The sequence below is a fragment of the Populus trichocarpa genome, chromosome 8, assembly GCF_000002775.5.
Source record: "Populus trichocarpa isolate Nisqually-1 chromosome 8, P.trichocarpa_v4.1, whole genome shotgun sequence".
NCBI lineage: Eukaryota > Viridiplantae > Streptophyta > Magnoliopsida > Malpighiales > Salicaceae > Populus > Populus trichocarpa.
Genome location: NC_037292.2, coordinates 14,408,948 through 14,481,036, shown reverse-complemented (window position 1 = coordinate 14,481,036; position 72,089 = coordinate 14,408,948). Strand labels below are relative to the sequence as shown.

The 72,089-nt window shown below is 34.5% G+C and overlaps 2 protein-coding genes and 2 long non-coding RNA genes across 6 annotated transcripts; all 4 read left to right on the top strand.

The window, feature by feature from the left end:
* Positions 1–31,142: 31,142 nt before the first annotated feature.
* Positions 31,143–32,441, top strand: LOC127905704 (uncharacterized). The gene is made up of 2 exons (XR_008060003.1): positions 31,143–31,312; positions 32,178–32,441. It is a non-coding gene; the product is annotated as an uncharacterized LOC127905704 (long non-coding RNA).
* Positions 32,442–32,646: 205 nt separating this feature from the next.
* Positions 32,647–33,918, top strand: LOC127905651 (uncharacterized). The gene has a single exon (XM_052455169.1). The coding sequence runs from the start codon at positions 32,647–32,649 to the stop codon at positions 33,916–33,918; it is 1,272 nt and encodes a 423-aa protein (XP_052311129.1).
* A 63-nt stretch (positions 33,919–33,981) lies between these two features.
* Positions 33,982–41,306, top strand: LOC127905623 (uncharacterized). Of its 2 annotated transcripts, XR_008059817.1 has the most exons (3): positions 33,982–34,183; positions 40,155–40,211; positions 41,043–41,306. It is a non-coding gene; the product is annotated as an uncharacterized LOC127905623 (long non-coding RNA). The 2 variants fall into 2 exon arrangements; XR_008059816.1 differs by lacking the exon at positions 33,982–34,183 and having other exon boundaries at positions 40,021–40,211.
* Positions 41,307–53,499: 12,193 nt separating this feature from the next.
* On the top strand, positions 53,500–59,581 carry LOC7481628 (DUF21 domain-containing protein At4g14240). 2 transcript variants are annotated; one of them, XM_002312707.4, is made up of 13 exons: positions 53,500–53,869; positions 53,952–54,028; positions 54,585–54,668; positions 54,785–54,898; positions 55,570–55,653; positions 55,840–55,911; positions 57,262–57,329; positions 57,444–57,531; positions 57,932–58,005; positions 58,104–58,473; positions 58,567–58,613; positions 58,703–58,784; positions 59,147–59,581. In XM_002312707.4, exons 1-13 carry the CDS (start codon positions 53,632–53,634, stop codon positions 59,249–59,251), a joined length of 1,503 nt encoding a protein of 500 aa, XP_002312743.1. In that variant the 5' UTR covers positions 53,500–53,631; the 3' UTR covers positions 59,252–59,581. The 2 variants fall into 2 exon arrangements, with proteins under 2 accessions (XP_002312743.1, XP_024462050.1); XM_024606282.2 differs by having other exon boundaries at positions 53,799–53,869; positions 54,541–54,668.
* The last annotated feature ends 12,508 nt before the right edge of the window (positions 59,582–72,089 follow it).

Genomic DNA, 72,089 nt, shown 5'->3' with positions numbered 1-72,089 from the left:
CTAAGCCCTTGATTTGACCAAATCAACTCTGAAAAAATGTCATTTGACCCCTGAACTTTAATTTCTTTCAATTAAAGCCCAAATTGACTTAAAAATCAAATTTTCTTGCAATAAAACCCTTTATAAATTCAATTAAACCTTCAATAACATATAATTGCGTCCAAAACATCTGATTTTGGACTTTTCTTCCTCAAATTGAATTTTCTTTGTCAACAAGGTTCTTATCAGTTAACGATATACTGTTAAATTTCAATCTTTGCATTTTTGAACATCCTCAACCAATTTTTGACCATTTTCTAGGTGGTCCGGAATCTTCTTCTCACTGCTATTATTTTTTTGATTTCTTCTGAATATTTTTTTTTGTGTGGGGGCCTAAAAATAGGTGACAACATTGACCATTAATTCTTATGAATTAAATTTTTAGTGATTATTGGAATATTGGCCAAATTCTCATTGATTCAATAAACTGATTATTAAATCCAAAACGCATGCTAAAATAAAACATACTATGTATTTTATTTTATTATTTTTTTGTAAACAAGATATGATTTTTGTATTTTTAAAAGATGCATATATATATATATATATATATATATATATATATATATATATATATATATATATCAGACTACATTTGGCAATAAAAAAAACTTTTTTTTCTTGAAAAGAAAAGTACCCAAAATAAGCCTGAAGGGTGTTTGTCAAACAAATCATTAAACCAAATAAACCTTATCAAAAAAAAAAAATTAACAACAAACCAAACAGGACCTAAGGACTGACCCAATTTTGACCCAACTAAATTGACTTAACCGGGTTGACCCAACTAAGGTTAACCCCAACCGCGTAGACTCGAAAATAAACCAAAACAAAAATCTAGGACCGAAACAAATCCAACATAAGAAAAACATAAAACTCAAAAAATTCTCAAGAAAAATGGATCAAAAACAGAAAGAAGGAAGAACACCAAGAATATTTGAACATAAACCCAAAAACATGCAACCCAAAACAGACCAGATTTCAAACAAACAAGGGCATGATTTTATTCCCAAGTATGCATAGAACAAGAATCTAGCATAAGAAAACAATCGATTATCACTCAAATATCACGATTTGATCAAAATATATTTTGAGCAGTCGAAAAAAACCTAGAATCTAAATGCATTAATCTGTGTTATTGGTGCTTTTTAAACTTAGATTATTTTCTGATCAAGTTGTTTGAAAGGTTTTATGCAAAAAAATAGACCAAAATTGGTCCAAATCATAGAGTTAAGACAATGTTCTTTTTAAGAACACTATCTAAAACCTAGAAAATGAACCCAGAAAAACCCAACCAACTATTCAACCCTAGAATGGTCATTTTAGGCCTTTAAAACATACTTTTTTCATCCCAACGAACCATATTATTAATGACAAACATAATTGAAACAAAAGAAACTAACAATAATGATAAAAACATAAAAAAACATGCATTAGTCTTCATTTCCAAAACTGCCAACTTAAAACAAAACGCATGCTTAACTAATCTGGGCTTTGAAATTGACATTTTGACATTCTAAAAGACTAAAACACAACTAAAAAACCTGAAACCAATGCCTCAACTCCTTACTACCACATTTGGCAATCATTGACACATTTAAAACATTGCATTTAAACAATAGAAATCAATTCAGCAAGTCTCATGGACTCCACTTTCAAGGTTTGTAGGTATATATCTCCCAAGCTTGAAATCTTCAAATAAGAATGGATTTCTAACGCTGCCTTCCCTTTCTTCTTATCTCTAAACCCGGTAAAAACAAATTGAACCCCTGGAATCTGAAATTGGATTGGATTTCTTAAACCTTATTCAAAGTTTCTCCTCTTCTCTCTTTTTCTCCTTCTCTTTTCCCTATTTTTCTCCTCTGATTACCTCTTCTTTTATAGGCTCATTCAAAGCTTCTAAATGAGTTTGTTAGGGTTATAACAAACCAAAACAAGGTTGGTTTCAACCCTGGATTAATGATTTTGGCTTTGGGTGGTTTTGTTACAAACTTGGAGGCCAAGGTGAAATGTTTTTGACTTTTTAATCTTGAGAGAATGATTTTAAACACTTGATAAAAACCCTCTTAGAGTTTTCAAGTGTGAACACACGAAAGAGTTGGGTGGTTTTGTGCAGATGAGTGTCTCAATTAAGACTGACTGGGTTGGCCACTTTCATGACTTTGTCGGACCAATATCGATGTCAACATCGCTAGAGATCACCTAATCATGGTAGAGGGGGTGCATACCTTTTGATTGGATCTATTATTGCTTAATTTTGAGGTTTGTAGCTCCATATTCATTCATTTGAAAGTGTCAACTCAATCAGTATGGAATATGAAAATGTAGTGATGGCTGACCGGGGATAAGATGTTGTTAAGATCATTGGAGAAAATGTGATGGAAACATTTGATTTCATGATAATGGGGTTATAAAAGGGGTGCATACCTTTTGATTAGATCCATTCTTGCTTAATTTGGAGGTGTGTAGCTCCATATTCATTCGTTTGAAAATGTCGACTCATTCAAAATGGAATCTGAAAGTGCAGTGATGGTTGACTTGGGACAAGATGTTGTTGAGATCAATAGATAAAATGGGATGTAAACATTTGATTTCATGGTAATGGGGTTGTACAAGGGGTGTTTCTCGGTTAAATGGTGGTGGTTATAGCCTCAGAGGTAGTAAAAAATGCTACATTCACTCACTTGAAAATGCCTACTCAATCAGCCAAAACTGTCGAAGAAGAAGGTGCATAGTAGATGACGATGTTGTTTTGGCTAAACCCAACAAATTAGGGTTTTTTAATTTAGGTTCTGGCAAACTTCAATTGAATCCTTATTCTTTCCATTTCTTTTAATTTCATCCGTAATTTCCTCTTAAACTCTTAATTTGATGCAATTTCACCCTTGTCAAATTCAATTGCTAGCCCTAGATTTAAGCGTTTTTTACAGTTTGGTCCTTGATTTTTGATTTGTTTAATTGGGCCCTCAATTGATCAATAAAGTTTAATTTTCTTCGATTTGACTAATGATTTCACCGATTTCAGTACCTGACATCACACACTTATTACAAGTTGGTCCTTGGTTTGCAAATTGTTCAATTAAGTCCCTACTTGCCCATCATACTTTGAATTTTATGCAATTAAGCCCTGATTTGACCAATTAAACTTTTCAGAGTTCAATTTAAGTCCCTAAACTTCAATTTGTTTCAATTAACATCCAAATTGACTCTGAAAGTTGATTTTCCTTGCAATTAAGTCCTCAATAAAATTAATTAAACCTTCCAAAATTTTAATTGATTCCTTAAACACCTAAATAAAAATATTTTCACCAATAGGGCCTTTTATCAATCAAAATTAGATTGTTAATTTTATTGATCTTGTACATTTTGGTCTCCTGACTTTTTACTTGTCGTTTTGGTCCTTCACCACCAACCTAGCAACCAAAGCTTAAGTATGTTTAACAGAACTTATTTGAATCATCAAAACAATAAAAAGCAAAAAAAAATCAAAAGTAAAAACAACAAGCAAAGTCCATGATGATAGTAAGCAAAAATAACATCTTTTTATGCATAAACAGTATTCCATATATTAAACTTATTCTCCTTTGGTTCAAATATCATGCTTACAACTTCAATAAACCTAGCAAGCTACCCTAAAACAATATAAAACACATCAACTTCAATACTTAACACATCTTGCAATGACTTTAAAAATTGATTAACCAAATATTAAACCATGCAAAATAGTATTCTATACTAACATTTCCCATTCCATTATCATATTCTAATATATTGAAACAAGATAATTAAACAAATTGAGCACATATAAGCTATATTTAAAGCATGCTTAAACATCTCAAAACAATAATCATGGCAAACAAAAAATGGCTTCAAATGATGCTGAAAAAAATATTACGAGTAATAATTTAAAAGACGAAATAAAAAGGGAAAGGGTGTGCTCATTGAGCTCCACCCTTTCATCAAAGTTTGAAGGTTTAACTTGTAAAGAGAATTTTGATTCATTCTTTGGATTCTTTGCTTCTTTCCTCTTGATTTTTCAACTTCTTTTTTGTCTTAAATTGATTTAGATCCCCCACATTTGCTTCTTAAAACACAATCTTTATCACCTATGCTTCAATTCTATTCTAAATATTCTATTGGTTTCTATGTATTTCCTTTCTTTTCTCTCTGTTATTTTTCAGGATTTACCTGTTAAATTTAATATACCGTGTAGTCAATCGATTGGTTACACGTGATATTATTATATTTATATAAACACATATTTATTATTAATAAAGGCTTAATTTATCTTTAATATTCATAAAATTTTAGATTAATGAATCTAGAGTAAAAATAAAGTTCATGGGATAAAAATATTTTGCAAAGAAAATTATAAAGTTGTTATAATTATGGGATTTCTAAAAATGTTTGTGTTGATGCTCTCTTAAATATTAGACATTTATTAGAGTCGTAAAGACTGATACATATTATGTTATTTTATTTATGTAAGGAAGCGAATATTCTCATAAGCTAAGGTATAAGGGATACTTAGAACTAATATGTAGGTGCTTGTTATAAAACATGTAAATTGAACTGACCCATATAAGAATTTTATATGGAGAAACTCCCATGTCTATTAAAATGTTCACGTGATGGTTATGTAAGTGATTCTTAGACTTGAGATCACTAAGTCATTTTATATAGAGAATATTATGCTTTGATCTTATTACAAGTTATCTTAATTGAGGTAATGAAAGGATAAACATTGGGTGTAACATAAACTATATGAAGGTATTTGAGTGATCAAAAAATGATTTATCATCCTAGGTGAATTAAAAAAAATATTTCATCTGTTCTCAAATAGTATTGAATGAGAAATCCTTAACTAAGGTGAAATGAGATTTGAAAAGAGTTTCAAATTTTATCCAAATGATCAATGACTATTATGTAGAGAACAAACATGATTTAACATGACAGATATACTCCATGCTTTAATGTTAAATTGAAAGGATATTAATTACACTGAGAAACTGGTCACTGAAAGGTTAAGTCAAAACACTAATGACTTTTCTAATATTTAAAGGATCATGATACGTTACTAGATATTGTACTTGATCTTCAAATATAAATTAATCAATTGTTGAATTGATAATAAATTAAATTATTTAATTTATTTAATTATAATTATAATTTATATTTGGGGATAATATATTAGGAATCTAATAGTTCACACACATGAAGAACCATTAGTCAGAAATTAAACTGGGATAATTTAATTAAGTATGACTTGATTAAAATATATTTTAGAAATTAAGGACTAGAATATAATTAATACATGGATTATATTTCTAAACCTATAAAAATCAAGTAAGGACTTAATTAATTAAATTTATAAAATTATCCTTAAATAATATATGAATATTATTTAAGGGGCAAATAGATATTTTATCATTTATAGGGTTTTTAGGATTCCTTGAAAATATAAAGCTAAGCTTATTATATTTGTAAATGAAAAAAAAAAAGAGTGGTTTGTGTGGATTACCGTTGAAGGCCGGATAATTAGATGACTTGTGGTTTATGACAACTCAACTTTTAAGAAATTATTCAAAGTCGAAGAAGATCAGATATTTAGATAATAAATCCCTAAACAACTCTAGATCTATTTAACAAAATCCTAGGGACTCTTAAATAAATTTTTTTCATAGTTTTCACTATGTGTAAGATATTTGGAAAACACAACACTACCCCTATTTTCTTTATGATTTCTTTTTTTATTATAGCCTTAAAAAGGGAGGTTGTTATGAAACCATTTATGAGTTTGAAGATGATTTTTCAAAACTAGATCATATGAGATTCCTTTCTATTTTTTTACTTTGATATATTAGGAGATGATTCTTCTCTCTTATTCTTTTGTTATCCCTCCCCCTAGATGTTTAACAAACTCTTAGAAGTTGGGAGCTTTATAACTGAAACTTGGCTGAAAATAGTTGTTTGAGGGTGCACCTTCCATGAATTAATCATGGGAAATAAGAGGTTATTATGACCAACTAAGCTATAGATCTTCTAGAGGAGGTGTTATTCTTCAACTAGGATCAAACCATGCTTGATTTGGTGGCTTGTATCTTTTCCACCATCGATCTAAAGTGTGATGTGACACTGCCAAATTTTACTGAACCAAACAAGGTTGTTTTGGGACAAGAAGTTGAGGGCTTCCACGTTGCAAGTGGGGCACGAACATCGAAAAGGGGAGGCACAACCTTGTAAAGGAGAAGTTTCTTTATCGAATGATGGTTGTTAGAGCTTCTAAGATGGTCGGAGATGTCACGTTCATTCACTTGAAGGTGGTGACTTGATCAACCTTTTTGGCTAAAAAAGATAATAAAATAGGTACAGACGACATGTCACTATTTCTTCATTAAAAACGAGTGACATATTGTCTACTTAAACCCTAAAAATTAGGGTTTTGTAATTTGAGATTTTATAAATTTCAATTTGGTCTCTATTGTTTCAATTTAAGCTTAAATATCCTTAATTGAACAAAACTAATAAATTTTATGCAATTAAGTCTTTGTAAAAAATTAATTGACACCCCTCAAGTCTGGTTCCTTTTTTTAAAGTAGCCATTGGTATCTAATTTGTTAAATTTAGTCCCAAATAAAGCTTTAAAGTTTGGTTTTCTTTAATTTAGTCTCTGAAAAAGTTTGGTGCAACCCCTAATGTCGTGCACCTTTTGCAAAAAGATTCTTGGTCTTGAAGTTTTTCAATTTGGTCCTTAATTAACCCCTAAACTTTGATTTTCTTGCAATTTCATCCCTGATTCCATCTAGGTAAGCTTGTAAAAATTAAATTTGGTTATCTAAAATTTCAATCTTCTCAATTAAGCCTAAATTAAGCTTCCAAACTTAATTTTTCACCAATTAAGTCCTTAATCAAATTAATTTAACCCATTAACAGTCTAATTAAGTCCTTACACCTAATTAATTATTTTAATTTTAGTCTAAATTAATTTATAAACCTACCCTCGATTAGATCCATGATTAAATCAAACCAGCCTGTTAAAAATCTAATTAAGTCCTTACACCTAATTAATTATTTTAATTTTAGTCTAAATTAATTTATAAACCTACCCTCGATTAGATCCATGATTAAATCAAACCAGCCTGTTAAAAATCTAATTAAGTCCTCATACTTAATTTTTAGGCAAATTTGTCCAATATTTATTTAAGTTAAACTTGAATTTGTATAGTCCTTTACATTTGGGTCCTTCAAGGGTGCAATTAAGTTTCTAAAAACATTAAAGATCCAATTTGGTCCCTCCATTTCTCATTTATGCATGGAGACCCCTCTTCAACCTGTTTTTACCAACCAAGTCGCTTGTCTTCTTGTACTTATTTTTATTTTTCAACTTTTAAAAAAAATTGTATAAAAGAAAAGGATAATTTTAGGGATCTCAAAATTAGGTTATGACATTCCTTACACCAAGTATGCAAACCTAGTTATTTATGTTTTAAGTTATTGTATTATGGTTTTTTTAGTATTTATAGTGTAGTTTGCCTGTATATTTTTAGAGTTTTACAACATTTTCATTGAGAATTAAAGTTTGATTTCTATTTTAGGGTTTGTTTATGATTTGAAAAAATTTAAATTTGTTTGTAATTTGATGTAATTGATTTTGATTTTATAACTTCGGTGTGTTATACTGAAAGAAATTATAGGTTCTTTAATTGGTAACAATCATATTTTGTTAAATTTATTGTTAAGTTGAAAATTTTAGGAAAATTATTTTTTTATGGAATGGATAACAATTAAATAGTATTAATTTAGATTGAATAAGTCTAAATTGAACAAATAATAGATAATTAGTTGGGAAATAATAGATTTATTTAGTTGATGTTTTACACATCATTACATTTGTTGTACAAAAATAATAATTGGTTATTAGATTGTTAATTTTAATTACCAAAGTTAAATCTTGAATTGATTGTTTTTAATAAATGTTGTCATTATTAATCTATATAGGTTTCCTAAGTAATTGATGATCTTTCATGAATGTATCTAGATTCACCTTGAGGGTTGTATAGGGAAGATTATTGTAGAGGGGTTAAAGGTGTTGTGACGTGCACGACGGCGAATGACGAAGTTATCTCCTAGAATCAAAGGGGTTTTGAGTTTAATAATAAATTTATATTACAAGGTTCAGGAGTGGCCACCTAGTATTATGGTCATTAGAAAACCTAATGGTCTACGAGAGTCTTGGTAAGTAGATTAGTTGTGCAAGGAAAAGATGCATCACTCTTAGTGCACCTTACCTATGGTACGTTGCATCGTTGATTGATTGTTAATCTAATGCATGTTTCTATTTATTGGTCTCATCTAAGGTTCAAGGTAGATCTCTCTTCGTGAGGAAGCCTCTACCTTATTGGGTTAAATCTTAATTGTTCTAAGGCCTAAATTTTAGCATCGCAATTATTTTTTATTTTGTATATTTAGTACCTAAGGGTATACTTTACAATGTAATTTTATACCCTCAAAATATTAAAGTCCACAACTAAACTTAAACACTCTTAACAATAAACTAACTAAACAAAATAATTATTGTGGAATTTTTTGTATTTTAGCTAACTTCTAATGGATAATCATAAAGTGATTACGATATTCATTTTGTATTTTTCTAACATAATAAAAATATGATTTTATCTTTTAAAAGAATATACATAAGAAAAAACTGGTCTGGTGCATGAAAACAAAACATAGTTTTTTATATTTTTGAATGGAGGACCTTTTTAAGATTTTTAAGATTTGTTTTTTGAGATTTCAGAGAAAACCAAGTATTTTAATACTGGGTTTGTATCTTACAATGCAAATCTACAACCAATATTAAATAAAATTCTTGAAGAAAAAATATTTTTTTGTTTTCTGAAACAAGGGAACTTTGATTTTAATTTTTGATTTTTTTTTGGAATTTCTAGAGAAAAATCAAGTATTTTTAATACTTTTTTTCTTACAATTAAGTATACAACCTGATATATAGGTAAAAGTGTTGGAAAGTACAGAGGAACCCAAAACTATTTTTCAAAATAGTCCCTAATTTTTTTTAATCTTTTTTATTAGGCTTATTTGGTTAAACATTAAAAATAAAGACAAATTAAAACTAAGAAAAAGATATTGGGGTGTGTTAGGTAAACACACCTTTAGTCTAGGGCTGGGCTAATTGGCCTCAAAGCCCAAGCCTAAGCCAGTTGATTTGGGTTTGTTGAAGGCTCAATATTTTTTTTTTCTTCCCTTGTTTTAAGATGAGCTGGACCCAACCCAGCCATGTAGGGTGGGTTGAAGGTCCACACCATTTTACCCTACTCTTGGCAAATGCCAACAGTAACAAGATGTGAATTAATTCATGTCTTGCATGAAAAAAAAGTAGGAGGGAAGGAGAAGAAAGCTTACCTGGCTAGAAAAGGGTGTTGTCCTTGCTAGTCCGTCATTCTTGGTGGCTCGATGTGGAGGCTAGTAGAGCTGGTGGTGCAGGTCTAGAGGTTGGTGATGTTGGGCTTGCCTATGGTTGCTAATGGTTTGGATATGGCTAGTGGTGATAGTTAGAAGGAAAAGAGTTGTCGGTTATGGGAGACTACTATGGTGGTAGAGGAGCTAACGCTGAGCTATTGCTTGTTTACGGTTGTTGAAGCTATTGTTGGTTTATAGTGGAAGAAGCTACTAGAAGGAGACCAGAAGACTGTGGACAACTCCACGATGCACTTGAACAAAGAAGGAGCTTGTCTTTATTGGTGGCTAAAGGCATTCCTACTACTATTCACGGTTGAGGTTGATGGAGTTGCCAATCTAGAAGTGGAGAGGTTGCACTGGTGTTGTTGAGTGGTAGCTGGAGTGACCGTTGGTGGCTTACGCTGGTTGTTAAGGGAGGAGAAAGATGTTTAGATGGGCAACTAAAAAAATGGTGTGTAAAGGAAAGTTTTTTTGATCAATTTTCACTTTGATTTCTCCCCCTTTTTTGCCCGAAATTCACTCATATTTATAAGGAATGAAAGAGGAACATGTGGTCATTATTAGGAATAAATCTTAGCCCTTGATTCAAACAGGAAGGATCTCAACCGTTGGCCAAAAGTCACTATCACAAACTATGAAACTAGGGTGCAAAGGCTGATCGGGTCAGCTTTTTTAGGGCGGAGTTATGGCGGCTATAGAGATGACTAACCAGCAGGAATCATGCTGGGGCATAGTAAGGTGTTGAGCCATACGAGTGATGTCTTGTTTGTCTTGTATAGTGGAGAGATGAGACATTAAATTCCTATGAAAAGTGGCCACTCGGACAGCTTTTGATGTACAAAAGGTTAAAGATGATGAATAGTTGCCTCTTTTTTTATATTGGTCAAAAGGATATCGTTTTGTACCAAAACCAACCGTTTTTGGACAAAATGCATTGTTTCATTTAAATAAAACAATGTCGTTTTGACACCTTTAGGGTTTTAATTTGGGATTTGACTAAAATTCTATTTAGTCATTTGACTTTTGATTTCTATTAATAACATTTCTAATTGACTTCAAACTTTTAATTTTATGTGATTTTACCCTTTCCAAACTCAAATATCAACCCCGAACTTCAGCTCCTTTTCATTTTGATTCTTAGTTTTTGATTTATACGAGTTGATCCTCAATTAACCATTTGACTTTCAAATTGCTTCAATTTCACCCCTGTTTTCAACCAAATTATATCCTCGAAGTTTAATGCCTATTTTGAAAAGGTCATTGGTTGTGAATTTCTTCAATTTGACCATTAATTGACCATAACCAATTCACTTTGTAAAAATTAAATTTGGTCCTTTAAAATTTCAACTCGATTAAGCCCAAATTGGACTTCCAAACTTAATTTTCACCAATTAAGTCCCTAATAAAGTTAATCTTGTACATTTTAGTCTCCTAACTTCTTACTTGTCATTTCAGTCATTCACCACCAACTTGGGCAGTCTTTTAGGCTTTTTTATGTGTATTCTCTTGTATTTTTTTAGATTTTCTTTTTTAGATTTTTTAAATATTTTTATGGGGTAAAAAAAGGGTAACAACAATGTTCATAGACAACGTCTTGGTCTATTCAAGCTCGTACTTAGAGCATGATTAGTACTTAAAAGTGTATTTTTATCAAGGTTTTATATCATCAGTAATGGTGTAAGAATAAATATAGTTTAAACTCAACATGAACTTTAATGTTTGATACTAACATGTTTTGTATTTGTTATCTTATTCACTCTTAATACTTTGCTTGTTAAATGACTAATCTAGATTTATGTTGTATAACCTTGCTACAACAAATACTTGACACTTTCATAACCCAAACCATATGGTATAACCGACACATGTGCTATGAAAGGAACTTAATTTGTTGTTAACATAAGTTATAATCATGAATACCTGACAACAATTACAAGTATTAGCATTACTCGAATAAGATAACTAATGTAATCATGTTAACAATTTATAATCCGATTGGAACCTCCTTTGTGTGTGGTTTCCAGTTGAGTAATAAGAGTTTATACTATACTTATTTGAAATACCCTTAGTGGATCCTCTAACCTTGACAGTTGTTTTTATCATTGTTTAATCCTTATATCAATATCACATCTCAAAACTCTCTTCAACTTATTATTATTATTATTATATAGTTAAGCTCTCTGTGGTTCGACCCCGGTCTTACCGGGTTATTTATTACTTTGACACTCTTGCACTTAGAAGAAGACATCAATCTTCTGGTCATGTCAAGTTTTTGGCGTTGTTGCTGGGGAGGTAAATTCTTGTATAAATTATAATATTTATTTTATTTTCTCTTTTCACTTTTCATTTTATCTAACTTTTGTTTCTTTTATTTTGTTTTGTTTTGTTTCTTTTTCTTTTTTTTTCTTCCTTTTATTCTCTTCTTACACGTGTATGAGAATTTGGTCACGTACATTAAGTGATAGACTTTGTAGGGTATCCTCATCATTTTCAAAAAATATGGCCGAAGAAGATAATCAGTCGCTTCATAATGAGAATAATAAGAATAATCGTAGGAGAACACTTAGAGACCACATGAATCCCATAAGAACAAGTGCACCCTCATGCATCTCATTTTAATTTTAAGCCAGACATTATTCAACTTTTACCTTCTTTTCATGGCTTAGATTTAGAAAATCCATACTTGCATTTAAGGGAATTTGAAGAGGTCTGTAACACCTATAATGACTCAAATTGTAGCATGAACACCATCAGATTAAAGCTTTTTCCTTTTTTATTAAAAGATAAAGCTAAAACATGGCTGCAAAATTTGAGACCAGGATCTATTTGTGCTTGGGATGAAATGCAACAACAATTTTTAAAAAAGTTTTTTTCATCTCACATAACAAACTCTTTCAAAAGACAAATTAGCACTTTCACTAAAAAACCAGGAGAAACATTTTACCAATGTTGGGATAGGTATCGAGACTTGCTTAATACTTGCCCTCATCATGGTTTTGAAACATGGAGACTGGTTTCACATTTTTATGAAGGGTTAACACCTAGAGATAGGCAAATGGTTGAATTGATGTGCAATGGAACTTTTGAAGATAAAGACCTTAATGAAGCAATGAAGAACCTAGACTTGCTAGTTGAAAATGCTCAAAATTGGGACACTACAGGCACTTATGAGGCACCAAGTAAAACCCAACTTCATACACCTAGTGGAGGTATGTACAACCTTAGGGAAGATCATGACCTCCAAGCCAAGTTTGCATCTTTAGCTAGAAAGGTCGAGGCACTAGAATTGAAAAAGAGTGATCAATTAAAATCTGTTCAAGACATTGTGTGTCAAATCTGTGAAACCAATGAACATATAACCAATGACCGTCCAACTTTGCCTTCTTTTAAGGAATGTCTCCATGAATAAGCTCATGCTTTAAACAGTTTACAAAGGCCCAATCATAACTCATACTCGCAAACATACAACCATGGTTGGAGAAATCACCCAAATTTCAATTGGAAGAGTGATAACAATAATGCATAAACTTCACAGCCACCATTTCAAGCACACTATAATTTCCAAAATTCTCATGGATATGCACCTCTTTATGCTCCCTCTCCTAAAAGAAATTTTGAGGAAACATTGCATGCATTCATTGAAAAGCAGGAGACAATCAACACTCAACTTGCTCAAAACATGACAGATTTTAAAGATACTCTTGCAAAATTGACATCTGCTTTCAGTTTTCAAGAGAAAGGTAAGTTTCCATCTCAACCACAACAAAATCTCAAGGGGCAATACAATGGGAATGCAAGTAGTTCTGGAAGCCAACACATAAATCAAGTCAAATCAGTCATCACTCTTCGCAGTGGTAAGGTTATTGAAAAACCCATTCTTAAACATTGTGAGAAAGATGATGAGTCAATCTCTAAGGGTAAGGAAAATGTTGAATCTGAACATTATAAAGAAAAGACTTATTCTTCGCCAGCACTTCCATTTCCTCATGTCATGACCAAACAAAGGAAAGTCAATCACAACTCTGAAATCTTGGAAACTTTCAAGCAGGTAAGGATCAATATACCTTTGTTGGATGCTATTAAACAAATACCTTTTTATGCTAAATTTTTGAAAGATCTGTGCATTGTGAAGATAAAATTGAATGTGCAAAAGAAAGCCTTTTTAGCCGAACAAGTAAGTGTCATTCTTCAGAACAATAATACTTTGAAATATAAAGACCCTGGTTATCCTATAATTTCATGCTTTATTGGAGAATATAAAATTAAAAGAGTTTTACTTGATCTTGGAGCTAGTGTGAATTTACTTCCATATTCACTTTTTTAGAGTCTCAATCTAGGTGAGTTAAAACCAACTTTTGTAACTCTCTTACATGCTGATAGATCTGTAAAAGTGCCTAGAGGAATAGTTGAAGATGTGTTGATACAAGTTGATAAATTCATTTATCCTGTGGATTTTATTGTCTTGGATACACAACTTGTTGAAGCATGTAATTCATTTCCTGTTATTTTAGGACATCAGTTTCTTGCAACTTCTAATGCATTGATTAATTGTAGGAATGATCTGATAAAGCTATCATTTGGAAACATGACATTGGAGATGAATATTTCCAACATTTGCAAGCAACCTAGAGATGATAATGATTTACAAGAAGTAGATTTTATTGAAGAATTAGTTTATGATCAATTTGAATCTACCTTGAGTAAAACTGAGTTTGATGAATTTGAAGAATTGCAAATGATTTATTCTCAGGAAGAAATCATGGATGAAAAAGGCACCGAAAATATTGATGCAGATCTTTTGTCAAGAGTGACAATAGATTCGACATCCGATATCACACGAATCGATGATTACTTTCCTGATGAATCCTTACTTTCTCTTAGTTCAATGCCTTGGTTTGCTAAAAATATCAATTTTCTTGCTTCAGGAGATTTGCCAGCTCATTGGAGTACCCAAGACAAAAGAAAGTTTTTGAACGAAGTGAAGAACTTTTATTGGGATGACCCCTACTTATTCAAATATTGTCCTGATCAAATATTTCAAAGATGCATTGCGGACAATGAGGTAAGTAGTGTCATTAAACTTTATCATTCTGAGGCATGTAGGAGTCCTTTCTCGTCAAAAAAGATGACTGTAAAAATCTTACAAAATGGATTTTATTGACCCACCATGTTTAAGGACACGCATGCATTCTGCAAAACTTGTGAAAATTGTCAAAAAGTTGATACTGGTAAAAAAGTTTTTCTTTATAATTCTCGACTCCATTTATTTCCTGGAAAGCTAAGATCAAGATAGAGCGGTCCATTTATTGTGAAACATGTGTATCCTTATGAGGCCTTTGATATTGAGAATCCAAAGAATGACAATGTTTTTAAGGTAAATGGACATCGTTTGAAAGCTTACTTTGATAATTTTCCTAGTGAAAATGAATATGTTGGTTTGAATGATCATGTAGATAAAGGTTGATTATTTTGTTTTTCTCACATTGTTTTTGTGTTTCTTTTTGGTGTGACTATTATTTTGCTAGTCTCTCTCACCCCGGTCAAATGGCGGATAACGGTACTCCGTAACTCTTAAGTCGGTTCTTTCAGTTTCCCATAATAACTAATATATATATATATATATATATATATATATTTGTGCAATTCTTTGCTCTTTCTCCCTTCTTTGAATCTCTTCTCCAATTCTCATTTGAAAATGGACACCACTCATGAAAAATTGAAAAAGTATTTTCCCGCTTTGCCTCCAAATGCGATTGCAAAAATTTACCGTGCTAGGTGTGCAAGATTGAGGTTGGTAATGAATCATGGAATTCCTGAAGATATTCGCTGGCTAATTGAAGCAAAGGTCTGATTATCAAGTGAGTCCTTTAATTCTTTCATTTCATACATGCCTGGGATTAGTAAAAGCACTTTTGTAAAGAAACGTCGTGCAAAACGACTGAAAGTCTGTCACAGATGTGCCAGATGGACTTGTAATGCAACATGTCGTTTTTTAGGAATGGTATCTATAAACCGTGAAGATAAAATACAATTCATTAAGGATGGCCTGAGTAAGGGGTCTTTAGATAATCTTCTATTGACTCTTGAGACACATCCTAATGGAGATGTGCATCGTGCAATTCATGATTTACGGCCATAATTCCATAAAAAACATTGTCGATATAGTCTTGGGAATCTGACTAAAAAAGACCATGTTTGCCGGTTTTTAAAAAACCTGGATGGGAAGCCTATCCCCAACCCATAGAGGGCGTTTCAGCCGTTCTTGGACGTAAAACCAAGGGAAGATGTGAGCCACAACACAACTACCTATATATACACATGCTTTTTCAAAACAAATCAATAAAGAGAGAGAGAAAGAGAGAGTGAGTGAGACTCCGGCTGGCCTATATATAGGTGGTATGATTGCATTTTCAATTTCTCATCTATAAAATCTTCTCTTCCTTCCCTTTATTTCTACTCAACCCATACATTCAACAGATATAGAAGTGTGTAGAAATGGCAGGTTCCTCCAGTCATCACATAAAAAATATTTGTGTTTTCGATGGATCCAGTCTTGGGAAAGAAAAAGAGTTTTTAGAATTAGCAAATCATCTTGGACAAGTACTAGCTGAGAGAAAGATTCATTTAGTGTATGGGGGAGACAACCTTAGGTTAATGGGAGGTGTGTCAATAGCTGCATTTTTAGGAGGTAGTCAAGTTTTGGGGGTCGTCCCCAAAGCTTTAGCAAAAGGGGACATCATTGGAAAAATAACTGGAGAGGAACTCCAGGTCTCCATAATGTCTGATCGATTGAATGCAATGTTTTACCATGTTGACGCCTTCATTGCCTTACCAGGTGGTCTGGGCACATTGGAAGAGATCTTTCATATTTCCTCTTGCGCCCAACTACACATTCACCATAAACCTATAGGTCTGTTAAATGTTAATGGTTTTTATGATTGTTGTCTTTTCTTGATCAAGCTGTGGAACATGAATTTCTAACATCTTCGGCACGACAAATCATAATCTTTGCTGCTACTGCTGAATAATTGATTGAACAACAACAATCTTTCATCCCTGTAATTGATCCCACCATTAGTCGCATAAATAGATCGACTAAGGAAAGTCGTAAAAAGCTTAGATTGGATTTGAGCCTTCGTTTGTGAAACCTTATGTCTTTTGGTTTTATTAATAACATAGTATTTTGTTTTGTTATTTCTTATATTTGTTTAAGTGTGTTTCAGGTTTGTCAGTGTTCGTTGTTTCAGGTGATGTCTTCTATACTCTATCTTTCTACCTTATGACATTGAGGACAATGTCTCGTTCTAGTTGGGGGGAGAGGGTAGTAGTTGACATATAAAAAAAAAACTAACTTACTAACTATTTTTGCTATTATTAAAACCATTTGACAAAATTGTTATTAGGATGGCAGAGTAAGGAGGAATTTTATTGACTCTTGAGACGCATCTTAGTAAATATTCTTATCAAGGTCTATCAGAATACTTCTTGAAATATTCAGGTTTACAAACTCTCGCATTGTTATCACTTGATTCTGCTCATATACTCATTTAACAAGTATTCTTAAACCTTCATTTTCACACACACACTTTAACATATGATTGTGGGTTGCACATTGGATTATTACATTATTTATGTTCTTTTGTTAAAGGTAACAACTAAGGGAAAGGGATAGTATATAATTTGCAAAAAAAAAAAAAAAACAAACAAACAAAAAAATGATGATAATAAAAATGTAGATAAGTTTGGTTTGGTAGCCTCCCTAACCTAAGCAATTAAGCCCGAAAGAGTGTTTTAACACCTAATACCCTAAAGTCAACTGACTTGGGAGCTATTGGCCCAACGTTTGTTACATGGGTTGAGGAGAAAAGCTTAAGGGAATCAAACATTGCACTATCTACATATCAGTATTTACTAAGCTCGTAGGGGTGTCTCAACACCTAATGCCCTAAGACCAATTGGTCTGGGAGTCATTATCTGAAAGCTCGTTACATGGGTTAAAGATGTATTGTGTTTTAAGTTATATATATTAAAAAAAAAAGGAAAAAAAAGGAAGAAAAAGATAATAATCTCAACCCAAGGAAGTTAACCTTAAATATTAGAACAAAAATTTCGTTTTCTTCCAAGTAAAGCCCTATAACTATGTGTTGATATATTAAGCACAAAAGAAAGGTTTATTAATATCTTGTTTAAGAGGTATTGAGCAGATATATAAATTTAATGAGAGTTTATTTATCTGGATAGATTAATGGAAGTTGAATGATGAATGCCTTGCTTTGTGGAATTTACAAATTGTTTTTCTATTTTAATGCTTTGATTACTAGGGACTAGTAATAAGCTGGTTGGGGGGTGTGATTTGTACTTAAAAGTGCATTTTTATCAAGGTTTTATATCATCATTTTGCACTTGAAGTATCAATAACTCCTTAACTAAAGCATGTTTTATTTTAGCAAGTTTGATACCATAAGATACCTTTAATTTATGGTAAATGTTCATCTTAAATGCAGGCCTATCACATAGATGAAAGGATTGATTGATGAGTTTAAGTACTGAAATTAAAAGGACAAAGAGAGGGCCAAACTTAGAAAAGAGATGTTGGTTCAGTCCAAACTTGAACACTGTTCGGTCATCGGGCCATATCTAGAGCTGTAGATCTTGGATTTAGGTCTGCTTTATATGGATGGAAATCTAAGATATAGGCCTAAAACTTTCATGAGGAGTCCAAGATTTAAAAAGGTCGTTTTCAAGTCCAAATGGTAGCAACAACGGAGAAGTCCAAATCTATCCTGCAGCCCAAACACTGTTCAGTGTTCAGCCCATATCTCGAGTTCTAGAAGTCCAAATGACCTCATTTGTTTTTCCTGGAAAGTTGAGACAATGTCCTAGAACTTTCATGATTTAAGTCAGTTCAAATTATGATGTTATCAATGATGTTTTGTTCAGACAAGAAGATAAGGATTGTCACCAAGTCAAGATGTGGCCACCCACTCAACAATTAGTCATCAAATCAATAGTTCCAAATTTTGGCCTATAAAAGGAGGTATTTGCCATGCATTTAGGTATCTTGGTTTTCAGATCAAGATCATATTCTTGCTCTCTCTTTATATTTTTGTAATGCCGAAGTTTTGTTTATATTAATCTTTTGTTTATGTTTTTCATTTCCTTTCCTTTCCTTTACTTAGTTAACTTATATCTTATTTATGTTCTTATCTTGTTTATTTATGTTTCTCTTCTTCATTATGTTTAGCTAAGTTTATTATGTCAAGGTGAAAAGGTTACACTAATGGTGTAAGAATAAGTATAATATAAATTCAACATGAACTTTAATGTTTGATACTAACATGTTTTGTATTTGTTGTCTTATTCACTCTTAATACTTTACTTGTTAAATGGCTAATCTAGATTTATGTTGTATAACCTTGGTACAACAAATACTTGGCACTTTCATAGCCCAAATCGTATGGTATAATCGACACCTGTGCTATGAAAAGAACTTGATTTGTTGTTAACATAAGTTATAATCATGAATACCTGACAACATTTACAAGTATTAGCATTACTCGAATAAGATAACTAATGTAATCATGTTAACAATTTGTAATCTGATTGGAACCTCCTTTGTGTGTGGTTTCCAGTTGAGTAATAAGAGTTTATACTATACTTGTTTGAAATATCCTTAGTGGATCCTCTAACCTTGACAGTTGTTTTTATCATTATTTAATCCTTATATCAATATCACATCTCAAAGCTCTCTTCAACTTATTATTATTATTATTATTATTATTATTATTATTATTATTATATAGTTAACCTCCTTGTGGTTCGACCCCGGTCTTGACGGATTATTTATTACTTCGACACTCCTGCACTTGAGAGAAGACATCAATCTTTTGGTCGTGTCAGAGCATGACCAATATTTAAGGTAAGTACTAGTGACCTTAAGAGAACATCGATTGTATGCCAAACTTAGCAAGTGCGAGTTATGTCTGAAAGAAGTGATTTTCCAAGGACATGTTATATCGACTGAAGGAATATCAATAAATCCCAGAAAAGTCAAGGCAATATTGAAATGGAAAAGACCTACGAATATGATTGAGATTCATAGTTTTATTGGATTAGCAAGGTACTATCAAAGATTTATAGAGAGGTTTTCCACCATAGCTATTCCCATGACCTAATTGACTCGTAAATAGACAAAATAAGAATGGATAAAAGAATATGAAGAAAGCTTTCAAGACCAAGAATTTTTTATAGTACCCTGCTAATCTAAGAAAACTATTAATCTCAGTCACATTTGTAGGTCTTTTCCATTTCAATACTGCACTGGCGTGCCTGTGTCGATAGTTTCAGACCGAGACCCCAGGTTAACCTCCCGGTTGTGGCGTGAATTAACTGCCTATCCCCACCTCTTCCCAGCATACTAGTGTTCGACACTTTCTATCATATAAAGCTTTGTAAGGAGCCATTCCTATTGTAGCTTAGTAGATATTGTTATAGGTAAACTCTACTAACGATATATGATCTTCCTAACTCTCTCTAAACTGCAACATACAGGCCCTTAACAAGTCTTCTAATATTTGAATGGTTCTCTTAGATTGACTATCAGTCTGCTATACACTCGGTCTGCTAACGACATATGAAAAGTTATGCTTAGATTCAACTTTGTTTCCAAAGCCTGCTATACACTCGGCCACAACCGGGAGGTAAACCTGGGGTCTTGGTCTATCGACATGGGCACTCTAGTGTTGGCACTTCCTTTAGAAACAGAGAGACTAGTGGTCTATAGTGATGCATCGAAGAAAGTTTTAGGTTGTGTATTGATGCAACACGATAAAGTGATTGCTTATGCCTCAAGATAGTTAAAAAGCCATGAGGTCAATTACTAGGTGCATAACTTAGAATTAGTCGTTGTAGTATTTGCTCTGAGGGTTTGAAGGCATTATTTATATGGGTCTCAGGTCCAGATATTTATGAATCATAAAAGTTTAAGATATCTGATAACATAGAAGGAATTCAATATGCAACAAGGACGTTGGGTGGAATTAATTAAAGATTATGATTATGTAATTGAATACCATCCAGGGAAAGCAAATGTTGTTGCAGATGCTTTTAGTCGCAAGATTAGGTCAATGGGGGTTTAGTGGGACAATTCAGATGGAAGGGAATTGTTAGAGCTAAGAAAGATCGGTGCTTAAGTAGAGGCAAGACCAAAAAAGTCTTTGATAGCTCAATTAAAAATAAGATCGACACTCCAGGACAGGGTGCCTGAGGCTCAATGAAAAGATGTCAAAGTTGGTAAGATAAGAGACAAAGTAAAGTCAAGAGTTGAGACATCATACCAGATTCTAGACGATGATATGATAGTCATAGAAAGGTTAATGTACTTGTCAAATGATGAAACATTAAAAAAAGGAAATTCTATGAGAAGCTTATGAGTTGAGGCTTGCAACACACCCTGGGAGTACAAAAATATATCAAGATTTAAAGGAATTATATTGGTGGCCGAATATGAAAAATGAGTTGGTTGAATACATGGCAAGGTGTGGGATCTATCAACAGGTAAATATGGAACACTAGAAACTAATTGGGCTGTTACAACCACTACTAATACCTGAGTGGAAGTGGAAAAACATCACGATGGACTTTGTATCGGGGTTACCTATGGGAAAGAGGGCATCAATGCGGTTTGGTCATCATCGACCGACTAACCAAATCTGCACTTTTTTACCTATGAAAATGGTGGACTTAGTGGAAAAATTAGCAAAATTGTATATGAATGAAGTTGTGAGATTACATGGAGTGCCCGTGTTGATAGTTTCAGATCGAGACCCCAGGTTTACCTCTTGGTTGTGGGCAATTGCATAGCAAGCTTTAAGAACAAAGTTGAATCTAAGCACAACTTTTCATACCCAGACTGTGGTTAATTTGAGAGAACCATTCAAATATTAGAAGACTTGTTAGGGGCCTGTATATTGGAGTTCAGAAGGAGTTAGCAAGATCATATGTCGTTAGTAGAGTTTACCTATAACAATAGCTACCAAGCTACAATAGGAATGGCTCTTTACGAAGCTTTATATGGTAGAAAATGTCGAACGCTAGTATGCTCAGAAGAGGTGGGGGATAGGCAGTTAATTGGGCTAGAATTGGTGTAGGTTACCTTAGAAAAGATAAAGATCATAAAAGATAGGATGAAAGCAGTCCAAGATAAGTAGAAGAGTTGTGCAGATAACAGGAGGAGACCTTTAGAATTTGGTATTGCCGATAAAGTATTTTTTAAGGTTGCACTGTGGAAACAAATGTTGAGACTTAGTATGAAAGGAAAATTATTGTCAAGGTATATTGGGCCCTTTGAAGTCAATAAAATGATTGGACTTGTAGCCTATAAATTGGCATTGCCTCCACATCTGGCTAAGATCCACGACGTGTTTCATATTTCCCCGTTAAGAGGAGATGAAGTGGATCCATCTTCAAACCTACCTCAGATTCCTCTAGAAATTGATATAGATTTGAAACTAGAAGTGAAACCAATGAAAGTGTTAGATTATAGTGAAAAGGAACTGAGGAGTATGAAAATTCTGATGATCAAAGTATCACGAAGGAACTCTTAAATTGAATAGGTGACCTGGGAAAGAAAATCTAAAAAGAGAAAGAAATACTCTGAATTGTTTCTAGATTCAGGTATGAGGTTTAAATTTCGAAGAATAAATTTTCTTTTTGGATGGGAGAATGTAAAAACTCGATTATAATCTAACTCGGCCGAAAATAAAAAGAAGATATTTTATTTTTAATTTAAAAATAAAAAAGGGTTGGAATAAAAAATAATAATAAAATAAATAGATAAGTATATGAGAGGGATGAAATTAAACAAAGAAAAGTGATAAAACATTAATTAATTGAGAAGGAAATGATGGGGGTAAATTGGGAAAAAGCTAAACTAAAAGGGGTCAATGTGCAAAATTAAAAGTTTAGGCTATATAAATGCCTAAATTTCTTCTCTTGACTGACAATTTTGAATGCTAAAAGAGGGGGAAGAATTCTTGAATATTTTTATTCAAATTCTTGCCTAATTCTCTCAAATAAAGGAGAAATTAAGTGTAATTAGGGAATTTGAGTTATGTTTAGGGATCAAAATGGTTGATTAAGAGATTATAGAATTATAAGAGATTATAGAATTATTTTGAAGAGAGAAAAAAATATCAACAGTTAGGGTTTAGGGAGGAGGAGAAGGAGAAGGGAACTTGGGGTTTTCTTGCTTTCCTTCATTGAAACATTCTTCCATTGAGGTAATGGACCTATTCTATGTAATTAATTATTTTAATTTCATGCCTTGATGAAGAAATGAAATTGTTTATATTATGTGAAATTAGGGAATTGTATTGTGAATTGTGTAATGATGCAATTAATGACTTGTTGATGATTATAATAATGTGTTAAGATTGGGTAATTGGTTAATTTAAAAAGAAATAGAAGAAACAAACCATTTCTCTTTAGTAATGACTCTCGGCCAAGAGGAAGAAATGAAAAAGAAATTGGAGAATTAATACAATTGGTTAAAATTATGCTAAATAGCATGTGAATAAATGTAAATGGAGTGAAAGCATAAGAATTTTTTTTTTTAAAAAAAAAAGGCGATCCTCTCTATTGGTTTCGGCCAAGACTACAAAAAATGAGAGGGTTGAATTGTGGCCTTGATAGTGAAGGAAACATGTTTAATTAGGATTGATTTATGTGTTCAAAAAAAAATATACATGAATCATATTGAGTTGTGTTAATTTTAAATTTGAAAATTTTATATGAAAAATAAAATTAATTCTTATAGTAAACGAATGGTTAGTGATTCTTAAATTTTTTGGCAATACGGGTGAGCCTATGAAGTTAGGCCAACAGCAAGGGACCACATCACATGCAGAAGCATCAGGTAAGTGTTCAACACCTTGAAATAAATTATTTGTTTATTTCTATAATTTTATAAGGAATTTCTTTTAATTGTAATTTAGTGTATAATTGTGAAAAAAAAATGGAAATAACACTTTGTTGAATGGGCGTGTTGAAAGATTATTTCCTGATTATTTGAAATAATATCATGTTGAATGGGTATATCAAAAGATTATTTTCTAGTTAATAGAAATAATATCTTGTTAAATGGGGGTGTTCAAAAATATTATTTCCTAAACAACAGAAATAATGTACTGACTAATAAACAAGTTGAGATGGTTATATCATAGTTAATGGAAAAGATATTTAGTTAAGGATTGTGATAGACATTAAATATCAATGATAAGTTACTCCATTAAATGATGTAGTGAATGTATTATTGAGTATAAATTAAATGGTCCTTATTTTATTTGTTTATTGTAAAGTGTAAAATTTAATTTTTACCTAATATTTATTTGTCATATAAATATGTTGCTAGATACCTCGCGCCCTCGAGCTGGAAAGTAAATGCATAGATAGAAGCCTTTGTTTAAATTAATTATGTATTCGGAGGCATTAATATTTTGTTGTTGTGTAGTCTTTGTGTTTAAGAATTTAAATATTTAAATTATCTTTGACTTACGATGTAATTAAAGATATTGTCCATATCGAGTTAGTATATAGTTTTGTTGCGTGCCAAACTAAACATATCTATTTTCTTAAGAAATTAATGCTTACTGTGAACAAATTAGTTTTAGAATTTTGTTCTATGAAATATTATAATGCTAACTCTACAAAAAAACAAAGAAGAGGAAAGTTGATATTTTGGTTGAGTTGTAAAGTCCAATATAAAGGGATGAACACTCTGGTTGTAATTTGCAGGTTGAGAAATTCTTTAAGTCGATAACTTGGTATTAAAGATATAAAGGAGACTATGTTGATTTTTAAAAAAAAAAAATTGCACCAAATAAAATCAACACACACACACATGTAACACACACATATGTGTGTGTGTATTTCTATTTTGTTTTTGGTTGTTACACATTTCAATTTTAAAATTTAAATTTTCAAATGAGATTTCAAGAATAATTTTATATTGTCACGAGGTGATGTAAAGCTGTGTTATAAAAATCAATGGAGTCGCCACCTAAATTTTCTAAGATAAAGATCTCAAAAAAAACTTAACACTAGTCACCAAAAATCAGGTAAGGAGGTTGGTTACACCTTAAAGGTGTCCTTACAAAAACTTTGCCTATTTTGTCTAAATTCATGGAAAAAAATCATCTAATTTATTCTTGTGAATTATGACCTTTAATATATTTTTAAAACTTGAGTTCATGGATTTATAGAGATATACATGTTAAAGAAAAAAAAATTGTATCCATGTTTGATTTATTCCGTATTTACAATTCCTTTAAATTAAACTCCTTCATATTATTACGAACAATGATGAAATCAAATTGAATCCATGTAATAAGAAAAGGTAGATAAATGAATATTCATCTCCTTCATATTATTACAAACAATGATGAAATCAAATTGAATCCATGTAATAAGAAAAGGTAGATAAATGAATATTCATACATAAAAGGAAAGAAACAATTATTGTTATTATTATATTTTTATCATGTGCACAAGTATATACCTATCCTAAAAACGAATCTTTTCACATATATGCTTATATCAATTATATTTGCAAGTCATCAAGTTGATCAATCTATAAATTAAGTAGGAGTATTAATTAATTCTATACTAACCAAATTAACTAAGTGAGAGTCCTTCAAACAAAATATGATTAAAAATAAAATCCATGTTACAAAATTAATCAAAGTTAAATATTATGTCATATTAATTATTTAAATTCCAGGTCTACGCTTACAAAAAAATAGAAAGCCTAAATCTAAAATATATTAACAAGAAAACAACTTTTAACATTAAAATTCATGTCTTTTTAATTTAATCCATATCTAAATAAAATTTTATCCAAGTCGTGTTTTATATCATAATTAGATATCATAAAGACTCGAAATTAAAAAGAATTGGAATAAAATTTTTTATTTTTCTACCAAGTAATCTCATATCATATTATAAGAGGGGTTTGATTGCAACAATTAGAAGTTGGGTATAAATCTATAATTATAGCATAGGTTACATAGAGGGAGAGCAAAACAACCTTACTTGTACATACACTAAACATCCAGTTGGCTACTCTCACTTGTGGGAGCTTGTCGACGGTTGAATTAGGACGGTTCAAGTGGTGGCAGACAAGGGAGGAGTGGACAAAGTTGATGGTCAAATGCGTGTGTATAGAAAGAATTTTTTGGTAGGGTTTTTCGGCTGGAACCCATTTTTACAATTTAGATTTTTCTCCTTCTATGTTTTTTCCTCTCAAAACCTTTGAAATAAATTAATGAGCTTTTATTTTTTGTATTGCCTAAAATTGAACTTTGGCTACTACACAAACTTTATATTTTTTAGTCTTTTTTATTTTCAAGCCCTATTTTAATTTTAACTTGGTTGATGACATATATAATTCTTTAAAAGAAGGTTCTCATCCTTTTTTTTAACCATGTTATTAAAATTTTAGTTAAAATTATATGTTCTCTTTTTTTATTAATTTTTTATATCAATGCACAGCGAGTGAATATTATGGAATGAAATGCAATTGTCCTATATTACTATATTGGTAGATCTTCAAAGAATGTAAGCCCATTAATTGGTAGATCTCCAAAGAATTTTACTATATTGATTAAAATAATATCAATATTCTAAATTCGAACATTAGTACACACCCTATTTTAGAAATAACATTATCACATGAAACTTAATTGTATGTTAAATTTGTAAAAAGAAAAGTGTGTCTCCAATTTTAAAAATGAGACCACCATATAATATTTTTTTAATAATATTGGGTTAAATTGGAAACTTTTATGAATTGCAGATAATATATTTAATTTTTTTTAGCATGCAACATGTTCGTAATTGATTGGTTATGAGATAAGATTATAGTAAAATAAAAAAAAAAATCCTATTAACAATTTAATTTATATGATATGAAAATTTTAATAATTAAATAATATTTCAAATTTAACTATATTTATTCTTTAAATAATTAAAAATAAATAAATATAATAAATCTATACAAGTTTCAAACTAAAAAAAAAAAATTAAGAGTTAAGTTGTTGAGTTACATACCGTCTCCTTGTATGCTACAACCTGGATTAAATTTGACTAAACCCAATCAAATTAGAACTTTTTCACCTTGTGAGTTTTTCAGAGAGAGCAAAAATACCAGAAATCTTATATACTTATCTGAATTATTTCCACTAAATAGGCCATACTAAACTTTATTACAGAATTGGGAGATTACATCAAGATATATACATGTACTTCACTTAAATCCTTGCTCCCAAAATCCCATTTCACAATCTACACTAGACTTAATTTACTGAAACAAATAATGTATAATGTAATTAAACACAACACTAGGAATTGCAATTTCATCCGAATCCAATAGTTACCGACCTAAATAAATAGGAAATGTTTTGACCGGATCAAGTTCGAGTAAAACCTAATGGCAAAAAGTTAGGTATCGGGTTGGGTATATATACTAAAAAAATAAACAACCTTAAAATTTGAAAACATTACATGTATAGCAAGCTAATTACACACTAAATATTTGTAAATTATAACATTAAAATTCGAGTTGGGTTATGGATATTGATGGGTACCTCTAAACCAGATCGGGTTAAGTTTGGGCATCAAAAATACATACTCTGATTAGGTTTTGATGGGGTTTAAATAGTTATTTTGAATTCAAATTTGGGTATAAATAGTAAAACCCTGGCACATGAATATCCATAGTCATATCCTTACATGGCACCCTAATTTTTTTTCTATTAACATGGGTGTTCGGGCCAACTTGCGCGCACCTTGACTAATCCCAAGGGTCCTAAAGTTAACGACCATGTAAGCCTCCAGTGGCCCTGAGGTTTGTGAGACTCGAACTAGTGACCTCTGGGAGCAAATCTAGGACCTGACCAGTTAAACTACACCTCTCAGGGTTACTTTAATTCTTGATCACGTAACATGATGAAGTGGAGATAGATATCAAGCATGAGATAGGCTAAAGTGTTCTCGTGCATATAAACAAAGGATGTTTGGAACTCTTGAAATTAAATTCAATTTCAATTTTTAAATTAATTTTTGTTTTTGGAATTGTTTTATGAGTGTTGATTTAACTTCAAAATGGAACTAAAATCATAAAAAAAAATAGGTAAAAGCAACTCAGATGAGAGATTACAATTGTCATAACCTTATTTCTATCCTCATTTTATTAACAATTTTAAAAAATATTCAAAAATAGCAAAAAAAAAATAAAAAATAAAAAATATATTTTTGATGTATTTACGTCATTTTGATATTTTTAACATCTTTTTAAAAAGAATTCAAAATTCAAAAACTTGTTTTCAACGTGTTCAACTTTTAAGCGCCTATTTTAAAATCATTGTTTATTTTTCTCTTCGAATTAGTGTTGATGTTGCCTTTTAAAAAAATATTAAAATACAAAAATAAATAATAAAAAAAAAATATTTGGACAAGGAAACCAAAAATTCAAAAGAAGAAAATGAAGGACCAAAGTGTCTTTATAATTGCTTAAGGACTAAGTAATTGAGAGAAAAAGAATAAATTTATTTTGCTTATAAATAAGTGGTTGTGGGAGAATTTTGGGGCCTTAACAAAATAAGAAAGGAATTAGTTAGAGGGAGCTTATACAAAAATGGCTTGACCCTGCACTCCTTCTCTCCAAAAGAAAGAAAAACATCATATATGAAGAAAGGAAAGAGAAGGAATAAAAACTAATTAACTCTCCCAGCCTCCTTTGAAGCAACTACAACAACTCTTCTCCGCACAACACCGTGACATTCCCTTCTCATCATAGTCACAAGCCACGACAACATCTCCTTCTTCGCACCATGAGCACCATCATATGGGTTTTTATAAGGAAAATATAACAAAAAAATATATATTATTTAACAACAACAACAACAACAATAACAATAATAACAATAATACAAGCAAACAAATTATTACATCGAATTCGTTAGCTCATAGAGGAAGAATAAAGAGGGTGTAGAAATTACATTTAATTAGGATATAGTTAGATCCTTCTTTGCATAAGACAAACCTTTTATGTCGATTGGGTTATACCCATCCAATTTGTCATTACTTGGTTTTGGTATATATAGCTTTGGTTTCGGGAGGTTTGTTTTTTAGGCATACCCATCATGTGGCTTGTAAACACCCAAAGGAATATATATATATATATATATATTTAGAGAGAGAGAGATGATGATGAATGCAGTTTTCGCTGCCGATGCAGAAATCGGCAGCGACGCAGTTTTCGCTGCCGATGCAGAAATCAGCAGCGATGCAGTATTCGCTGCCGATTCTGGACTGGACAACGATGCAGTTTTCGCTGCCGATTCTGGACTGGGCAGCGATGCAGTTTTCGCTGCCGATTCTGGACTTGGCAGCGACGCAGCTTTCGCTGCCGATGCAGAAATCGGCAGCGATGCAGTTTTCGCTGCCGATTCTGGACTTGGCAGCGACGCAGCCTTCACTACCGATACAGATATCGGTAGCGACACAGTTTTCGCTGCCCATTTCTTGATCGGCAGCGATGCAGTTTTCGCTGCCGATGCAGAAATCGGCAGCGACGCAGTTTTCGCTGCCGATGCAGAAATCGACAGCGATGCAGTTTTCGCTGCCGATTTCTCAATGAACAGTGACGCAGAGCTGGGAGGGAGGGGTAAAACTGATTTTAGATAAACTAAACAAGGATAAGGACACACCTAAACCAACCCCCAAACAACCCATTTCATTGGATGGGTAGTATAAATACAAAGAGGGGAGAGAGAATGACCCATTTTCTTCCAAATCCAGCAGCTGCATGCCGTTCTTCCCTTCCCCTTTCACAACAGAAACGTGAATCAGACCAGTAGAGATTACTTTGTGAACTTGTGAGGGAGAGATGAGACCTTGAGAGAGGAGTGGGCAGCTGCATAGAGGAGAGGAAAAAGAGAGCTGGAAAACGTGAGGAAGAAGAAGGAGGAGAACCAGCAGCTGAATAGTGTTAAACCTTCCTCAAACTTAGTTAAATTCAGAAGGTATGGGTCATTAAAACTCTCTTCCTCTCCCCCGTAAGATCAAAAACGAAAATGAAGAAGAAAAACCCTAAGAAAAGAATTGATCTAAGACCTAAGCCAGCTGTGAAAGAAGCTGAAATTAACCAAGAGAACAAGCAAACAAAAGTGAAATAAAGTCAATTTCAGAACATCTAACAAATCATGGTAGAGGGCTGGCTTTAACTAGGGGGTAATTAATGTGTTCTGCTGTGATGTTGTTGCTGGACTTAATGTGTTCTGCTGTGATGATTGTTGCTGGAATTAATGTGTTCTGCTGTGATGTTTGTTGCTGGAATTAATGTGTTCTCCTGTGATGATTGTGCTGAAATTGATGCTGCCGATTTGTGTGTTGCGCAGCGAAATTCTGTTTCGCTAACGCAACTGAACCTGCTGCAGCGAATTAATATTCGCTGCCGATTTGTGTGTTGCGCATCGAAATTCTGTTTCGCTGACGCAACTGAACCTCCTGCAGCGATTTGATATTCGCTGCCGAATTGTGTGTTGCGCAGCGAAATTCTGTTTCGCTGACGCAACTGAACCTCCTGCAGCGATTTGATATTCGCTGCCGATTTGTGTGTTGCGCAGCGAAATTCTGTTTCGCTGACGCAACTGAACCTCCTGCAGCGATTTGATATTCGCTGCCGATTTGTGTGTTGCGCAGCGAAATTCTGTTTCGCTGCCGCAACTGAACCTCCTGCAGCGATTTGATATTCGCTGCCGATTTGTGTGTTGCGCAGCGAAATTCTGTTTCGCTGCCGCAACTGAACCTCCTGCAGCGAATTCATATTCGCTGCCGATTTGTGTGTTGCGCAGCGAAATTCTATTTCGCTGACGCAACTGAACCTCCTGCAGCGATTTGATATTCGCTGCCGAATTGTGTGTTGCGCAGCGAAATTCTGTTTCGCTGACGCAACTGAACCTGCTGCAACGATTTAATATTCGCTGCCGATTTGTGTGTTGCGCAGCGAAATTCTGTTTCGCTGCCGCAACTGAACCTCCTGCAGCGATTTGATATTCGCTGCCGATTTGTGTGTTGCGCAGCGAAATTCTGTTTCGCTGACGCAACTGAACCTCCTGCAGCGATTTGATATTCGCTGCCGAATTGTGTGTTGCGCAGCGAAATTCTGTTTCGCTGCCGCAACTGAACCTGCTGCAGCGATTTAATATTCGCTGCCGATTTGTGTGTTGCGCAGCGAAATTCTGTTTCGCTGACGCAACTGAACCTCCTGCAGCGATTTGATATTCGCTGCCGATTTGTGTGTTGCGCAGCGAAATTCTGTTCCGCTGCCGCAGCTGAACCTCCTGCAGCGAAGTGATATTCGCTGCCGAGTTGTGCGTTGTGCAGCGAAACTGTGGCGCCAACAGCGGTGCAGTTCTCGCTGCCAAACTGGCAGCCTGCGGCGAACCAGTTCTCGCTGCCGAATTGGGCAGCCTGCAACGAACCAGTTCTCGCTGCCGATTCCTACAATAAGCCTCCTAGGCAGGAATGACTTAATTGCTAATAACAATTTCATGATATGATGGTGTAAAATAGGGAACACTTGAATGTGAACATATGAACTATTGAAATAAGTGTGATGATGAATGTGATTCAAAAATAAAATAAATACAACTGTGCTGATTTGTGACCATTGATGTCTTAGGTGGTGCGGTCGGGATTGGACCATCATCAAGACAAGAACGACCCACAGGTGGAGCAGGTAGGTGACTTGCACCTTTCTTTTTCATACGTTGAATCTTGGAATATTTTAACTTGAGTACTACCATATTGTTAGAACCGATATTAAATTGTCGAACGCTTAATTGTTGATAAAAGAGTGATTAGCTTCGGCTAATGGCATCCGAATGGATGGCCGGGACAAAAGACTGATTAGCTTCGGCTAATGGCATCCAAACGGATGGCCGGGACAAAGAATGATTAGCTTTGGCTAATGGCGTCCGAATGGATGGCCGGGATGAAGGACTGATTAGCTTCGGCTAATGGCATCCAAACGGATGGCCGGGACAAAGAGTGATTAGCTTCGGCTAATGGCATCCGAATGGATGGCCGGGACAAAGAATGATTAGCTTTGGCTAATGGCGTCCGAATGGATGGCCGGGTTAAAAAGGGATGATTTCGCTGCCGATTGTGGATCGGCAGCGACGCAGTTCCGCTGCCGATTCTGGATCGGCAGCGACGCAGTTCCGCTGCCGATTCTGGATCGGCAGCGACACAGTATTCGCTGCCGATTCTGGATTGGCAGCGATGCAGTCTTCGCTGCCGATACAGACATCGGCAGCGATCCAGTTTCGCTGCCGATTCCTTGATCGACAGCGATGTAGTTTCGGCTGCCGATTTTAGGATTGGCAGCGACGCAGCTATCGCTATGGAATCCGGGACAAATAAACGACTAGTTTTGGCGAATGGCATTTGAAAACTTGTGTATCTATATGTACTACTAATTGTTACATCAAATACATGAAGAAATTATAAATGTTAATGCTTATTTAATTGCTAGGCCGTTAGTTACCATTATTATTATTATTAAGTATTTGTTTTCTCTTAAATGTTTTGTACTGCTGCAGGGACGTCACACCAACGAGATGTCTAGGATACCCGATACACGGGAACCTACTTTTGCAAGGAATTAAGTAGATGCATTCTAAATCACAATGTATTTTGTAGGGATCAATGTACTGAATGTATAACTTTTATTAGATCCTTTTTGTTTAAAAATTGTGATGGCTATTAGAAGTATAAGAGTGCAAACTCATGTCCATGTATATATATTTTTAATATGAACTTCAAATCATGCAACCTTAATATTATGTGTTTGTGTAAGATTCGCTTTTGAATGAACTGTTGATTGTATGGATTGTATTTTGATGTTGTGAGGATTCAAGTTCTTTGATTACCGGCACCATGTGATATATAAAAAAAAAACATTTACTATTGTTTTGGGCTTAGAAAGCCGGGTTGTTACAGTTGGTATCAGAGCACTTGGTATGGATCCTGAGGATCATTAATAAATGTGTTGTTGCGATGAATTTCAGGATGGTACGCACCCGACAAGGGACACGAACTGAGCCACCCTCCTTAGAAAGGAGGGGCATGAACCGAGGTGCCCAAGGTTGGCAAGACGAAGATCCCTTAGATGATACGGCATCTCATGCTCCGATAATACCGCCCGAAACTTTGCAGGGGGAAGATACGGTGGCAGGAGAAGGCACGAGGTCTCATCAGACAGAGGGAACACCCCCAGTCGCAACGGAGCAGCGAGAAAGATCAGAAGCACAGCCATCTACTGTTCCAACTGGTGTGCCCCCACAATATGTAGATGCAGGACTCCTTGTACAAATAGTTAAAGCAGTGATGGAAGGCATGGCTAGTTCAGCAGCACAAACAACCCCTACCACGCAGATTCCACTAGCAGCCCCTACGACCAGCATGACCATGGATAATGTGGTACCACTGGTGCGACTAGTCAAGAGTATGAGGGAAATGGGTTGTGAACCGTATATGGGGGAACAAGATGCAGAGATAGCTGGAAGATGGATCAGGAAGGTAGAAAAGACAATGATTCAAATAAGCATACCCGAGGGTTTGAGGGTAAATTGTGCATCCCAATTACTATCTTATAGGGCCATGACATGGTGGGAAACAGTTCAGCTGAGGCGTGCGACTGAGACCCTAACTTGGAGTGATTTCAAGACAGAGTTTGAGAATCAGTTTTATTCCAAGTATCATCGCAAGGTGAAAGAACAAGAGTTCTTAGCATTAAGGCAGGGTGATATGTCAGTATTGGAGTACGAAAGGAGATTCCATGACCTCTCATTGTTCGCCCCACATTATGTGCCGACAGAGGAACATATGATTGAAAAGTTGAGAGATGGTTTACGACAGGATTTGAGACAAGGATTGATCGCCTTGCGATTTAAATCGGTGAGGGAGTTGATTGAGGCTGCACAAGCTCTGGAGGCATGTATTGGAGAAAGCCAAGGGGGGTATCAAAGTATAAGCAAAAAGAGAGATGGGGACTATTTCAGCGGCAGACCACCGCACCCGAAGAAAGGAAAAAGTGGAGTGTTTGAGCAGCACGGGAAGAAGGGGAGTTTGATATTACCGCCTCACCAACAGTCAAGTGGGAGAATGATGGCGGGACAGTCGCACTCGAGGGCAAACTCTTCAACTGGGACCGGTGACCGCAGGGGAGTTGACTATCCTTTATGTGTAAAATGTGGACAAAAACACCCTGGGGACTGCTCAGTTTCCCCTGGGCGATGCTTTGTGTGCAGAGGAGAGGGTCATAGGTGGAGGAACTGCTAGTATCTTAGCCAAGGGTGTCATTACTGTGGTGGGAAAGGTCATTACAAGAGGGATTGCCCCAAAAGAAACACCGGACAAGTACAGAGCTATAGACAGCCCAGTCAGAGCCACCAGCAGTCAGTCACCGTTAATAGGCCAGTGAGATCTTCTCAATCAGGGGCAAACTCCAGTCGAGGGAAGCCGAGGGCACAAAATGATCGGACCCCAGGGAGGGTCTTCCACCTGACACAGGAGGAGGCCAGGGCTGCATCGGATGTGGTGGCAGGTACACTACTGTTGAATGATTTTAATATGCATGTATTGTTTGATCCGGGTGCCACCCACTCATTCATTGCTAAGAGAAGTGTCACTAAATTGAGAAAGGAAGTAGAAATAGTAGAGAAGGGGTTTGTAATTGGAACTCCAATGGGAAACATGGTTGAAACAAATATTGTATATGTGGATGTGGGGGTTAGTTTATCCGGGTATGAAACAGAAGTAGACTTGATTCCCTTAGAGCTGCATGATTTTGACATAATACTAGGCATGGATTGGTTGAGTAAATACAAGGCACTAATAGATTGTTATGCTAAAACTGTTACTTTTCAAACACCTAAGGGCGAGAAAATGACTTTTGAAGGAGAGATATTTCCCAAACTGAATGCTTTAATATCGGTGGTAACAGCCCAAAAACTTGTAAGAAAGGGATGTATGGGATACCTCGCATACATCTTAAACTCTGATGATGAAGGTCCACGATTGAAGGATATTCCTGTGGTGAAGGATTTCCCAGATGTGTTTCCAGAAGAACTACCAGGACTACCCCCGGAGCGAGAGGTAGAGGTGTCTATAGACACTTTTCCTGGAGTCCCACCCATAGCCCAACAACTGTATCGGATGGCTCCAGCAGAACTGAACGAGTTAAAGACTCAATTACATGAATTATTAGACAAGGGGTTCATACGGCCCAGTAATTCTCCTTGGGGAGCACCGGTCCTATTTGTAAGAAAGAAAGATGGAACCCATAGGCTTTGTATTGACTATCGACAGTTGAACAAAATAACAATGAAAAACAAGTATCCGTTACCTCGGATAGATGATTTGTTCGACCAATTAAAGGGAGCGAGGGCATTTTCGAAGATAGATCTGAGATCAGGGTACTATCAGATGAAGATTAAAGAAGCGGATGTAGCAAAGACCGCATTTAGAACTCGTTACGGACACTATGAATTTTTGGTGTTACCGTTCGGGTTGACGAACGCCCCAGCCCTCTTCATGGATTTGATGAATCGGGTTTTCCAACCATACCTGGATAAGTTTGTGGTGGTATTCATTGATGATATACTGGTGTACTCGAATTCTTTCAAGGAGCACGAAGAACACTTGAGACAAACCTTACAAACCTTGAGAGATCACCAGTTATATGCAAAATTGAGTAAATGTGAATTTTGGCTGAAAAGAGTGATGTTTTTGGGACATGTCATTTCAGCCGAAGGTGTTTTTGTCGACCCTCAAAAAGTCGAAGCAGTCTTGAAATGGGAAAGACCGACTTCGGTCACTGAAATACGTAGTTTCCTGGGACTTGCAGGATACTATCGGAGATTTATCGAAGGTTTTTCCCTGATTGCAACCCCTTTGACCCAGCTAACTAGGAAGGATAAGAAGTGGGTGTGGTCGGAAGAATGTGAGGCAAGCTTCCAAGAATTGAAGAGGAGGCTCACCACTGCTCCAGTCTTAACTCTCCCCTCAGGGACCGAGGGTTTTGTGGTATATAGTGATGCCTCGGGGAAGGGATTGGGGTGTGTTTTGATGCAACATGGGAAGGTGATCGCCTATGCATCAAGGCAATTAAAGACTCATGAGGTGAACTACCCGGTGCACGACCTGGAGTTGGCAGCTGTAGTATTTGCCTTGAGGATATGGAGACACTATTTGTATGGGTCTCGAACCCAAATTTTTACTGATCATAAGAGCCTGAAGTATCTAATGTCGCAAAAGGAGTTGAACATGCGGCAAAGAAGGTGGATAGAGCTCATTAAGGATTATGATTGCACCATAGAATACCACCCGGGGAAAGCAAATGTGGTGGCAGATGCCCTCAGTCGCAAAAATAAAGCCTCCTTGGGAAGCTTAACAGTGGGAAAGGAGCGGCAATTGGCAGAATTAAAAGAGTTGGGTGCAGATTTGGGAATTGATGCAAGAGGTGGGTTAGTAGCCCAATTATTGGTGCGACCAACGTATCGAGAACAGATACTACATGCCCAATTCCATGACAAGGTGGGATCCAAGATTAGGAAGAATGTGGAGGCCGGGGTAGAAATGAAATTCCGAGTAGCGGATGATGGATCCTTGATGATGGGACAACGGTTGTACGTGCCTGATGACGAAACAATCAAACGTATGGTTCTGCAAGAAGCACATGAGTCCAAATTCTCCATACATCCTGGCAGTACTAAGATGTACCGAGACCTGAAACACCTCTATTGGTGGCCTAATATGAAAAGGGAAATAGCTGAGTATGTGTCAAAGTGTGGGATATATCAACAAGTCAAGGTTGAACACCAAAGGCCTGCGGGACCATTACAGCCATTACAAATTCCAGAATGGAAGTGGGAGATGATCACCATGGATTTCGTGTCAGGATTTCCCAAGGGGAGAAAAGGAAATGATGCAATATGGGTCATTGTGGATCGGTTGACGAAATCCGCACTATTCTTGCCTGTAAAGATGACCGACTCGGTGGACAAGCTTGCCAAGATCTACATAAATGAGGTGGTACGACTTCATGGGATTCCGGTGTCCATTGTATCGGATCGAGATCCTAGGTTCACCTCTCGACTTTGGCCGAGCATACAACATGCCTTGGGGACAAGATTGGACATGAGCACTGCGTTTCACCCTCAAACGGATGGCCAATCGGAAAGAGTCATTCAAGTCTTGGAAGACCTATTACGGGCATGTGTGCTAGAATTTGGAGGAAACTGGGAGGAACACATGGCATTGGTGGAGTTCACGTATAACAATAGTCACCAAGCCACAATAGGGATGGCCCCATATGAAGCCTTGTATGGTAGGAGGTGTAGAACTCCTTTATGTTGGGAGGAAATTGGGGACCGGAAGTTATATGGCGCAGAGTTAGTTCAAGTCACCACGGAGAAAGTGAGAATTATCAGGGATCGCATCAAAGCCGCACAGGATAGACAGAAGAAGTATGCCGATGTGAGGAGAAGACCTCTCGAGTTCAGTACGGGGGACCAGGTGTTCCTGAAGGTAGCCCCATGGAAGAACATGTTACGATTTGGATTGAAAGGAAAGTTAACTCCCCGTTTCATTGGACCCTTCAAAATCTTACAACGAGTTGGACCAGTAGCCTACAAGGTGGATTTGCCCCCACAGTTAGCCAGGGTCCATGATGTGTTCCATGTCTCCTTGTTAAGGAAGGCTAACGTAGACCCCGCCCGAGTTCTACCCCAGGTCCCAGTAGAGGTCAAGGAAGACTTAACACTGGAATTGAGGCCCATAAGGATACTAGATCAAGAAGTGAAGGAGTTACGGAGCAAAAAGATCCCCATCGTTAGAATCTTATGGCGAAATGCTCAAGTAGAAGAGGAAACTTGGGAGAGGGAGGCTGAGATGAGAAAAAAGTACCCCAATTTATTTGATCTACCAGGTATGGAGTGTGAAACTTCTTAAATTTCGAGGACGAAATTCATATTTAGGAGGGGAGAATGTAAACACCCAAAGGAATATATATATATATATATTTAGAGAGAGAGAGATGATGATGAATGCAGTTTTCGCTGCCGATGCAGAAATCGGCAGCGACGCAGTTTTCGCTGCCGATGCAGAAATCAGCAGCGACGCAGTTTTCGCTGCCGATTCTGGACTGGGCAGCGATGCAGTTTTCGCTGCCGATTCTGGACTTGGCAGCGACGCAGTTTTCGCTGCCGATGCAGAAATCGGCAGCGATGCAGTTTTCGCTGCCGATTCTGGACTTGGCAGCGACGCAGCCTTCACTACCGATACAGATATCGGTAGCGACACAGTTTTCGCTGCCCATTTCTTGATCGGCAGCGACGCAGTTTTCGCTGCCGATGCAGAAATCGGCAGCGACGCAGTTTTCGCTGCCGATGCAGAAATCGGCAGCGATGCAGTTTTCGCTGCCGATTTCTCAATGAACAGTGACGCAGAGCTGGGAGGGAGGGGTAAAACTGATTTTAGATAAACTAAACAAGGATAAGGACACACCTAAACCAACCCCCAAACAACCCATTTCAATGGATGGGTAGTATAAATACAAAGAGGGGAGAGAGAATGACCCATTTTCTTCCAAATCCAGCAGCTGCATGCCGTTCTTCCCTTCCCCTTTCACAACAGAAACGTGAATCAGACCAGTAGAGATTACTTTGTGAACTTGTGAGGGAGAGATGAGACCTTGAGAGAGGAGTGGGCAGCTGCATAGAGGAGAGGAAAAAGAGAGCTGGAAAACGTGAGGAAGAAGAAGGAGGAGAACCAGCAGCTGAATAGTGTTAAACCTTCCTCAAACTTAGTTAAATTCAGAAGGTATGGGTCATTAAAACTCTCTTCCTCTCCCCCGTAAGATCAAAAACGAAAATGAAGAAGAAAAACCCTAAGAAAAGAATTGATCTAAGACCTAAGCCAGCTGTGAAAGAAGCTGAAATTAACCAAGAGAACAAGCAAACAAAAGTGAAATAAAGTCAATTTCAGAACATCTAACAAATCATGGTAGAGGGCTGGCTTTAACTAGGGGGTAATTAATGTGTTCTGCTGTGATGTTGTTGCTGGACTTAATGTGTTCTGCTGTGATGTTGTTGCTGGACTTAATGTGTTCTGCTGTGATGATTGTTGCTGGAATTAATGTGTTCTGCTGTGATGTTTGTTGCTGGAATTAATGTGTTCTCCTGTGATGATTGTGCTGAAATTGATGCTGCCGATTTGTGTGTTGCGCAGCGAAATTCTGTTTCGCTGACGCAACTGAACCTGCTGCAGCGAATTAATATTCGCTGCCGATTTGTGTGTTGCGCAGCGAAATTCTGTTTCGCTGACGCAACTGAACCTCCTGCAGCGATTTGATATTCGCTGCCGAATTGTGTGTTGCGCAGCGAAATTCTGTTTCGCTGCCACAACTGAACCTGCAGCAGCGATTTAATATTCGCTGCCGATTTGTGTGTTGCGCAGCGAAATTCTGTTTCGCTGACGCAACTGAACCTCCTGCAGCGATTTGATATTCGCTGCCGATTTGTGTGTTGCGCAGCGAAATTCTGTTTCGCTGCCGCAACTGAACCTCCTGCAGCGAATTGATATTCGCTGCCGATTTGTGTGTTGCGCAGCGAAATTCTGTTTCGCTGCCGCAACTGAACCTCCTGCAGCGATTTGATATTCGCTGCCGATTTGTGTGTTGCGCAGCGAAATTCTGTTTCGCTGCCGCAACTGAACCTCCTGCAGCGATTTGATATTCGCTGCCGATTTGTGTGTTGCGCAGCGAAATTCTGTTTCGCTGACGCAACTGAACCTCCTGCAGCGATTTGATATTCGCTGCCGAATTGTGTGTTGCGCAGCGAAATTCTGTTTCGCTGCCGCAACTGAACCTCCTGCAGCGATTTGATATTCGCTGCCGATTTGTGTGTTGCGCAGCGAAATTCTGTTTCGCTGACGCAACTGAACCTCCTGCAGCGATTTGATATTCGCTGCCGAATTGTGTGTTGCGCAGCGAAATTCTGTTTCGCTGCCGCAACTGAACCTGCTGCAGCGATTTAATATTCGCTGCCGATTTGTGTGTTGCGCAGCGAAATTCTGTTTCGCTGACGCAACTGAACCTCCTGCAGCGATTTGATATTCGCTGCCGATTTGTGTGTTGCGCAGCGAAATTCTGTTCCGCTGCCGCAGCTGAACCTCCTGCAGCGAAGTGATATTCGCTGCCGAGTTGTGCGTTGTGCAGCGAAACTGTGGCGCCAACAGCGGTGCAGTTCTCGCTGCCGAACTGGCAGCCTGCGGCGAACCAGTTCTCGCTGCCGAATTGGGCAGCCTGCAACGAACCAGTTCTCGCTGCCGATTCCTACAATAAGCCTCCTAGGCAGGAATGACTTAATTGCTAATAACAATTTCATGATATGATGGTGTAAAATAGGGAACACTTGAATGTGAACATATGAACTATTGAAATAAGTGTGATGATGAATGTGATTCAAAAATAAAATAAATACAACTGTGCTGATTTGTGACCATTGATGTCTTAGGTGGTGCGGTCGGGATTGGACCATCATCAAGACAGGAACGACCCACAGGTGGAGCAGGTAGGTGACTTGCACCTTTCTTTTTCATACGTTGAATCTTGGAATATTTTAACTTGAGTACTACCATATTGTTAGAACCGATATTAAATTGTCGAACGCTTAATTGTTGATAAAAGAGTGATTAGCTTCGGCTAATGGCATCCGAATGGATGGCCGGGACAAAAGACTGATTAGCTTCGGCTAATGGCATCCAAACGGATGGCCGGGACAAAGAATGATTAGCTTTGGCTAATGGCGTCCGAATGGATGGCCGGGATGAAGGACTGATTAGCTTCGGCTAATGGCATCCAAACGGATGGCCGGGACAAAGAGTGATTAGCTTCGGCTAATGGCATCCGAATGGATGGCCGGGACAAAGAATGATTAGCTTTGGCTAATGGCGTCCGAATGGATGGCCGGGTTAAAAAGGGATGATTTCGCTGCCGATTGTGGATCGGCAGCGACGCAGTTCCGCTGCCGATTCTGGATCGGCAGCGACACAGTATTCGCTGCCGATTCTGGATTGGCAGCGATGCAGTCTTCGCTGCCGATACAGACATCGGCAGCGATCCAGTTTCGCTGCCGATTCCTTGATCGACAGCGATGTAGTTTTGGCTGCCGATTTTAGGATTGGCAGCGACGCAGCTATCGCTATGGAATCCGGGACAAATAAACGACTAGTTTTGGCGAATGGCATTTGAAAACTTGTGTATCTATATGTACTACTAATTGTTACATCAAATACATGAAGAAATTATAAATGTTAATGCTTATTTAATTGCTAGGCCGTTAGTTACCATTATTATTATTATTAAGTATTTGTTTTCTCTTAAATGTTTTGTACTGCTGCAGGGACGTCACACCAACGAGATGTCTAGGATACCCGATACACGGGAACCTACTTTTGCAAGGAATTAAGTAGATGCATTCTAAATCACAATGTATTTTGTAGGGATCAATGTACTGAATGTATAACTTTTATTAGATCCTTTTTGTTTAAAAATTGTGATGGCTATTAGAAGTATAAGAGTGCAAACTCATGTCCATGTATATATATTTTTAATATGAACTTCAAATCATGCAACCTTAATATTATGTGTTTGTGTAAGATTCGCTTTTGAATGAACTGTTGATTGTATGGATTGTATTTTGATGTTGTGAGGATTCAAGTTCTTTGATTACCGGCACCATGTGATATATAAAAAAAAAAAAATTTACTATTGTTTTGGGCTTAGAAAGCCGGGTTGTTACATGGCTTGACAATCTCTGACTTTGTTGTAGTTGACTTCGGTTTATCATAAACCTTTTTTTTGTCATAACCATGATCGGGTTTCAGTATAGTTATCTTTGGTTTGAAAAGGTTTGGTTTTGGAACATATTCATAATTTAGCTTGTCATTATCTTGTTTGGGTACGACCAACTTTGGTTTTGGGTCATTACCATTGGTGATATCCCAAAAAGTTCAAGTGGCTTGGGGGTAAGGTTTATGTCTTGGATAATTAGTTAATCTCTTAGTTCTGGCAATCTGATCCATTCTCTTTAGCCAAGATGGCTAAAGGCAAGTGCATGATACCTGTAAAAGATTTTCTTTTATGAATTTAGGGACTCTCTAATGATAAAGTCAATGATTTTTTGAAAGAAAATGCAATAATATTACAGAGATATACTTAGGAAATAAATAAGCAGTAGAGAATGAAGATTCCAAACCCTTTGTTTAAAGAATTTATTATTTATTTATAGCCCACGAGTCTCTTTATAGAGAGGAAGGGCTAAAATATAATATTGCCCTGATAGTATTAAATGGAGAAAATATCTCTAACATGTGTATTAATATTGATGAGATCTCTGACATATGTATTAATATGGATGAAAATATGGTGGGCACTTAAAAAGACTTTTACACACTATCTCTTACACAACATTAATATCGATGGGAATATAGTGGGTCTTTGGAGAACTTTTATACACCTAATAGATATAGAGAGAGTAAGATCCAAAATGTAGTTGTGCTCAAGGGAGGTGGGTCCCTCCCTTGGTTGAGCCCAATAGAGGTGGGTCTTTCTCTTAGTTGAGCCCAAGGGAGATTGGGTTTTAAAGCGGGTTTATGGGCCTTTAAATCTGGGTTTATCAATAGCCCTAAGTCTTTGTGATATTTATACACAAAGACTTGTAAACGTACTCGGTACAACGAGTTTGTTGAATTTGTTTTGTATGAGAAGTAAGGTGATAACCATGGTTAATATACTAGAGAGCGTATGTGTAGGGGTATGCTTCATGTTTGAAAAAAGTATTTCTAAGTATGTAAAAGTGAACTATGGAGGAACTCATACTTAGAAAAATTTTCAGGAGGGTGAGGTGAAATCATATAGGAATTCATACTTAGAAACTTTTTCTAATAAATGGAGAAACCCAAGGATGATGAGTCTATATTTAGAAAATATTCTAAAAGGCTGAGGGGAGTGAGTCCTTATCGATGCCTATACTTAAAAAGTTTCCAAAGGGCGAAGAGGACATACCTATATCAACGCTTATACTTAGAAAATTTTCTAGGAGGCAGAAAGGAACATAATAAGGGTGGTGTTATTGCACTAAGAATACAAAGTTAATCTTTTTCTCTTGGAGAGCTATTGCATTTTATTTTTTTTGAATTGGAGGCCTATAGCCTTCCTGGCGATGACATGGGGTATGAGAGTCCCTCACTAGAGAGGAGACCAAACCTGAGAGTGAGAGATTCAAGATCATCCCTAGAGATAGTATAAGGCCCGAGAGCCTATCTAAAGAACTGTGCTAGTTTTCTAGGTTCCAATTAGTCTTGGTGGTATATATTGGCCATAGGACAGGGGGTCTTGTTGTTTTGTTGAGTTGGTCATCTCAATATGTCATAGAGGGTGGGTTTATCGCACTGGAGAGAACCCTTTCAAAGAAGAGCATGCAATCGCATTAGGAAGAACTCCTTTCAATGAGATTATACAATCGCACTAGGGAGAACCCATTCCAAGAAGATTGTGCAAGAGTCCAAAAGCCCTTATTGTAGATTTGTAGATAGAAAATGAATGTTGAGAGACAATTATTTTAATTTAAAAATAAACTTACTTCCTATCAAGAATAATATATCTTGAGGTGATTTTTTGGACTCTAGGGATGTCCCAAAAAATTCAAGTAGCTTAGGGGCAAGTTTTATGTCTTGGGTAATCGGTTAATCTCTTAATTCTAGTAATCTAATCCATTATGTCTAGTCAACGTGGTTGGAGGCGGGTGATCGGTACTTGCAAAAGGTTCCCTTTGATGAATTTTGAGATTCTCTGATGATTAAGTCAAAGAGTTTTTAAGAGAAAATATAATAATATTACAGAGAGGTACTCTAGAAATAAATATGCAATAGAGAATGAAAATTCTGAACCTTTGGTTTAAAGGATTTATTATCTAGTTATAGCCCATAAGTCTTTTTATGAAGATAAGAGGCTAAAGTGTAATATTGCCCTGATAGTATTAAAGAGGAAAAATATCCATGACGTATATATTATTATTGATGGGAAATATCCCTAACATATGTATTAATATGGATGGAAATATGGTGGACCCTTGAAAGACTTTTTCACTTTATCTCTTACATAACATTAATATCGATGTAAAGATAGTGCATCCTCAGAGGACTTTTATACACCTAATGGGTGTAGGAAGTAGGATCCAAAATATAGTTGTGCTCAATGAAGGTGGGTCCTTCCCTTAGCTGACCCTAAGGATGATTGGGTTTTATGAGGGGTTTTTTGGACCCTTGAATATGAGTTAATTAACTGTAGTCGAGTTTGGTATTGTTAATTATGGTTTGGGAACATCTAGATTTGGCGCATAACCATAATTTGGATTGGCAATGTTTTGTTTAGGAATGGTTAGTTAGTTAAGGTATGGTTTTAAGTCATACCCATTGTCTGGTTTTGTTATTGTCAGTTTTGGTACAGGGAGGTTTGGCTTCAAATGGTCATAACTATTGTCATAATTCATTTTTAGGTTATTTCTCAAAATTACATACTTTTTCTTTCTAAAATAAAAGTTGGCGATGTGGAGAAAGCATGCCGAGGAGGATTCCAAAAAATACATAAAAATAAAAATGTAATTTTAGATGAAATTTGAAGCCTAATTGTACCTCATTATACCCAAGATTAAAGAAACAATGCAGATTCAATGTCAAATTAAATGATTATTGGACGAATCTGCATAAAAATTAAGTCCGAAGATATAATTAAATTTTTAATAGGCTAATTTAATTTAATCATGGACCAAATTAAAGTTTAATTATGTTTAAGAATTAATTTGGCTCCAATTGAAGGATATAATTAGGTGCAAGGACTTAATTATACTTTAAATTGGTCAACTTAATTTTATTAGGGGCTTAATTGGTGAAACATTAAGTTTAGGAGCTCAATTTGGGTTTAATTGAGAAGATTGGAATTTTAAGAGACCAAATTTAATTTTTACCAAGTCAATTGATTGAAATCAAGGGCAAAATCGTAAGAAAATTAGAGTTTTAGGGTCAATTAGAGGTTAAATTGAAGAAATTCACAGTCAAGGATCAATCTGCAAAAAGCATCAAACTATAAGGATCCAATTGATTGAAATCAGGGGTGAAATTGAAGATATTTGAAAGCTTAATGGTCAATTGAGGGTAAAATTACATAAATCCGAGACCAAAAACCAATTTGAAAATGGCGCACAAATATAGGGCTGATGTTGAAGTTTGTCCAAGGGTAAAATTGCACAAAATTGAACGTTTGAAGCCAATCAAGGGTGAATTTGAGAGAAATCAGAAATCAAAGGACTAAATTGAACATTACTAAAACGACGTCGTTTTGATACATGTTCATCTTCTTCTTCAATTTTCTCTGAAAAGACTGCTTAAGGCAACTACTTTGTAGGTGCATTAAATGCCTCTAACCTTCACCAAATTTGACAAAACTTGCACGCAAATGATCACCTGACATTTCTCTACACCCCGGTATGGTCAATTTTGGTCGATTAACACCACAGTGGTAGTGGCGCCAGCCCAAAGAGGCTGACCCGACCAGTCCTTTTCCTGCCAGATTTGACAACTCACCATGCCTACTTTGAGCTAATGGTTGAGATATTTCCAGGTCGAATAAAGGACCAAGATTTAACATCATTAAAGATAAAATGTCTCTCTTTTATCTCTTATAAATATATTTGAATTTCATTACCTGAGAGAGGATAAATAAGAAGCCAAAGTAGAGAAAAAAAAACTGTGTTTTTTCCTTTTCCCTCTTCTTGGCCACCACTTTGACCACTTTCTCCTCCGTGCCTCAGCCACCGTTGCCACCACCAAACACTGGCCGATCTTCCTTGTAACACCAGGAATGTCGTCGGCCATGTAAGCCCACTCTCTTCTCCTTTCTTCTTCTTCCCCCGCTTAGTCCTACTGTTCACTGCATGTGAATAATAGAGAGTGAACTCTCCATTGTTCCTGTGTTAGGTTGTACCTTAACCGACCCAGCCCATATGGTGGGCCGGTCTAGTGCAACTCTGAATTAAAAAAAAATCTAAAATTCTAGGGGTCATTTTTTAAAAAATATTTGTGGACCCCTCGCGTGTTTTACAATAATTTTGCATAATATCGGGTTGTATATTTACATTGTAAAATATGAATCTGGTATTAAAATACTCGGTTTTCTCCAAAACCTTTCTAAAAAAAACTTTTAAAAAAATCTTAAAATTTTTAAATTAATTTCATCTTTTAGGAAAAACAAAAAAAAATATATTTATTTTCTTACATACGACTAAATCCTAAAAGTTTTCCAAGCATATTTTCATTAAAAAAGCAAAAAAATTGCATCTTTCTCATGTTTTAAAAAGCAAAAAAGTAATAGATATCGTAACCAATTTATGATTATCTATTAGGATTTGATCAAAATATCAAAAACCCCTCATCAATTATTATTTTTATATTAGAATTTAGATGTAGACTTTAATATCTGTGGGGTGTAAAACTACACAATAGAGTATACCCTTATGTATTAAAGATACAAAGTGTAAAATAAATGCAATGCTAAAATTTAGACTTTATAACAGTTAGCATTTAACCCAATAAGGTAGAGACTCTCTCACGAATAGAAATCTACCTTGAATCTTAGATGAGACCAATAAATAGAAACTAAACCTAGAAAAACAACCAAACAACAATGCAGCTTACCTTAGGTAGCATGCACTAGGGGTGATGCGTCTTCTCCTTGCATAACCAGTCCCTTACCTAGACTCTAGCAGACCATAGATTTCTAATAATCATAAAATTAGGTTGCGACTCTTAAACCTTAATCATAATCTTATGATTAAACCCAAACCTTTTCCTTCCCAGTGACAATACCTCTCAAGAGGCACTTTAGCGCGCCAGCGTCCCGACGGTGCCCCTGCGATAGGATGGTGACTCAACTGGGGAACACCTTTTCTGGTCGGACTAAGCTTTGCTTGTTTGATTGTTTACCTATATAACCCAGTACAGATAGTAGAAATGTGTCTTGTCCCAAATGTGGTTGTCCCAAAGAAGTTTCATGTTCATGAATTCATCAAATACACTGGAACACAATGCCCCATGACTCACCTCAAGTTTTACTACAACAAAATGGCAAAAGTAATGCATGATGAGAAACTACTAGTGCACTTTTTTCAAGATAGCTTAAATGGGGCAGCCTTGAGCTGGTACATGAGATTGGATAACACAAAGATCCGCAGATAGAAAGACTTGGTGGATGCTTTTGTCAAGCAATACAAGTATAACATGGATATTGCTCCCGATAGAACTAGCTTGTCTAGTCTGGAGAAAAAAGATAAAGAGAGCATCAGAGAATATGCCCAGAGGTGGAGAGATCTGGCTACATAGGTGCATCCCCCACTCTTGGACAAAGAAATGGTTACTATATTTGCCAACATGCTCAAGACATCATACTACGAGCATGCGATGGGTAGTTCGGCACAATAATTCATTGACGCTATGACAATAGCTGAGCGCATAGAGTAAGAAGTCAGAAGTGGTAGAATTTTTACGCCCACTAAAAAAAAGGCTTTGAAAGGAAAGGAAGGAGGTCGACTACGTTGAAGGCGACTACAAGGGTAGGAAAAACCAATTTCAAAACTACTACACTCCATCCTAAATTACCAACATCTCTCCATTTCCCATAAAAAAAAAAAAACATGAGCCCTAAAACTTCCAAGAAAAATTGAAAATTTCCCAAAGAAGAATTACCAAAGGGTCCAGAAACAACTATCTCCATTACTCATTTCTAGGTAATTCCCTAAAATTACATATTTTTCTTTCCAAAATAAAAATAAAAAATAAAATAAAAGCTCGCGATATGGAGAAAACATGTCGAGGAGGATTCCAAAAAGTACATAAAAATCAAGCTGCAATTTTGGATGAAGTTTGAAGTCTAATTATACCCCATTATACCTAAAACTAAAAAAACAATGCAGATTCAAGGTCAAATTAAATGATTATTGAACAAATCTGCATAAAAATTAAGTCCAAGGATATAATTAAATTTTTAATTGGTCAATTTGATTTAATCTTGGGTCAAATTAAAGTTTAATTATGTTTAAGAATTAATTTGGGTCCAATTGAAGGATTTAATGAGCAAGGACTTAATTATACTTTAAATGGGTCAAATTAATTATATTAGGGGCTTAATTGGTGAAACATTAAGTTTAGAGCCTAATTTGGGCTTAATTGAGAATATTGAAATTTTAAGAGATCAAATTTAATTTTTATCAAGTCAATTGATTGAAATCAAAGGCAAAATCGCAAGAAAATAGAGTTTTGGGGTCAATTAGGGGTTAAATTGAAGAAATTTGCAGTCATTGACCAATATGAAAAAAACATCAAACTATAAGGACCTAATTGAATGAAATCAGGGGTGAAATTGCAAAGATTTGAAAGTTAATGGTCAATTGAGGGTAAAATTATATAAATCCGAGACCAAGGACCAAATTGAAAAAAAAACACAAATATAGGGCTGATGTTGAAGTTCGTCTGGGGGTAAAATTGCACAAAATTAAACGTTTGAAGCCAATTAGGGGTAAATTTGAGAGAAATCAGAAATTAAAGGACTAAATTGAACGTTACTAAAAGACTTTGTTTCGATTACTATTCATCTTCTTCTTCGATTTTCTCTGAAAAGACTGCTTAAGGTAGCTTTTTTGAAGGTGCATTTAATACCTCTAACATTCACCAAATTTGACAAAAATTGCACACAAATGATCACCTTACATTTCTCTACACCCTGGTATGATCATTTCTGGTTGATTGACATCACAACGGTAGTGGTGCCGGTCCAAAAAGGCCAACCTGACCAGCCCTTTTCCTGCTAGATTTGACAGCTCACCTACCCGTTTTGAGCCAATGGTTGGGATCCTTCCAGTTCGAATAAAGGGCCAAGATTTGACACCACTAAAGAAAAAAATGTCCCTCTTCTACCCCGTATAAATATATTTGAATTTCATTGTCTGAGGGAGGAGAAATAAGAAGCCAAAGTTGAGAAAAAATCATCTCTACCTAGGTTTTTCCTTTTCCTCCTTCTTAACTACCACTTTGACCACTTGCTCCACCATTGCCACCACCAACCACTTGTTGGTCTTCCATACAACACCAGAAATGTCCCCAACCATGTAAGCCCACTCTTTTCTCCATTCTTCTTCTTCGCCCCCACCTAATCCTATTGTTCATTGCATGTGAACAGTAGAAAATGAATTATATAATTCACTCTCCACTGTTTAAGCTGCATGTGAACAGTGAAGCGTGAACTATCTATTGTTCTTGCATTGGGTTGTACCCTAACCGACCCAACCCATATGGCTGGGCCGATCAACTCTGAAAAAATAAAAACAAAAAAGATCCAAAATTCCGGGGACATTTTAAAAAAAATATTTGTAGCATGTTTTTCAAATAATTTTATATAATATCGGGCTATATATTTATACTATAAGATACAGATTCGATATTAAAATACCCGGTTTTTTCCGAAACTTTTCTAAAAAAAAATTTAAAAAAAATTCTTAAATTTTTAACTTAATTTCATCTTTCAGGAAAATTAAAAAAAAAAGAAAAAAAATATTTGACGTATTAAAGATACAAAATGTAAAATAAATGCGATTCTAAAATTCAGACTTTAGAACGGTTAGAATTTAACCCGATAAGATAGAGACTCTCTTATAAAAGGAGATCTACTTTGAATTGTAGACGAGACCAACGAATAGAAACCCGACTTAGAAAAACAATCAACTAATAATACAGCTTACCTTAGATAAGGTGCACCGAGGTGATGCATTTTCTCCTTACACAACTAATCCTTTACTCATATTTTCACAAACTATAGATTCCTAATAACTATAATACTAAATAACAAATTCTAAATTTTAATCATAATTTTATAATTAAACCTACATATTTTCTTTCCCAAGAACAATACTTCTCAAAAGATATTTCAATGCGCCAGTAACCTAACATCGCACTCGCGACAACTATAATTGGTAATGTCAATACTCCAGCAGTAGACAACCATGCTATGCTGGCTGATGTTACAACTAGAATCATTTTTGTCCTTGAATTTCCATGATTGTTAGTCGAAATAATTATTACTAGGAGCAGACTTGGCTCTTTGTTACCTATCTTGGATTCTAAGCCTTATCAGTAAATAATGGAAACCTTTTATTCCGTCTGTCACAATATCAAATTATTCATTGAGATTGTGCATCATACAATCTTTTAATTAAAGTTAAAATAGTAAAAATTACTAATTCAATTTAATTTTATATATTCCAAACAATTTAATTCAATTCAATTCATAAATAAAATTGAATTTAATTCAATATATGATTTTGTTTCTAAACAAACTGAAAATATATCGGTATAAATTATACAAGCAAGTCTGACAAGCCTAGACTTAAAAAAAGGAAAAAAACAGATATTTTTAGCCATCATACAAGGACTTTCAAGTTTTATACATACATACATGTGTGTATATAAAATTTTAATAGATCACAGAATAAATATGGAGAGATAAGAATGTAATTATAAAAAAGTGGTGTGAAAGAACCACACTTTGTTTTTATATGGAGGGATAAGATTTTTTTTTTATTAACATGAGTGTTCGGACCAGTTTGTGCGTACATCAACTAATCCCACGAGCTTTGAAGTTAAGGATCATGTAAGCCTACAGTGACCATCATATTAGCAACCACATGATTTGAACTTGAGATCATATGAAGAACAAACCTTTTAATTCTAAATTTTTATTATTGTCCCACCTACTATATGGTTACGAAAGGATAATATTTTACTTTGTTTTGGAAGATCACTTCTAGATGATTGAACTTGCTAGCTGATAAACTGTGCTTTCATATATTTTAAGACAGCTTCTTGACAACTGTCTATCGAGTTAGAGTATGATCAAGTATATTTTTTGCAGTAGGCTACCGAATCTGAATCCTTCTTCTTTTCTTATATAATGAAATCTAATTTGAATCTTCATCAATTTACATCTCTTTTCATAATTCCTTCACTTTTTCTTCAGTTTAGATTTAAAATTGAAACTAATCTGTAGCGCGATGCAATCTTCATTATATTATATATGATGATGATGATGATAAGAAAATTCTCCAGCACTTTGAAAAAACAACACGAATAAGAATTTCTTTTTGCAGCTTTTGACTCAAATGACTAATGCTGCTAATATTATATCATATACATGTATCGGATTCAATATTCCATGAGAAAGAAGAATGATCGATAAGGTTTTTTTTTTTTTTTTTCCCGAGAAACAATATTATTAGTGCAAATTCGTGGGGTTTGAATTGACCATTATACAGATCCATGTGCACATTTTCAGTTTCTTTTTTTGGCTACTTCCGAAAAAATAATGATGAAATTTTTTTTTTATTAACGTGGATGTTTGGGTTAGTTTGCGTGTACCTCGACTAATCTCACGGGTCCTAAAGTTAACGACCATGTAAACCTCCAGTGATCATCATATTAGCAACCATAAGGCTCAAACCTGAGATCACAGAAAAAACAAACCTCTTGGTCCTAAAAAATAATCACGAATCTTAATCTTGTCTCTTGTTATCCTTGTGATATGCATGAAGTTAAAAGGCTAAGAACATTGACAAAGGCTAAGAACATTGACCCTTAATAACAAAAATAATGATTCTATGGTGGTGCTCGAAGAATAACCAGTAACATGCTATTAGTTATTTTTTAAACTTTGTTTTTATAAAATAGATATAAATAGGAAAGAAAAATCTTAAGTCAAGATATTATTATCATTTTTAGCGGGTTATAAGTTTTATTTTTTCTTTTCTTTTCGTGTATGTTTTTTTTTCCTTTAAGGTAGGTTCAAAAAGTAATTAATAAAATGCTACTAATTACTCATTGAGTACCATTTTTTTTTGTGTTTGATTAGTTTTCTATTATATAAAAAAATTAGTTATAAAAAGAATTAGATAGAATAGCTTCGACCTTGTCAACTTATAATGAGAAAACGAAATTCGGATAAATACCAATACTAATTACAGGCAAAATGATAGCAGTCAAAACAAATAATTCTCGTGGTCCAAAATAAAAAAAATAAAAATTTGTGGTATTAAACAGTTTATATCCATAAAACATCTGGCGTAACATAAATAATAAATAAATAGGAGTTAATATCATTCAAACTGTCATTACAAAAGTAATTAATATTTTTGGTATTAAAAAATATTTTCTTACGGTAATTATTCCAAAAAATACTACCAATTCTGCAAAAATATATATAAAAAAATTAAAATGCATTTAATTAAATAAATAAAAACATAAATATAAAATTAATTTATTTTTTTAACTCTATGGTAAGTTTGTAACCCGGGCCACAAGCCCACAGGATGTCTTTTGGTTTTTGAGCCTCCAAAATCATCTTGCTCCAAAATTCGGGGAACACCTACCTTAAATCTTAAATTTTTGGTTTCAACTACATGAGTTCTAGGAATTAGGACTTGAACGGCATATCTAGAATTTTAATTTTTTCTTGATCAAAATCTTTCTCGAAATAAAAATCTTTTCCCAATGATTTTCTATATTCTTACTTTCATTTTTAACACTAATGTTTTGATATATTTAAAATCAGTTTTTTTTTTGTTTCCTTTTTCAAACAAAAATAATATTTAAAAGAGTCAAATGTGAGAACTAAGAAGCAAAACCATGTGTTTCTTTTTATGAAGTAATATAAATTTATTTTAAAATTGTTTTGAAAATAAATTTATTTTATATTTTTATCTTTATTTTTGGAATCAAATATATTTTTGTTTTTTTCTATTTTGAAATAATAACTAAACACAGCATTAAAAATCAAATAAGTATACAGAAATCAAGTGAAATCATTATGAATCATTGGTTGCTCAAGTTTTTAAAAGCTAGAGATAAATATGTGTAGTCATATTTGATGCCATCAAGATTCAAGAGAGAAAACATGAAGTTTATTGAATTGAATTTTGTCATTAAAAAAAAAAAATTCAAATTTTTATTGTGGATTCTTGAATGTAAATTTGCATGGTAAAATTATCATTTCGCCTTTATAACACAAAATTTATAATTTGATTTAATGTGTAAAATGATTTTATTTATATAATTAAAATATCAATTTAAAATCACAAGTTCTAAATAAATATCAAATATAAATCTCATAACTAAAAAATATTTAATATTGTAGCATGGTCGATAAAGAGTATTTCTTAAGTTAATCTAATATATTTAAAAATAGGGATGACACATATACCCATCAATTGATTTTTTCTATATTTATGTTATAGGGTAAAAAAATCAAATATTTATATTTTATTTATCGAGTTTCATATATTTATTATTTAATTATTATTTATTATTCAACATAAAATAATATATATATATTAAATAGTAAAATTATAAATATTAGTGTATTATGTTAATATTGATATATACATTTATTATATTGGATTATCAAAAAAATAAATGCTTTATATATATAATATAAATATAAATATATATTATGTTATATATGTAATATATATAATATAATTATTTATATAAAAAAAAAACTCATTCATTTTTTAGTTGACTCGAGTCTATATTCATCGAATTAAATTGCCATAAATTAGAAGAGCAAAGAGTTTTGCGATGGTAAAAGAATTAACTTATTAATTAATTAATCTGAACCAAAGAGAGAACCCTCCAGAGCCCGCCACGTGCAACTGACATGGCTAAATACTATTTTAATCCAGCATCTGCTGAATATTGTTCTCATGTTTTTCATTTTTCATTTTTTCCTTTCCTGTCTCCGTCTCTCGACTCCTTGGACTCGGTGTATCTATCTCACAGAGAAAAACTGGGATCCAAAATTAAATTATAATTTAATTAGTGATTATTTATTTAAAGATGCAGCTGATAAATGCGGTGATGGCGACGAGGATGTTGACGGTGTTAGCTCAATCAAACGGAGAAGATGGAATTCCGTTTGGATCGGTCTCATGGTTTGTGTACGCAGGAATTTCTTGCTTCCTCGTTATCTTCGCGGGTATCATGTCTGGTCTTACCTTAGGCCTCATGTCTCTCGGCCTTGTAGACCTCGAGATTCTTCAACGTAGTGGCACTTCTACCGAGAAAAAACAAGCTGGTTGGTAATTTCTTTATTCTTTTTTTCAAACGCAATTTTCGGCATTGATTTTCTCTGATTGTTTTAATTTTAATTTTATTAGCTGCAATTCTTCCGGTTGTTCAAAAGCAGCATCAGCTTCTGGTGACTCTGCTTCTATGTAATGCTATTGCTATGGAGGTAATCTTCGTTTGAATTTATCGCTTTTAGGCCCCCTTTGGTAATGCGGTTGCAAGTGCTTTTCAAAGTGAGTTTGGACGGTAAAAGCATTAAAATTAATGTTTTTTTTATGGTTTTAATGTGAAGAATCTGTCAAAACCATTGAAAAAAAAGGCATCAAATTGATGTTTTTTTGAGTTGAAAAGCACTTTTGCTAAATCACCTGAGTCGCATTACGCTTATTTATGCTGAAATCAAAGAGATGTGGCATTTTAACAACAATTAGGAGATGATTGTTAATCTAGATTAATTACTAGGGAGGAATGCTATTCAGAGAATATTTTTTTTGGTTATACATATTGTTAAAGGAAAGCATGCTGCAAAAATGTGAGTACCGCGACTAGCTTTGGGTTAGAGAGAGTGAGGCTGCTTAGTGAACTTGCAGATAATTGTGCGATTCATCTCTGTTGAATATTACTATTTTGCTTGAATTTCGTCTCTCTTGAACATTAGTGTGTTGCTTGAATTTTCAGTAAACAGTTGTTGATAGCAGTTAGATATGGTGCTCTGCATGCAGGCTCTTCCTATATACTTGGATAAGCTTTTCAATCAGTATGTTGCTATTATACTTTCTGTGACTTTTGTGCTAGCTTTTGGGGAGGTACATTTTTTGTCTACCTACTTTCATCTTGCTCAGCTCTTCTTTAACCAGGCTTAAATAATTAAATGTGATAGAACTTTTTAGTCTTAGCTGAGGTGGACATTCTCTATTTTCAGGTTATTCCACAAGCAATATGCACCAGATATGGACTTGCTGTAGGTGCCAACTTTGTATGGCTTGTGCGAATTTTGATGATAACTTGTTATCCAGTTGCATATCCCATTGGAAAGGTAAGTGGTACAACAGAAATTGCTACACCCGAGTTTTGTGTAAAGTAGGATCACGAGTTGTTGGATAAATTTCCAGTGTTCTTTTAAAATAAAAGGCAGTAAAACAAGCCCAAGTTTGTACCTATTATTTAACTTTTTTCTTTTCTTTTGATGATTAGCTTTTCTAGCTTACTTCGTATGAACTCATCTTATTACAGAAACAATTTTATGCATACACTATAAAATCCTGCATCCATCTCTGTGTATATCTTTCTTTCACTTAATGGTTCTCTGTTTACCTGTATGATCTTGGCTGTAGAAACATTGTAATTGTGGAGCTAGATTAATAAGTGATTTAGTGGTTTGCTACAGCTGTAGTAATGATTATTGCAGAAATAAGAATAGAGTTATGAATAGCTGTTAGTTTCTTCCATGTTCTTGAGCTATAAGGATGTAATTGTTTTCCTCTCCCATTGAAGAAGGAAAAATATTGTACCTAGCTGATTTGAACTATGAACCTTCAGTTATTTAGCTTTTTCTGGCTTAAAAAGAAAAATTGGAAAAAAAAAATACTGTTTTATTCTGCAACGTATTCCTGCATGATAGTTCAGCCTATCCTCACATTTTGAAGTCCACGCAGCCTGTTTTATATACTTATGTACTCTCTAACTCCAAGAAATGTCATGATACAGGTTCTGGATTGTGTGTTAGGACATAATGAAGCATTATTTAGGCGGGCTCAATTAAAAGCTCTCGTTTCCATCCACAGCCAGGAGGTAAAGTAAATTGTGGTTCCATCCACAGCCAGGAGGTAAAGTAAATTGTCTAAAACATATAGATTACAAGTTAATTGACCACAGAAATTCGTCACGATTTAAAAACTTTGGAAGTGTTAATACATCCCCATTTCCTTTCCTCTTTTTTTCATTTACAATGTAACATCTTTTTCTTGAAACATCTAGGCTGGCAAGGGTGGTGAACTCACACACGATGAGACAACAATTATTAGTGGGGCACTAGATTTGACTGAAAAGGTATGCACCATATGAAATTAGCATCTATTTTTTGGTTTGTGTACCATTCTTCACTGTAAAATGTTGATGTTGGCCATGAATGGTACATAATTTCTTTCCTTTCTATTGTATTCTCACAATTCAGATGCGTGAATATGTATTAGTTAGGGAAATGTGATCACTTCATCTTAAATTTTTTGATTGGATTAGGGACAGGGAGGAGTGGAGTGGGTGGGGGTCTTCTGTAGTCAATTGTATTTTGCTTGTTGCCTAACTTATTGAGAATTGATTTTAATTTGATTTGAACTTCATATCTAAGCTGGAATTGCAATCCTAAGTTTCTCAAGGGGTTCCAGAAGACAAATAAATTTTGCGAATCCATACAAAACCCTCTGCTACTGCCTGTTTCGATTGAAACCCCCTCACCTTTTTTTTTTATTCAAATCCTTGAATTATGGGTCATTTGGATGGAGACTTGTCCATCAAATTCCTTTCATTTTATTTATCTGTCAAATGACATGAAAATCACATGTTCCACCCCAGTTAGCTGAATTATTGTTCCATCAAGTGAAAAAATAACACTCTTTTCATTGCCATATCTACGTTTCTTCTTCCCTTGCATTTTTGTAGACACCAAAGAGAATATAATTACACTCAAGACCCATTTCTCTCAATTGTCATGCTTTAAAAAAACCAAAATCAGATTTGAAACAAACCAAAATACCCATATTTACATATACACACTATTGGATATGTAAATATAAATCTTTTGCAAAAAGAAGTTACACCAACCACCAAGTTCACCTACTCAAACAAAGCTCATGAAGGAAACAAAGAGAGGTTGCCAATAAAGAGGTTTTGTTTCAATTGGGGTTTTCAAATTATGTTTTCATTACAAAAAATGGGATTTTCAAATTTATTTCATTTTAAGCTTAAGAAATTTTTGAGTTTGAAGGAATCTGGAGATGTAAAATTGAGGTTTGCTTGTTTTTTTAATTCCTTGTGTTCCTTTTCGTGCAATTTAACTCTTTTTTTTTTTTTTTTATGGATATAATCCTATAGTTGTGAGAAAATTTAATGCCAGGTGGTCTCGATTATTACTTGGCTATGATCATTTTAAGCAAATTTACTTATTTACCTGGATGGTCACTGCTTCTTCTTTTTTTGTTCTTTTTTTTTAAAAAGTCAATTAACATAACTATTTTAAAGTTGATGATGATGATGATGGGGGTTGGGGTGCTAGGTGTACAGATTAGCCAATAAATTCACAAAGTGACTTATTTGTATATAATTCCACTCCTAGATTAAATATTTTGAGATTATATTTCAACCTGCATCTTAAAGTAAAGTTTTATGTTTAAACTTGACCAGACTGCTGAAGAGGCTATGACACCTATTGAATCAACTTTCTCCCTAGATGTCAACTCGAAGTTGGACTGGTAAGTTTTGCTCAGCTGCTCCTATTGCCATGGCGTTTTCACTTTCTTGTGTTTCATTTAAATATTTGCATATAGTTGTGTTTATATATTTATTTAATAATACTTGTAACTCAGGGAGGCAATGGGAAAAATTCTTGCCCGGGGTCATAGCCGAGTTCCTGTGTATTCCGGGAATCCAAAAAATATCATTGGACTTCTTCTGGTGGGTTTTGTATTTTATAGATTCTTGCAGATTTAAGAGTTATTTTATATAGGAGAAACCTATCAATATATCCATCTAACGCCATTTATCAACTGTATCCTTTTAAAAAAATCAATCACTTATAACCTTTGGTTTGTTCCTGATCTTTAATATATCCTCTCTCAATTATTTTTGGTAAAATTAATGGTCTCATGTGCAGCAGTTGACAGTTTCAATATGAATCGACTTAAATGGGTATTTTAGTAAATGAGCAATAGAAACAAATGAAAGTTACAATTAATAGAAGGGTGTGATTGAGAGATGGTGTGAGGTTATATTGATGGGTTTCCCCTATTATATATGCTACTCTGGTTTAATTACCTGATTTGCATGTGGCTGTTTTTATTCTATTTGGAAGTAGGTGAAAAGCCTTCTCACTGTTCGACCTGAAACAGAGACCCCGGTTAGTGCAGTTTCTATCCGAAGAATTCCACGGTGTTTAATGCCTCTCCCCCCTTCTATATTTTTCTGGTTTCCTCCTTGAACAAAGTACAGAATATATGCTAAGTGTATGTATGTTGATATTTCTCCAGGGTTCCATCTGATATGCCTCTGTATGATATACTGAATGAGTTTCAAAAGGGTAGCAGTCATATGGCAGCTGTTGTGAAGGCCAAGGGGAAAAGCAAGGATCTCCCGCCAGCAATTGACGGAGAAGAACAGGAAGGAAGCAAAGTAACTGGCAGGGATTCCCAATTGACTACTCCATTACTGTCCAAGCAAGATGAGAAGTCAGATAGCGTTGTTGTGGATATTGACAGGGTTTCAAGGTCAAGTAGGCATCCTTCTTCACAGCGCAATGATACTTCAACAAATGGATTGCCCCAGCTATCAGAGGATATTGAAGATGGTGAAGTAATTGGCATCATCACCCTAGAAGATGTATTTGAAGAACTTCTGCAGGTAAATTAGAGGCCTCTGTTAACTTTCTTCCTTCCAGTTCTAGGATCTAAGCAGCCATTTCCATGTATGCTAATAGTAGTATTGACTACGCAGGAAGAGATTGTGGATGAAACAGATGAATATGTAGATGTACATAAAAGGTATTTTGGAGTTGATCCAGCTATAAGTTAAGTTTGGTGCCCAAAAATTGCCAAAACAATTGACAATTTCTTTTTTAAATACTGTGCAGAATCCGTGTGGCAGCAGCTGCAGCTGCTTCATCTGTGGCACGGGCGCCGTCAAGTCGAAGGTTAACAGCCAATAAGGGAGCTGTAAGTGAAAATCATGTCTTGGGCAATTTCTTTTTTCTCTGAATTCAATCGTATGCTTCATCTATAATGCCAAACAGCCATATCCATATCTCCTCTCCCTGGATAAAAAAGCCCCCGGGTCCACTTGTTCAGAGATTGTAGTGCAACATTTTGAAAATTGCTTCACATTTTCATGTGCAAAATCAATAGCAGTCCATCATTCTGAAATTCAAATCCTACATATGTACCCAATTATGCGGATCAAAGTCTCCTGCTGGTTTTACTCTTGTTGCTTAGCCTTGAGATGTTGTCATTTCTTTCAACACACCAGATGAATTCTTCAAGTGATCGAAGACTGATTTGTCTCTTTCTATATTTCCCAGGGAGGACAAATTAAGTCAGGGCAAACACTGAAGAAATCTGAGAATGATTCAAGTGCCACAAGGTTACAAGGAACAGCTGGTGAGCCTTTTTCTTGGAAACAATAGGTAAATAGTTTATAAGTACGTACTTTGGCAATAATCCTGAAAAGAGTTTGTGTTTTGGTCTGCCCCGTAACACTAAGAACTAAATGCCTGTAATATAGCAACACAAGTTTTGTTTATATTTGATAACATTTTCTTTAAACTATTTTCTTTTCCATTATACTTGATCTGGAATTGTGCTTAGAAACATAAATGTGGAGGACTTAGAACCTCTTGGTAGCCCCCCATTAGTTTTTGGAATGTATTTACATGACAATATATTCCAGATCATAATAAGGCATGTACCATAGCGTTGTGATGTCAATATGACTTGTATTTTTTGGTTTTAGTTCTCATCGAGGCCAAAGTTGTTTGGCTGTGACTATGGGGTGAGCTACCAATACTGTTTCGAGTTCTGTTGTTTAGTAAAAAACAATTAATTAGTCCTTGTAATTTTATAAACTATATATATTTTATCCCTTTGTTTTTAAATTCATTTATAACTTAATCATTTTTGTCCAATTCATGTTCCTTTTTCAATTTATTTTGCAAAATAGATATGGTAAAGAAAGAAGTAGATAGAATGGAAAGATTGACGAGAAATCAAAGCATTTTTTAAAAACAAAATACTATTAAATTAAGCATGGTTAACTCTAGTTAAAGGAATATTTAATTATTTTTTACATGAGGGATTAATTAATTTGTTTTGATGAACTACAAGTACTAAATTATAATTAAACTCGTATTGTTTTATTTTGTTGCACGTGGATGCACAACATCAGAAGATTTGAAGGAGTCATCATCTAGTTGATTAGTTCAGGGTTGTTAGGAAACCTGGTTATATTTTTTTATTAGAGATTCTAAGGGTAATAGACTGATTGTGGCTAGAGAAGATATTAACATTCTTAGTGCACCTTACCTGTGATAAGATGTATTGTGTGATTTGATGTGGTTTAAAGGTTTTGAGGAATTTTTTGGTCAGTAGTTTATCTATGGCTTAGGATTGAGATTTATTCGTATAAATAAATCTGGTTTTAAAAAATTAATATGGGCTTGTGTACCCAAATAAATTCTTATGAAAAAGGTTTTTTTTCTCATAATTTGTATATTATGGCGAAAAATACTCAATTAAAATTGGTGAATATTTACAATTTCTCTGAGAATTTTCTATTTAACTCTTGATATTTAGATATCAGCCACACTTGGAGGTCTAACTTGAAATATTAACTAAATTCTCATGGATTCAATGAACCGATCATTAAATCTAAAATGCATGCTAAAAATAAAATAAAACATACCATATATTTTATTTTTTTAAGAAAAATATATGATTTTTAATTTTATTTTTGAGAGACATAGTCGTATGCAATTATAACATTTTTTTTGTCTTTTTGGTTTTAAGCATTCAAAAACATATAAGAAAATGCAAACACATTTGTTTTTAACTATATTTTACTCACACACCCTACAATTATATTTTTACAATTCATCAAAATTCAAAATAATTCAAACAATAATTTAAACACACATTAAACATTTAAAATTTGTAAAAAAAAAAAGTTAGGCCAACCAAAATTCTCAAAACAATCTAGAGGTCTTAGAAAGTTAGAGGTCTTAGAAAGTTAGAACTCGTGAACCAACTAGAAGCTTCTGAAAGTGCGAAACACTAGCAGCGTGTGGAAACACGCACCGCCACCATTGGCGGCACGTGGAACCACATGCCTCAGCAAGTAAAACCAGAAAGATGGGTGGATCTGAAGTGGTCATGACTGGTGTTTGGTTGTTGCGACTGCTATTAACAAAAAAAAGACATAGATGCTACTAGTGTCGCCGCTGTAACTCAGCCAAAATTAGTGCTACCATGGTCGTTATGGATAGAGGAGTTGAGGTTGGTGACTAGAACAAGATGATTGGTCGATGCTTTAAAGGTTGTTGGTTGCGTCATGGGTATGGTTGATGAAGGCGATGGGGCTTGTGGTGGTGCTGACCTTGGACAATGAAGGAGAAATGGGTAAAGGCTTCGATTTTGTTTATGTGGGTTTCGAGTAAAAAAAGAGATTGATAGTTTTCTTTTGTTTTGGAAAGAGAGAGGTTGTGGTCGGCGGTGCTATTCATGATCATAAGGAAGAGCTATTAGTCAAAGCTCAGTTGGGAGTGGTGGTAAATGTTATAAGGGTTGATGAGAACTAAGGTTTTGGTGTGGTGTATGGGTGTGGGGAGAGCATGTGTGAATAAATTTTTTTTAATTTCTGGTCTCTCTAGAAATTCCCCCCTTAAATTTATGCCTCTTCTTTTTGTGTGTTAGGCATCTATTTATAGGTAAAAAAAAATTGTTATTTTTAATTACTTAGTCTCCAAGTAAAGTCGGTGACCAAGTAACTCAAAAATACTTTGGTTCTTCAACTTATTTTTTTTTCACATCTGGTCCCTTTGTAAATTTTGATTTTTCTTATTTTTGTATTTTGAATTTTTTTGAAAAAGAGCACATTAACAACAGAATGCATAGGAAAAAGACATTGCAAGTGATGCAAAGACATTAAGAACATATTTTTTGGATTTTTGTTATTATTTTGCTATTTTTGGTGTTTTCTAAAAAAATTCAAAAATTGGGTAAAAAATTGGGTAGTAACATATGCCCTCTATTTACAATACTAACGGAGAAAAGATTTGTAAAGTGCTTTGCGTAGTAAGTTTGTAAAGACAAACGGATTGTTCTTCCAAAACTAATCCCCTCATAGCTTCTAATTTAGTTGACTTGAAACTTTGTTTTCTCAGGAATCCTCTTCAACCAGAATTATGATCAAACTATGTACACTTTGGTTATCTTGAAATTCCAATTTATCGATCCCCTTTAACTAAAATATTTTCCAAAAGTTTGGTAAACTTGAGATCCCAATTAGGTGATCTTCTTTAATCAAAACTAAAATTTAAAAAACGGTTCGGCTAACCTGAAATTCCAATCTAGCGATAGCTTAGTCAACTTGAGATCCCATCTGGCGATCCCCTTTAATCCAAACCAAAATGTTGTCTTCAGTTGGGTTAACTTGAAATCTCTATCTAGAGACCCCCTTTAACCAGAACCTTGGCCTTTGTCTTCAGCTCGGTCAATTTGAGATCTCATCTGATGATCCCTTTTAACTAAAACCAAAATGTTACCTTCAATTGAGTTAACCTAAAATCTCAATCCGGTTGTCTTGTTGGATGATCCACCCATCTTAGAATTCCAAAGAATGTGTGTGTGTGTGTGTGTGTGTGTGTGTGTGTGTGAAAATGATCTCATTATCACGGGTGACCTGTCTCTTAAAATTAAAAAAATAATCTATTTTCACAAGCGACCTGCCTCTTTTGACATTCAAAGATTGGCTTATTTTCACGGTAACCTGTCATTTTTCAAATTCCAAAAAGAACTTCAACAAGCGTTCATGCTTCCCTGAAATTTTTCTATTTTCACTAACGACCTATTCATTTTGAGATTAAAAAACTGGTCTATTTTCATGGACGACTTACCCTTTTGCAATTTCAAAAGAAACTTCTACCAGCGTTCATGCTTTCTTGAAAATGGTCTATTTTCATGGGTGAACTGCCCATTTTGAAATTAAAAAATTGATCTATTTTTGTGAGCGACCTACCCTTTTGCAATTTCAAAAGAAACTTCAGCAAGCGCTCATGCTTCCCTAAAAATGATCCATTTTCACGGGCGAATTGCCCATTTTGAAATTAAAAAAACTAGGCTATTTTCATCGGCGACCTACCCTTTTCAAATTCCAAAAAGAACGTCAGCAAGCATTCATGCTTCCCTGAAATTGGTCTATTTTCACAAGCGATCTAACCATTTTGAAATTCAAAAACTGGTTTATTTTCTCGAGCATTTTGCACTTTTCAAATTCCAAAAAGGACGTCAGTAAATGTCCATTCTTCCTTGAAATTGGTCTATTCTAATGGGCAACCTGACCATTTTAAAATTCAAAAACTGGTCTATTTATACAGGTGGCCTACCTATTTTTAAATTCAAACAAGGGTCTATTTTGATGGGTGACCTGCCCATTTTTAAATTCAAACACTGGTCTATTTTTATGAGCAACTTGCCCATTCAAATTCAAACTGGTCTATTTTTACAAGCGACCTGTCTATTCGAGCACTAATCTATTTTGATAGGCGACCTGCCAATTTAAAGAAACCAATGTATTTTAATAGGCGACCTGCCTATTCAAAAAGTGATTTATTTTTATGGGCGACCTACCCATTCAAAAATTGATATATTTTCAAAAATTGTTATCTTCCTAATGACAGGGTTGATTTTCTCCTTTGAGAATTTTCTAATAATAGGGTTCTCCTTACTTTGTTTCCTGATTATATGGTTTAACTGATATTTCCTAATTGTGGGGTTTGAACTTGGATTCCTTGCTATCATAGATCAAGAATTCTTTCTTTGTCAACTCCAATTCATCAAAATATTGTTGGATTTCAATGAGGATATTCCAAAAAAAAAAATTCAAAAATATATATGCAAGATTTGGGGTTACATGATATGCATGTATATTTACCTGGTTTGAAATATAAGCCCCCCTCTTTAATGCTTCATCGTTATAGGGTGCTTTTGTTTGCTATCCAAAGCCTTCTCAATTTTTCTGATTCATCGGCTCATTCGAGTTTACCGTATGCCATTCCTCCACTCAAATATAAATGTAGTGCCCATCTTAGGCTATTCACGACAATTATTGCTCTCATTGTTTATCAAGTCTGATCATGCCTCCAAGTGTGGTGTTGCTTGATTCATCGTAAAGGAGCTTAACAAATTATTCATTTCCTAATTCTCTCAAGAATTGTTCTCTGATTAGCTGTGTGCATCCTACCAACAATCATCAAGAGGTTTTCTAGTGTCAACCTCATCCTAGATTGTCTATCAACCACAAAGTTGCCTTCATTTGAAACATACTCTTCAAGTATATATTATCATCAACCTTCATGGAACTATCAAGTCGTCCAGACATGCATCTCATAGCTTGCAGAAAAGGTTCATTGTTGTATGCTTAGTGTTCTTCTCAATAAATTCCTCTCTGCCCATCTAATCAGATTGTGAAAAGAAATGCATTATCATCATTAATGATGTTACTTTTACCAATCATATTCATATAGTGAAGTGCACATTGAATTGATTGGCTTCAAAGTAGATTGTCCCACGATCAGTCCAGGTGGCGTGCATCCTTCCGACATTTATCCAAATGTACTCATGCGATAACGTCTTTTAGGAGTCATAACCATATTTCATAGGATAAACCAAGATTTCAAACATGAAGATGCCTTTCAAGTGCAGTGTGACTCTCAACTGCTATTAAAATTCATTAAATCATAAGTTGTCTTTTGAGCAACATTGCCCTCAACTAATATGAGTGTGCTCGTTCTTTTGTTTATCGTCAAGAGGCATTTGTCATTGCCATAGCTTTAATGAATATCATAAAATTATCATTTGATTATGTTTCTTTGCCCCCCTACTGATCTGAATATTGTTTGCATTCCCTCTTAAGGTCCATTACATTGCCCCGGCTGCTCAACTTTTCAAAGATGATTAAGGAGTGTTATGTCATTTTTGTCAAGGATTTTGCATGCTTGATTAATGTTTTTTTTTGTTTGAAAATCTTCCTTGTTCTAGAATCAAATTGCAAATTTCAAAGATCATATCCATTCAAGTCTAATTTGTTAAAATGAAATAAGAGATATGTTAATTTTTGAAAGTATTTTGAAAATCAAGCTTCTTTGGTCAAAGACCTAACGCATGCCACTCAATACATGCAATCATTTGCTTATTTGGTATTTTGAAAATAGAAATCGACCCATTATAAGATTAAAATAGTTTCCTATGGTTTTTTATGTCAATTTTAATATCTGATTTTGGGTATGTCATTTGATGGTATGTGATGAGGTGACCCGTTGTGGATTTCAACACCAAGAGGTTTTTGAGTAAAGACTCGAGGTCCTGTTGAAATTTTTTCTCTTTTGAGCATCTATTTTATCAGCATGCATAATAACTAGTAACTTAGTTCATGAAGCCACATCTCATATGGAAAAGCTCTTCAAGTTTTGAGAGCGTCATTTATCGATTCAAATTATTTACTTGATTAAACAGGGCTTTTAAAAGCATATAAAGCTATGACTCGTGGCTATGAAAGAAAGAGAAATTCATAGGCTCAAAAAGTGTTTGAGGGTTTCAAAGACCTAGGATCACCATCAACTATTCATTAACTCCTTTTCTCTTGCTGTAGAAAAAATGACATATAACCATGTCATATATTTCATCAATTAATCTTGTTTTCTAAAACTAGACAAGAAACTCCATCATAATCAAACAATCACATATAACTATGCCTCACTCTTAACAAGATTTTTTATCAGTAAAAAACTTTCAGTGTTATCAATAAGATCAAACATTGACATATAATCATGTCATTCCTTTCAATGTCAATCTCAAACTTAAAGAGAATACCAAAACTCATTGCCTATTATTTATCTCTTGATACTCATTTATCTCAAATATCAATTCAAAGAAAAGGTTAAATTTTTCGCTAATCATTAGCCTCATTATCTCCTTATTTCTATTCCACTATCTTTGTAAAATAATGACATATAACCATGCCACGTATTTCATGTTCCCCTAAAAAATCAATATTCTCTTAATATAAGCTATAATGCAAACCCAACTTTTTCTTTGATGGATAATCAATCATTTGAAGACACTAGATGCTTTATCATATATACCAAAAGATACGTGTATAGTTCAATATCTTTTTCTTTCTCTTTTTTTTTTTAACTTGCCCTCGACATCAACTCTTGGTATTTGTTGTGCCTTTTCTCAATTAAAACAAAACTTTTTTTTTTCCCCTCCTAAACTTGATAGGCATTTTCCAACTCTTAACCTTAACTTGCCTTTAATTGTAGTCTACTTTTAACTTTTCTACAGCCTTCCTCAAAGTTTTCTTTGATGCCTCTCAGTCTAAGGCTTTTTTACTTTTAGCCCTTTCTCAATCGTTGTGCTTCCATTCTTAGCATTCTCTTTTACTATTGATACTAACATTGTCTTCATCTTTCTAACAAAAAAAAAATCATCACTTGCTCCTAGTGTGGGGTGTGATCCATGTTAGGGTTTCTTTTCAAAAGAAAAATTTCATTAGGCTCAAATTAGGATTTACAGGGGATATATATTTTAAAAATAGTGAAGGGTATAAACAAAGATGACCTTTTTCATTTCAAGTAAAGTCAGCTAAAACCAATAAATTTTTATCTCGTCTAGTGTAATGATTTGGACTTGTAAAGAATCATAATTCACGAGTCCATAACTATTGAATCCACTACATGTCATTATGCATACTGCTAGAACTTAGCTTCATGATGAGTGCTTCAATTTTGTAAGTGAGCTCAAAATTTGTTTGGTCACCCCACATTATTTATCATGTCATTTTAACAAATATTGAGTCATTTCTGCAATCAAAACACTTTTATTCTTTTAGGATTGACACACTTTAATTTCGCATGTTAGAGTTTGATCAAAATATTTTGTCAAAATAAAATGTTAAACATCTATTGATTTCAGAACAACAAAAAGGCAAGGAAAAGACACATTTTATTAAAAAGATGATGTAACACTTCGAGATTTCCTCAAGATAAATGCAATTTCCATGAGCCTTGAACTCAGGAAAAATGAGGAATTTTTTTTTTCAATATCTATAACGTCTTAGTTCCATACACAATGTACCATAATAAATAATAAATGGTTAAGGAAATAAATTAGCATTTGATGTAATAGAAACATAACGACTAAGAAATGAGAAAAACGTAAATACTTTTTCCGTTTGGTTACAACTCCCAGAAATTTAATAATATCTGAACTACTCCAAAAACAACTGTCTCGTAATGGAAAACTTCTTCTTGTCGTTAATGGTAGGAGTCTTGCATAGAACTAATATTTATGTAAATCTGAACAATTATAATTACATAAAAGTAGAACCACTGATTCCTTTTATGATATCATTAGGTCTAAGTCATAACATGCTCTTTGTTCGTAAGACCTCGACATGTTTTTTCCACAAGATCTCAGTTCATTAAAGTATACCGCACCTCCGTATTTTCGCAACTTCACTCACTCTTGCTCATACTAGTTGGGTATACCACCTATCCTTTTTAAAGCAGTTATCCCTTATCCTTACGCAGAATCACCCATTTATTTCACATTTCCTAGTAGTGAAATCGACTAATAACTTTAGTTCAGTCATCGCTATGCCAACGACCATCTCAATTACTCTATTCAGCATCATCTCGAATATCCATATTGAGATCTACGCATTCATCCATTCGATCACGCCATCTTGCTAACCAACATCATAAACTTGTTTTACTATCCGTCATATTTAACAAGAGTACTCCCTATTATTGATACCCTATATTATCACATCACATCTTCCATTCTAACAATTTCATTTCTAACACCGAATAAAACTAATTCCTGTGAAAAGAACTATGTTCCCCTTCGTTTCCATCAATTACGGTTCCTTTCTCCTTGTCCGAGTCACTAATACCTTACAATAACTTTATAGACTAAGGCACCAACCCTTCAATCCAAACCTTCAATTAGAATTTGTGTTTAAAGCCTCGATCCATACTGCCCTTCCATTAATGTCTTCAGTAATTCCTGGACACTAATCCTCAATATCACTTTAGTATATAGTGCCATGTACTAGCACTAACTGATTAATACCAAGTAATAACTCCTCGTCCAGGATCACCCTAACAAATTCTACTCGGCCAGTCCCAACCGTTCAAGAACATTTTCTTTTCCTTTTTTTTTCTCAATCCAAGCCAGGCAATAATTTCTTAATTAGACAACCACTCTTATTCCTCCTCACCACACATTCGACCCTCACCAGGTAGTAATGCTCATTGCCCAGAATAGGGTATAATGCTGCAATAGTCCAAAAATAAGAATTATCATGACATCTCAATCATTTTCACGTATTCAATTACAATACACGTTTTTGTTTTCCGATAAAATATTTTTCCAATTTTTTTTAAGATTTCACATTAACATTATATTGCGTATATCAATTATCCACTCAATAATTGCTTATATTAGTAACCTTTTAACCAAGACACTAATCTCAAACATCTGAACAACTAGTTCCTCCCATTATGCACATTTACCAGGCATTTATCACATTTATCCAAACTTGGTATTGACCCTAAGTCTAATCCATTACTTCTTACTGTCCAAAAATCCAACCATCCAACATCTAACATTAACCTTGTTACCGGGTTAATCCATTCACCTAATTACCGGGCACCGACTCCATCACCAAATCTCTTATTTATCCGTTTAATTTCCAAGGATCGACCCCATCACCGAGTCTTTTATTTATTCACCCAATTACCAAGCACCAACCCATTTACTGGGCCACTAATTCATTTGCCTAATCTATCGGGCACCAACCTCCTTTACCGAGCTACTAATTCATATGTCCAATCTACCAGGCACCGACCCCCTTTACCGGGCCACTAATTCATCCGCATAATTTCCCGTGCACTAACCCCTTTACCAGGTCACTAATTCATTCGTCCAATTTCTCCAAGCATTGACCCCTTTACCAGGTCACTAATTCATCCGCTCATTTTCTCCAACCACTAACGCCTTTACCGGGTCACTAATTCATCCGCCAAATTTCTTGGGCACTTATTCAATGTATAAATTTGTCTGCAATTAGCACACCACAATATACATAATAATATCACAAAATTACTTTATTATCAACTTTAAAAGCATAACACACTACAATCTTTTTTCGAAAATATATGATACCGTTCATATCAATCATTACAATCCTTTAATTAGTTCCGCCGCCGCCAATTCCTCACTAGGCAACAAAAATTTTTTAATTTTCTTAATAATAATATCACATCAATGTTCATATTTACAATGGTATTATAAGAAAAATTATAATATCTTAACATTCATAAAATTTCCTAAATAGATTAGGTGTCGGACACCTATCTGCAGTTTGGTCACGAACCCGTGCACTGACCCCTTTACCAGGTCACTAATTCATCCGCTCATTTTCTCCAACCACTAACGCCTTTACCGGGTCACTAATTCATCCGCCAAATTTCTTGGACACTTATTCAATGTATAAATTTGTCTGTAATTAGCACACCACAATATACATAATAATATCACAAAATTACTTTATTATCAACTTTAAAAGCATAACACACTACAATCTTTTTCTGAAAATATATGATACCGTTCATATCAATCATTACAATCCTTTAATTAGTTCCGCCGCCACCAATTCCTCACTAGGCAATAAAAACTTTTTAATTTTCTTAATAATAATATCACATCAATGTTCATATTTACAATGGTATTATAAGAAAAATTATAATATCTTAACATTCATAAAATTTTCTAAATAGATTAGGTGTCGAACACCTACCTGCAGTTTGGTCACGAAATGCACGACCCTGATGTTATCCTCTCGTAGGCAACTCTCCTGTACCAACAGGAATTACTGAATCACTTATACAATTATTTCTTTCTGAAATAATTTAAATTTATTTCGTCATTGCGAAATTAAATTTAAACTTCATATTCATAAATCACTAAAAAACTACTTCTAATCCATATACCCATAATAAATTATTTTATTTATAATACATTTATCGCCATTGTTTATCCAACTAATAAATTGGTTGTATTATCCATTCCTCAACTTCAATTCCACCATTTTCCCTAATCCTTATATATTACAACAATAAGATTAAACAAGGATTTTTTCACAATTTAACAACCAACTTTAACAACCCAATTCATTTATTTTCATGAACTTGGCCAAACCTTTACAAGATGGAAAATTAAGATTTTTCTTCCATCCTATTTAATTTGCAATTCAATCATTCTCACCATGTTTCTTATTGTATTTCAACACTAATTTTATCATTACTCACATCCACATTCCATCCTTTTATTTCTTTCCTCACTTTGCCAAATTTCTTAGTTTAGTGTTGCAATGTCGCAGTCGCACAAATTAATTATCCTAACTTAAAACATGACACACAAGATAGTATAGAACAAGCAAGGGTTCGATCCCACGAGAAAGGTTCAAGTCATATTTTTATGCTAAATGATATGCAATTTGGGGGGGAGGGGTGGAGGTTATCTAGGCTAAAGCAAAAGAAAACAGAAAACTATTAAGTGAAATTAAATAAAATCAGAAAATTATCAAGAGAACAAACATTGGTTTCAAGTAAACATCCACCTACGGAAATCAGAACTGATCATGGAAACAAAACGTCAATTTATACTTTGAATATTTATCTTTTCTTATGTTGATTAGTTAACAGATCCGTTGTATAACTAATCCTAACCATCAAACAACCACAGTGTCTGCACTAGTAATTTAATTCAATGGCAGCCTTAAGAACTAGATGAGTTGATTAATATAGACAACATAATTGTTCGTAGTTAATGTTTGATTTAATCGATTGATGTTCTCCCTAGGATTACTAATCTGGATCCGCCACAATTATTAATCTCAGTTGCTTCACAAGTTTATATACCACAACTCCGGTTTTGATAACAAACTTAGCAATAGATTTTTCACAATAATAACTTAGAGTCCGCTCTAGCAATTAAAATAAACAATCATAGGAAATAAGCATGGGAGAACAAACACATTTATTCATCATATAAACTGAAAAAAAAAGGTGAAATAAATCTGACAGTTCTTGAAATCCGAAGGTTTCTATGTCCTTGCAACCAAGAAAAAGAGTTTAGCCTTGCATGTCTACTGAACAATTAATCAAAAAGAAGGAAGAAAACATGATTTCGAGTTCTGTTAGAGGGATGTGCGTTTTTTCTCTCTTGGCTAGTCATCCCCTCTTTCCTTTCTCTCTTTCTTTTTATATCGTAGGAAACCCTTTTCTACAAAATAGTCCTTTTCTAAGTAAACAATTTACATTTAAGTATTTCAATAACTATTTTCCTAAAAAAGAAGAAATAACCTTGCATAAAATTTTCAAGCTTTGACTTATGACATAGAGGAGCTAAATTACTGAAATAAAGACTTGGATGTCAATTTGGATGTTTTGGGACGTAATTTGGACTTATTTCTTCACAAAACCTGTATGCTAGCAAAATTCATATGCCATTTTAGAAAAATCATATCTCTGTCATATGAGCTCTTTTTCTGCTGAATTTGGTAGGCTGATAGGTCTTCGAGTAAGGAATCCAATAAAATTGAGTTTGCATCAAATGGACTTTTGTAGTTCAAGATATTTAAGTCGGAATGGCCGAAAGTTAACACTGACAGAATGCGAGATTTTACTTTGAAGGCTACGATTTCCATGCTCTTTCTCTTTTGATTTTTCTTGCCTTATATGTATAGAAAGGTATGGATGTTAGCTTTCTAATACCACTGAAATCACTTCGTTTCGACCTCTAAAGCTCAAGCTCTGCACAAAATATCGACTGGAGATTAAATCTGTCAATTATCTCCAATTTACTTCTTTTTGAATCTTTCATCCAAAAGTTCCTTTAAAATATAAAACAAAGAATATCAAGACATTTTATGTATAAAACATAGGCAAAACACTAGGTAAATATGGGTAAAACTATCAAATAATATGGTTGTATCATTTAGTAAGGATGACATTTTTTTTTCCATTTACATCCTGCTTGTTTATGCATTATTTAACCCCATTAAATATATTTCCATTCATACTAAAATCCTAACTTAGTCAAATACAATTTTTCTCTTCTTCCATTAGCCTTGTCGAATTCTTCTCCTTTTTTTTAACATTCAAGGAGGGATCAATTCTTTTT

What these genes read in the sequence shown, in the direction of transcription:
- LOC127905651 (XM_052455169.1), top strand. Translation starts at nt 32,647, where the DNA reads ATGGTACGCACCCGACAAGGGACACGAACTGAGCCACCCTCCTTAGAA.
- LOC7481628 (XM_002312707.4), top strand. Translation starts at nt 53,632, where the DNA reads ATGCAGCTGATAAATGCGGTGATGGCGACGAGGATGTTGACGGTGTTA. An exon ending in GTAATGCTATTGCTATGGAG is followed by an intron (nt 54,029 to 54,584) that starts GTAATCTTCGTT and finishes CTCTGCATGCAG; the next exon opens with GCTCTTCCTATATACTTGGA. An exon ending in TATGTAGATGTACATAAAAG is followed by an intron (nt 58,614 to 58,702) that starts GTATTTTGGAGT and finishes AATACTGTGCAG; the next exon opens with AATCCGTGTGGCAGCAGCTG.